This window comes from Candoia aspera, chromosome 1 (assembly GCF_035149785.1).
Source record: "Candoia aspera isolate rCanAsp1 chromosome 1, rCanAsp1.hap2, whole genome shotgun sequence".
Lineage (NCBI taxonomy): Eukaryota > Metazoa > Chordata > Lepidosauria > Squamata > Boidae > Candoia > Candoia aspera.
Window position 1 is genome coordinate 336387014 of NC_086153.1, and position 71545 is coordinate 336458558.

At 44.9% G+C, this 71545-nt stretch overlaps 2 protein-coding genes across 2 annotated transcripts; both read right to left on the reverse strand.

Moving 5' to 3' along the window:
- Window positions 1-4388: 4388 nt before the first annotated feature.
- Window positions 4389-53034, reverse strand: LOC134490881 (calcium/calmodulin-dependent protein kinase type IV-like). Its single transcript, XM_063294241.1, has 11 exons — window positions 52477-53034; window positions 43809-43887; window positions 40272-40334; window positions 33810-33892; window positions 31435-31507; window positions 25148-25238; window positions 14603-14677; window positions 13888-13963; window positions 7929-8055; window positions 7067-7219; window positions 4389-5036 (listed from the first exon to the last, which is right to left on the reverse strand). The coding sequence occupies exons 1-11, from the start codon at window positions 52575-52577 to the stop codon at window positions 4746-4748; spliced, it is 1212 nt and encodes a 403-aa protein (XP_063150311.1). The 5' UTR covers window positions 52578-53034; the 3' UTR covers window positions 4389-4745.
- A 12691-nt stretch (window positions 53035-65725) lies between these two features.
- LOC134490890 (prohibitin 1-like) lies at window positions 65726-66535 on the reverse strand. The gene has a single exon (XM_063294253.1). It carries the CDS (start codon window positions 66533-66535, stop codon window positions 65726-65728), a length of 810 nt encoding a protein of 269 aa, XP_063150323.1.
- Between the last annotated feature and the right edge of the window lie 5010 nt (window positions 66536-71545).

A 71545-nucleotide genomic window follows, 5' to 3' on the forward strand; every position in this document is an offset into this window, starting at 1 on the left:
CACAATGTCCCCACAGTCACATGATCAAAATTCAGGTGCTTGGCAACCGGTTCGCATTTACGACTGTCATAGTGTCCCACGGTCACATGATCGCCATTTTTGACCTTCCCAGTCAGCTTCTGGCAAGCAAAATAAATGGGGAACTGCATGATTCACTTAACAACCATGGGGTTCACTTAACGACCATCACAAAAAGTTGTAAAATTGGGTTGGATTTGCTTAATGACCGCTTTGCTTAGCAACTGAAATTCTGGTCCCAATTGTGATTGTTAAGTGAGGACTACCTGTATATACAAACTCCAATCATTTGGGATTATAATATATTAACCAATGTTTTTACTTTTCTTCTGATTAGCCTAGATGCATAAATAACAAAGATAGCCATGGTATTTCACAAAGAAAAACAAATCCAAAATTTAAGGATAAGCCACCCCCATTTAAAGATCAACCAAAATATCACCTAAGAGAGAACAAGCTTTGTGAGTTCTCCAGAACTCTCTATCAGGCTAAATTGAACAACAAGCAACTGGAAGGAAAAGAAATAGTAGTAATTAAGAAACAGGCATGAACCCTGCAATTTAAAGAATGGAGGTTGCTGATTGAATGATTAAGTACCTGGTAATGTTGCAAATTATTATCATCATCATCATCATCATCATCATCATCATCATCATCATCAAGACTTAGTTCTCTGGAGAAGGATCTAATGTTGGGAAAGGTGGAAAGAGAGAGAAGAGGAGGAGGACCAGCAACCAGGTGGAGGGACTTAGGCACAGTGGCGATGGGTGCACCGTTGGGAGTCCTGAAAGACCAGGTTTGGAACAGGTCGTCATGGAGAAAATCTGGCTGTTAGGAGTCAACCCTGACTTGATGGTACATAATCAATCATGAACATTGCACATATCATATTAAACCTGTGAAAAAGAAGAAAGAACTGATTCCCACAGTTCTGGAAGGACAAAAAATGGCTGTTAAATCCAAGGTCTCTCCTCTGAAGATGAAGGTTCCAAAGTAGAGACTAAACAAAAGGTAAAAAAAAAAAAGATTCATGCTCTCTTCTGCCATTAAACAGAATGACACCCGTGTCTGATGAACTATGTATGAACTGGTGTGCAGTATTTGGATCTGAAGCTCCCTGCAGGTATGTGGAGGGTGCCCGTGCTGGATCGGCGAGTGAGTTGGGCGGCCATATAAATTTTCTTAATAAATAAATAACATAAATAAATAACATCAGAAGCACACCATGTGCACCGAGCAATGTCTATTCCAAAACAAACAAAAACAGCACACCGCAAACCCTTCTCGTTTCCTTAAATCACTTCCACGGTTTTCATCTCAAACGGTTTCTTGGATTTACATATTTATTTTTAACACATAACATGAAACTGTACCTCGGTTAATTGAAAACATTATTGTATTCACAAGCCCTTTAAGTTTATGGTCTTCATAGGAAGCATACATTTTCAGAGATGTATTTTCCCAACCTTTTTTTTACCCATGTAAATAGCATGTAAAATCTCTCATTTACTACATTTATACCACACTTTTCTACTGATCAGTCATTCATAACTCAAGTTTAAAGCAAGCTTGTGCAGTAGGACTGGTGAGTGGGCCTAGCCTGATCTCACTAAGTGAGCCTTGCGTTGGAGGGAAACTTTAGACTTCCCTAGATCCAGCCTAAAATTCTACCTTCTTCACCGTATCACGTTTCTGGTAGCATCCCAGTTCATAATCTTGACAAAATTAAGTTTGATCAATACGCTTATTGGCTCCCTCCCCCTTCCTTTCATGATTAGCTACTTCTCAATTTCTCATTTATACATTTGCTTACAGCAGCATTTCTCAACCTTGGCCGCTTTAAGATGTGTGGACTTCAACTCCCAGAATTCCCCAGCCAGCAAATACTGGCTGGGGAATTCTGGGAGTTGAAGTCCACACATCTTAAAGTGGCCAAGGCTGAGAAACATTGGCCTACAGTGTAAATGAGTATCATAAAATGTAAATTGCTTTCCAGGGTTCTCCAACTCATCCAGCAGCACAACTTAGATAAACATTTAAAGACCGATGGCAGCATTACATACACCTTTGCAAACCAGACTCTTTTCAGCTAGTTTCTGGGGAGAACAGAAGCTGTTTTTCCACCTTCTGGGTTTGGATAGCTGTCGCAAGTCTGTGTTTGAAGTTAAGTCCAGTGTTACGCAATCCTAGCCCTTGGATTTCTGGCAACATTTCAATAGAAAATATCGTGCTGTTAGTACATATTATCAGAACTGAGCCAATATTTGAACCCAAATATGTCCCCTAGTAGTTCATATTGTTGGACTGAAGGTAATCTTTATCCAAAATGGAGTGCCAGAGGTCTGTTAATAATAGATGTCTTTAATAGGAGCTAATTGATTCTAAACGAGTTGTAATTTAACAAGAATACTTCAAAACACTTATTTCTGAGATGAAAGACCTCTTTCCCAAAGAGGACACTAACTTCAAATGTGTAACAAGGTGCCTCTTATAAAGTGAGAAGGCCATCCTGTTAGCCCTAGTGATAGTTTGATGTCCTGATGGTTTGCCACGTACATCCCAATTTTTAAGTGCTTTTCACAAGATTGTGATTTCTAGAAAAATTGTGAGACAATATAAGAAAGTTGAGTCACTTGTTCTGCCATTTCTATTAATGTCTTGACTTTTGGTAAAGCAACACGGAACTGAAAACTGTTTGGATGTTACTAGGAATTGCAGAGACTCTCAACAAACCTTCCATTTTGTTTGTTGCTCAGATACAAAGCTGTAAAGCAATGGCAATAGAATAAAATAAATGTTTCCTGCAGAGCAGATGGGAAGCAAAGCTATCTGTGTCAACATGCTGAATTTGATTCTTCCAAAGCAACAGGTTTGCTTTGCTACTACCCCATGTCAGACTGAGAGAAATATTATTTATCATTGTGGCCTTTTCCTTCTGTCGAACCAGCATTGTGGATGCTCATATTTTAAGTTCCTTGAGGTGATGAACAGTCTTCTGATGACCCTCTCGTCAGGTGCTCTGCACACTGTCTATAAAGCCAGAAAAACTGCATCCACAACTCCTGGGTCCGTTTCTGGGTGAGATTTTTAAGAAGGATGTAGCTTAATGGGACCAAATTAAGTGGAGTTGGGATGAAGTATGGAAATAAGTCCTGTGAGGAATGGTTGAAAGAAATGGATCTCTTGAGCTTGGAGAAGAAGAAGATAGCGCAGATGGGAACAGATTGGATAGCATTCTTCAAATCCCTGAAGAAGGCAAGTACTTGCTTTCTGCTTGCCCAGAAGGCAAAACTTAATTTAAGGAGTTTAAGGCTGGAAACTAGGAGACTGTGAGTTCTAGTCCTGCCTTAGGCAAGAAGCCAGGTGGGTGACCCTAGGCTAGTCATTTTTTTTTTTAATAGCTGGGGGCCATAATATACGCCTTATGTTTTTTGGATGGGTAAGGGCCATTCTGTCTGGGATAATGATGCAAAGTGGATGACACCATATCACACCCTGGCGGAGTCAGAATGTGCTTATTTTTCTGAGTTTGGGGGAAGGAGTGAAGCATTTTTTCCCCAGATTTTTTTTCTCTCTCTTGAATGGTGTTAAATCAGTTGGAAGGCTTATGCAAGCATTTGGTGAGTTCCCTACTTCAAGTTGGCAGGAAACTGTGCTACCAATTTTTGGCCATGTGGAGGTCATGCTACCACATATCCAAATCAATCAGTTCAAATGCTTTCTGCAGAGGCAGAGTGGAGGCAAGTCCAGAGCAATTCTGCATGGCAAAATGACTTCTCTGTGGGTGAATAATTTTGCTGCAATTCCTTGCTCTTGGAAGGAGACCAAAATCTGGCCTACAAGCAAGAAACAATTCAGAGAAGCAACAGCGGCAGTGAGGTTTTTATCTATTTATTGTTCGGAGGGGGGATTTGGAGACTGCTGTTCCTTAATGTATTCCATCTGGCCCACTAGCTATCTCTCACCACACAAATGGCTTGAAAAATCACTGAATTAGTAGAGAAGCACCATATGCTTCTGGGTATGAACAGTTCAAAGTTATCCATTGAATGGACAGACCACAGCAGCTTAGAGCAGATACTCTGAGAGCAGAAAACCCCAGATTCAAAGCTTGGCGCCTGCAGTTAAAAGGATCTTAAGTAGCAATAAAAAAGATTTTTTTTCTTTCCCTGGGTTATTACTATGGGATTTCAAATAGAAGAGAAGAAATAAAGTCTCTATCTTCTGTTGGCCTTGCCTTTGAGGGAACAACTCCGAATATTTACATATTTATTTATTCATCCAATTTCTGAGCTGCCTGACTCAGAAAGGTATATATTCTTATCCTTTTGCTGTATGTTTGTGTGTGTGTCAAACAGAGCAAGTTTAAGAACAGGGATTTCTCTGTAGAGCAAGGCAAACGGCTCTTCAGCAGATAGCTGCCTGCCACTAGCGCCTTCCCCAATCTGGTGCTCTCCAAAAAGTTTGGATTACAGCTCCCAGCATCCCTGGCTGGAGATGACAGGAGCAGGAATCCTGTACAACAAGAGGGTGCCAGATTGCAGAAGGGGTCCCCGCAGTACTTTCTCATAATTTCAGCTGGCTTTTGGTGCTCCTTCATCTGAATTGCTCTCTCAGTCTGGCTGGTGGCCTTTGATGGTCATTATTATAATTTGTTCTATCAGCGGCGATGATAGACTTTATCCCTTGAATTGTGGACAAGAGCGACACGCTGGTGTTCTGGAGGGTTAAGTTGTGCAGCCAGAACCATTAAGTATCACCACCGGGGCAACGGGACTCTCGTTCTGGAAACAGTCGAGCTGCTCCACCTTGGCTAAAGGGGCTACGATCATGGCTTCTTCCCCGCTGACCTCTGGCTTCTTCTCCTTGTAAACGTTATCTTGGAGAAAGAGGTCGCTCTCTGCGGCGGGAGTTGCACTGTCCTCCTTGGTAGCATCTGGATGGCGCTCATTTCTGCATCCCTCATGGTGGCTGTGGTTTCCGAGACGGCTGGATGCAACCACTGCCTTCACAGCAGCCTGCGTGTGTTACAAATGGCCAAGAGTCACATCGGTTTGAATATACATATTTATTATTCCTCTTCTAATGCAGCGGGTGAGAGGGATGTTGTTGGTAGTGACAGTTATTGTCCTTGGCTGGCACTGTTTATGCATATTTATTATAATTTGTAGTTATTGGTTGTTTTTACTCAGTTTTGATTCTATGTTAACTGCCCAGAGTTGCCCCTGTGAGATGGATGGCCATACAGGTTGTTCTTGTTTAATGTCCACTCGTTCAGCAACCGTTCAAAGTTCTGAATGGTGCTGAATGAGGGGTACTTACAACAGGTCTTCGTAGTTGTGGCTGTCGCAGTGTCCCCACGTAATCACAGTTTGGGTGCTCAGCAACCGGCTTGCAATTATGAGATTGCAGCATCCTGCGGTCACGTGACTGCCATTTGTGACCTTCCCTACTGGTTTCTGACAAGCAAAGTCAGTGGGGAAGCCGCGCAGGTGATTGTGTGAGCGCAGGATTCGCCTAATGATGGCAACCAGGACTGCCATTGTAAGTTGGCACAATCATGTGACATCGTGCCTTATGACCTCGTCGCTTAGCAATGGAGTTCCTGGCCCCAATTACCTTTGGTAAGTGAGGTCTACTTGTATACATTTATTTTAATTAATTAAATTAATTAATTCTCACCGGCACCATGTTCTCCAGTACCAAACGCTGGTGGCTGAGTGCCGATGGAACAAAAATGTGGAATAGTGAACTAATAGCAGTGACTGGATCACAGTTGCAAACATCTCCCCAGGTATTAGAGGACCTCAGGGGCAAGAGAGCCCACCCACCAAAGCCAGCCATTGGCCACGGGTGTTCATGTCATCCCAGAGTCCCCTTCTGCAGTCCCAGGAGAATCACATGCTTGACATTTTCTTCAGGCACCGTATTTACCCCAAAGAAGGTCATCCCTGGGTTTAAAATGACCCTCCCTCAGAAGGGAACATCAAGGGAAGACAATCATCACTCTCTGTTACTGCATACTACTCCATTTTAAAGGTGCATTAATTGAGAAGCAGTAGGCAGCCATGAAATTAAAAGGCGCCTGCTCCTTGGGAGGAAAGCTATGGCAAACCTAGACAGCTTATTAAAAAGCGGAGACATCACCTTGCCGACAAAGGTCCGTATAATCAAAGCTATGGTTTTCCCAGTAGTGATGTGTGGCTGTGAGAGTTGGACCATAAGGAAGGCTGAGTGCCAAAGAATTGAGGCTTTCGAACTGTGGTGCTGGAGAAGACTCTTGAGAGTCCCTTGGACTGCAAGGCGGTCAAATCAGTCAACCCTACAGGAAATCAGCCCTGACTGCTCATTGGAAGGACAGAGACTGAAGCTGAAGCTCAAATACTTTGGCCACCTAATGCGAAGAGAGGACTCACTGGAAAAGACCCTGATACTGGGAAAGACTGAAGGCAAAAGGAGAAGGGGGCGGCAGAGGATGGGATGGCTAGATAGCATCACCAATGCAATGAACATGAATCTGAGCAAACTCCGGGAGACAGCGGAGGACAGGAAGGCCTGGCGTGCTATGCTCCATGCGGTCACGAAGGGTCGGACATGACTTAACGACTGAACAACAACAACAAGTCTTCCTTTTACAGTAAAACAGAAACAAAGCAAAACCAGAAGTCTCCCCATGCCCCAAAGCCACTAACGGATGATCCCACTCATCTATGATATTGTGACATGACCTTTCCCCTCCACATATGCCCCTGATGTGAAAATACCCCTCTCCCCAAAAGGACTGCTGCAAGGGGTGTCAAAAAATCAAGATGGCAGCCATGACCAATGAACAAAGCCATGCTTTTTTTTATGTGCAGGCAGGGCTTCAATCACACAGTCATAGCCGCCATACTGAATTTTGACCTGCACCCCACAGGCACCTGGGCTCTGCTGCTTTTGTGGGGCTTGTCTTGCGTCCCGATTCCGAGCCGCCGGCACTGAGCTCGGGCCCCTGGTTCCCAGCCCCCGTTGCGACCCCAGACAGGAGAGCAGAGTCACAGAATCTTACCTTGAGCTTCCGCCTTGCATTAAACTCCTGTAATTTCTTCTGCGTGCTGTCCATGTGGGCAAACTTAGCAGCTTTCCCAGTCACCCAAGGGTGCTCCAAGGCTTGATGAACTGTTAACCTCTTCTGGGGATCAAGGACAATCAGCTTTTGGACCTACAAGGGACAGAGACAGGCTTAGTGTAACGACTCGTGTCGTAACAGATGCGAAAGAGCCAATCAGGGGAGTCTGCTGGGGGGAGGATGTCAAAAAAGTCAAGATGGTGGCCCTGACAGTACAATCAAAGGCCTCTCTCTTATTACATTGGAGCACTGGAGTTCCAGTAGGGAAAGGTCTTGGGGCTAGAACACTGGGGCCCCGAGTGTGGGAAAGGTCCCGTTGCATGGTTATGTTAACACCATGGCTTTTAGATTGCTGGGCTATATTTATATTTAATTTTTTGTTATTGTTTTTATTGTTTGATATTATGGCTGTTTTTATTGTTGTTAGCCACCCAGAGTCACTAGTCTGAGATGGGCGGCAATATAAATTGAACAAACAAACAAACACATTTGGCATTTGGAGAGCCTGTGATCTCTGCATGGACAGAATGGATCTACTAGGAGACTGTCCTCTTCACAGAAAGGGGGCCATGGGGTGGGCCCAGCCAGCCATGGCACTAGCCTCCCACTGCTCCCTCCCACCCCAGGGAGACCCAAGGACATCTCTGCAGAAAAATGGAAGCTGAGACCTGTACTTTCATTTGCAGTGTAATGTTTGAGGGGACCTGGTGCCCGAGTACAAGGCTTCATGCATGCCAGAACATGCAGATGCAGACATGGGCCAGCCACCCGTCTGGGTAGTGCTCAAAATGCAGTAACTCACCAGGTTCTTGGCATTGAGAGACACTTCATCCCACCAAGGAGAGACAAACTCGTAGTCACAATTTAGGATTCGGCTGTACATGTACTGATCTCCTCTTGGGTCGAAGAAGGGCTCAAAGCCACACAGCCTGACAAAAATGGAAGAATCAGATGCCTCTGACTGGGTATGGCTATGATTTCTCAAATCACACACATTTCTATGAGTGCAAAGGGCTCGAAGGCCTTCTCCATTACCTGAATTAACCTTCAGCGAAATATTTATTAATTAAAGATTCAGGGGAATGAAAGTTTCTGAAGTTACGCAGCAAGAGAACCTATACAAGTAAGTCGTGATTAGTGCGTGTTCACATAACGCTATATTGGATTTAGTGCAAACTGTAAGTTGATACCAGGTCGTGTTTAATGCAGCCCAACATTCAGTTAATGCGAGGCTAGCGTGTGTGCAATTGAGGCCACACGTGTGCACAGTTGTGGCTGAGGTTTTAGACACTGCTAATCTTCGGGTGTGCAAAATGGAGGAAAGGAAGATTCTGCCAGAGGAAGACAGTACAAGTTCAATACTGTGACTTTGTTAACAATAAATTTAAGCTATAAATTCATTCTTTTGATCCCTTACTGTAATATTTCATTAATATACATATAAAAATTTATGTTTAAAATTTTTCATTGCCTATTTCCATCGAGCTGGAGCCAATTACCCTATTTTCCATAGAATTATCACTTCGAATAGTGAAAATTCAAATAAGGTGACCATTTTGTGGGATTCACTAATCACACTAATCGAGACCTACCTGTACCCCTCCAGGAAGTGCTGGACTACAGTTTCTGCAATCCTTACAATTTCCTACAATGTAATCCCTGATGACTGGCCATGCTGGCTCAGGCTGATGGGAAGAGCAGTCCCTAACCTTAGATGGTGCAGCTTTTCTATCCTGGCTGTAGGAGAAAGCATGTTTTCTAATTCAATTCTGCTGCCTCTGCAAATTAGGCATAAAAATGAAATAAAACCCCAGACCAGATGCTACTTTGCTAATGCTTATTTAATCAGAAGGGGGGTGGGGGAGAGAATGTAAAATCTGTTTGCTATCATAATGTTTACCAAAAGGCTTAGGACACTATTACTTTAAACTTGGCTGGAGATTGTGGAAAAAAAATCAGTTACCAATATATCCTAATTGTCCTTAATCACCATCTGTTTCATGCAAGCTGATAAATAAAATAAACATTGCATTGAAGTTGCTAAATAATATAAAGAGAGGTGGGGAAAAAGAGGGCGTCAGTCCGTGGGGATTGCATGGGGAGCAACCGGCTTTATTCTGCTCCATCCAGAACCTGCTGGAGTTTGGACCCCCCCGTTATCCATCAAGATGCCCCTTCATCCTCCTGCACAGAGTCAACTTCTAAAAAGGAGGGAAGTCTTCTCAGCAACTGAGGTTCCCTCCCACCTCCAAACCTGCATGCTGCTTGGAAACACAAAAGCAGAGGAGAAGCAGCAAGGGGAAGGGTCTTAACATCACCCCCTTTCACCCCTCTCTCATTTGCAAATGCCCTATTGAAGGCCTGTCACTATTCCAGCTGGTCTTCATAGGACTGGCTTCTGTATGCTGAGAGGACACGTTTGCAGAAGAGACCCGGCCCAGGCCCTGGGCTAGAATGGGGTGCGTGGTTCCAGTTAGCTGTCTTCTTTTTTACCTCTTGATGTATTTTGTTTTCTTTTAGTATTTTTTATCTGTTGACTGCCCTGAATTGTTACAGAGTCCGGTGGCCTTGAAATTGAATCTCTCAATGTGGAGGGGGTTAATTCACTAGTTCTTCCTTACCAGTCCCCCTCCACTGCATTCTTGTCCAGTGGTTCTTTCTCCCACCTCATCCCTGCAACACTGTAGGCACTGCATTTACACTGCAACATAAAACTATGAGTTTTCTTAGCATACGCTGCCCTAAATATATTATGGGTTTGTCTGTGTATTAGAGTTCTGTGCAACGTAGAAAAGTAATTGCAAAATATGTGGACGTAAGATATCCACCATCATCGAATTACAGAAGTTAAAAACAGTAAGTTAGAACAGTGTTTCTCAGCCTTGGCAAGTTGAAGATGGGTGGACTTCAACTCCCAGAATCACCAGTCAGGATGGCTGGCTGGGGAATTCTGGGAGTTGAAGTCCACCCATCTTCAACTTGCCAAGGTTGAGAAACACTGACTTAGAGCAATATAAACACAGATGTGGTGTTCCTTCAATAAATTACATTTGAAAAGACGTCTGCAAGAGCTCTGCTTTAATATGCTTTTGGAATGACAATAATGTTGAGGTTAATCTAGTTTCTCAGGAGGGGCTGTTACTGAGAAAGATTTCCTGCTGGCCTCAGTGCCCCTAGCTTCATGGTGGTGTGGAAGTACAAATCATTTTCCCCGAAATGTTCTTACTGGGCTGTTGATTCTTAGCTGAAGATTGGCCCTTGGGGCATCTCGATCCCGAGCAGCTACGGTTTTATTATAGGTAAAAACCAGCACTTTAATTTGTACCTGGAAACTGGTTAGCAACAGATTTATCAGCCTCAGGCAGCAGTTATGACGTGAGGACTGTTCTCCATGGCTCCAGGCTATTCATCAGTCCTTCTGCTGGCAGAAAACAATATGGCATAAAATCATATTGCCAAACTGCCACCAGATGGTGGTGTCCATATTTGCTGTGTGCAGGGCAACTTAAGGAAAGAGACTGTACAGTAGAATCGCAGAATCCTAGCCACTATTTTCATATCCTAGAATTTCAGAAGCAGCAGGACGGCTGTTGGAGATCGGCTTCTTTTCTGCTGACTTAAAACCTGCTCTGGTGGTTTGCAGATTGGCAGCCAGTTTGTCCTTTGCTGAGCTTGTCCTATGTTGAGCAGAGAAACTGATAACATTTCACCTCTGCTCCTTTTATCCAGGCCAGTGGTCTCCAAAGTGGGATGCGCATATCCCAAGAGCTACACAAGACCGTCCATTAGGGTATGGGGAAAAAAGTATTAGAATACGGTTTATTTCACTTTCATCTCATCCTTATTTTAATCTCATCCTTTTTTTAAAAAAAACCTATTTTGGGATTATGTTTTATATAATGTATGCAATATATTACTAGAGTAGTACAGGTATATCATAGATAAAAAATCAACCTCAATGTCTTCAGGGTGCATTTGAAGTGGACAGTTGCAGTCCACCCATCTTCAAGTTGCCGGGATTGAGAAACACTGACTTAGAGCAACATAAACACAGATGTGGTGTTCCTTCAATAAATTACATTTGAAAAGACGTCTGCAAGAGCTCTGCTTTAATATGCTTCTGGAATGACAATAATGTTGAGGTTAATCTAGTTCCTCAGGAGGGGCCATTACTGAGAAACATTTCCTGCTGGCCTCAGTGCCTCTAGCTTCATGGTAGCGGGGAACTACAAATCATTTTTCCTGAAATGTTCTTATTGGGCTGTTGATTCTTACACTGAAAAAAATGTTTTACTGATAAGAGGGCACAGTTGAAGAAGTTTGGAGAACGCTGGTTTGGGCTACTGGGCCTTCAAGGAAACACTTCCCTTAGAAGACTGGAAGGTCAAGAGCTGGAAGGAGAAGTTCTCTCTAATGGGGAGATGGACCCACAGCATCACTGCCCCCAGCTGAAAAGGAGGTATTCTAGATCAGATCCGCTCTCCACCACTCTGGATGCTGAGGGAGCACTGCTTACTGGTGGGCATCTGACCTTGATTCATAATGCTGGTTATTGCCTACAAAGCCCCTTTAGTGGTAACATCATGTTGCATCAGACTCCCCCGGTCAAGATTTAATCTGCCCATCTGGTAAGAACATCTCAGAGGGCCTACTGAGACTTGCTCCCACCCTACGTGAAATCAGAGGAATCAGGACCAGGGAGGAGCCTCTTCGTCATGGCCGCGGGCTCTGGAATTTGTTACCCACAGAAATTCATGCAGCCCTCTTCCTTGTACAGAATATGGAAGATGACCTTGATGGAGATATGCAGGAACCATTGCCTAGGTCAGTGTTCCTCAACCTGAGCAGCCTTAAGATGTATTGACTCCAACTCCCAGAATTCTGGGATCCCCATGCTGGCTGGGGAATTCTGGGAGTTGAAGTCCACACATCTTAAAACGGCCAAGGTTGAGAAACACTGGCCTAGGCAAAAGGGGCTGAAGCGTTTTTTAAGTCCAGAACAATGAGATTACATTTGGAAGCGGATCGGGCAGACACGTCCCTCATTCACTGGAGTGTAAGAAGGGGGAGGAGATCCAGCACAATCAGACTTGCAAGATTCTGTGGTTATAGTCAGTCTCAATAAAAATAGTTTTAGCCTTCTGGTGGAGTTGATGTCCTGGTCTGCTTTACCTGGTGGGGCTGACACTCCTAGTGTTTCACAAAGCACTGCCAGGTTTTTAACCTTAGTTTAATGTTTGGGGATAGTCTTTGGGAGCAGGGCTCTGGTTTATTTGACATATTGTGATTTATTCATTTAAAGCATTTATTTACAACAATGTGACTGGATGATGTACAAAAAACCAATAACAAAAACACTAAAGACAAAATAATTATACTATTGAAAAATGGATACAATCATTAATCAGTGATTGAGGACTCAAATGTATTAAATGTCACCAGAATCTGTCACCCAGAATCTTCAGAGTGGGGCAAGTTACTAAAACTGTAAAACACATAACAAATAGCCAGTTTGCTCTAGTGGTGAAGGTGCTGGGCTAGAAACTAGGAGATTGAGAGTTCTGGTCCCGCCTCAGGCACGAAAGCCGGCTGGGTGACCTTGGGCCAGTCACTCCCTCTCAGCTCAACCCACCTCACAGGGTTGTTGTTGTGGGGAAAATAGGAGGAGGAAGGGTATGTTCCCTCTCTTGAGTTATTTACAAAAATAATAAAGGCGGGATAGAAAACAAACAAACAAACATAGAGATCTGGAGCTATTTGTAAAGTGGTACAAAATTGTAGTGTGGAATTGTCCCCCACTGCATCCCCTTCTCGTTTGCTTAGCCTTGAGGGAAATGAATCTTTGACCTGAATTCAGAGATGTATCTACAAGTAGTCCTTGCTTAACAACCACAATTGGGACTGGAATTTTGGTTGCTTAGTGAAGCGGACATTAAGTGAACCCAACCCAATTTTATGACCTTTTCATGGTGTCCGTTAAGCGAATCACCATGGTCATTAAGCGAATCACGTGGTTCCCCATTGATTTTGCTTGCTGGAAGCTGGGTGGGAAGGTCAAAATGGCAATCACATGACCGCAGGATGCTGCGACGGTCATAAGTGTGAAGACCAGGCATAAGTTGGTTTTTCCAGCACTGCCGTAGGTCTGAACATCGCTAAAAGAATGGTCGTTAAGCGAGGACTACCTGTATTGAGACTGCAGAAGAGTTCCTTCATGCGGAGGGGTACTCTACCTTTATCTTACTACACACTGAAGATAACCAGCATGGAGAGCTACTGTCTTTATACTCTATTTGAAGCTTTGTGGGTGAGGAGAGGAAAGGGTGTTTTCTACCCAGATCAATCTTTGATCTGAAACAGGCCCCCTCTTGACATTCTTATACTTTTGCCTGTTCCTTTTTTTTTTTGGCAACCACACTGAGAGCAAATGAAGAAGAAAGCAGTATGCCTGTGAGTATGTGGGGTGGGGGGTGGCGGGTAGAAGGCAGCATAATTTTGTGTTTATACTTGGAGAGAGTAAAAAACAAGAGAGAATGGAGGTAAAGGGGTGGTGGTGGTAAGCATCTAATTTATTTTTAAGTCTGGAAGCAGAGAATGGCAGACATCATGGGTGGGTGAGAATCCCCCCCTCAAAAAAACAGCATAAGAAGAGGCATGTTTCACACCATGCTTGTTTGCTGGACCGTGCTTGAAGGGGAGAACTCGAGTGAGCCAAGCACAGCGACAGGAGTTTCGTGTTGAAGTATTTTAACATTACTCACAAGATGTATGTTATGACGCCTACAGACCACATATCCACTTCAGGGCCATATGGTGAGCCATGGAGAATTTCGGGTGCTGAAGGGATATGAAAAATAAAGACAGAATCGAGAGAGTGGAGTTGGCGGACATATCCTGGCTTCCATTTTTTCCCTCTCCCACTGTGACTCTCTTACCCGCTCATCCCCTAAGCCAGGGTTTCTCAACCTTGGCAACTTTAAGACGTGTAGACTTCAACTCCCAGAATGCTGGTTGGGGAATTCTGGGAGTTGAAGTCCACACATCTTAAGGTTCCTAAGGTTGAGAAACACTGCTTTATAGAATAAAATAATATCTGAGTTGGATTACACCTTTTATCTTTTACACACTGGTTTGGGAATAGTGGCAAGAAACATGAGTTTATAGGGAGGGAATGACATTGGTAACTAAGCTGAAAGAACCACCAGGCCTGAGTTGCAAATCTCCACACAACCACTAGATAGCAGCAGAGAGATAAAGAAACTCTAACATTCTGCTGGCATCTAGTGGAAACCTGGATTTTCACACCCCAGATATAGTATTCCTGCAAAAGGTCCTTTCTTAGGGAGCACAATTGCTGATAGAGCTATGCACTTTCTTCTTGAAAATAGGGCCCGGGATACTGACTCTCCCTTTCTCTTGCACCCAAGTCCCTTTAAAATGGACAGATTTCCACATTGGTCTCCATCACTTACTCACCACAGTATCCTGGGGTGCCACATACGGTTTTCATTGTGACTTGCTCATCCACAATTTTGGATAAACCGAAATCACCTGGGAGAAAACAGAGATAAGTGTGTGTTTATGTGTGTGTTTTGTGTGTGTGTGTGTGTAAGTTCTCCTTTCTTCTAGAACCAGAAAGGAAGGGATTTCTGTTCTCCAATTAGCTTTAGGCCACCAGATCTGTGCTGCAAACATCCAGATGATTGCTAGAGGGCAGGAAAAGTAAAATAATGTTCTGTATTTCTGTGCTGTCATGTAGCAGTCCACATCCTGGAGCCATGAGGTTAACCTAAACCAAAGTTGGGTAATTTTGGCTCAGTACAGAATGCGAACCAGGGCACCACAGTAAGCCATTTTTTAAAAATCTTTTGGCACCTTCACGTCAGTGTTGACTCTTGGTAACTGGTTTCTTTATTTGGACATACAGTAGCATATGATCTGAGCACAACCATTTTGTTCTGTTATTTAGGTTAAAAGTGTTGTGTGAATCCAACCTGTAATTAATGGCAACAACCCAGGCATGGAAAGCTCTTGCTGGGGACTGTAGTTATGATGACCCTGTTGTCTTTTTGAACTTAGCTGGAAATGTTTTTATTCTCACCATTTTAATGGGACATTTTACAGCTGGCTTACACTATACAGACTGCCATGAATGAAAATTAAGGATTTTATTGGAGTTAGGGATGGGCAAGAAATAAATATACCCTTTTTAATAATTAAATGTTAATCTATCAAATAAAGCAATAACATGTATCCTTATAGAACTGGAAGAAGGAAAACAAACAAAAAACAGGATAGATGTGCTTATTTTTGCACAATCTTATTTATTTATTTATTTACTATCCCGCCTTTATTATTTTTATAAATAACTCAAGGGGGCGAACATACCTAATACTCCTTCCTCCTCCTATTTTCCCACAACAACAACCCTGTGAGGTGGGTTGGGCTGAGAGAGAGGGACTGGCCCAAGGACACCCAGCTGGCTTTCAGGCCTAAGGCGGAACTAGAACTCGCAATCTCCTGGTTTCTAGCCCCTTGCCTTAACTGCTAGACCAAACTGGCATAATGCCTGAAACCTGAATTTCTTTCGAAGATAGTCAGTTTCACCCAAGCTGAAGAGGAGGAGGAAGAAATGTGTTTTCTTGCCTTAAATCAACTTTTCTAAGTGGCTGCAGCTTGCTAACCACTGGCAGGCTGTAAATTCATTTAGCTTCTTCTCCCAGCGTAACTGAACTGAGGTAACAATCCCAACCTGCCTTCTCTTTCCCTTCCAGCCTGGTGCTTTAAAATCCCATTCTTGCACACAATTTGCAATTTGCTTTCTCACTGCCTTTCCTCCCTTCCCTTCCACCATAATTCCTGCTGCAGGGGAGGGTTAGAGCAGTTTTTTTCAAACTGTGTTCCCTTGAATGCAGCCAATTTTCTGTCACTAGAGCTTTGCTTCTTGATCAAGGGTTTTGAGAACTGCTTTTTTAACTCGCAGGGTCTATGGCCTGGAAAGGTCTGAAAACCTGTAAGTTGGAGCTTTGCACAGAAGCCCAGTGCCCTCCTCTGAAAAGGAAACGTGGTATGTTAAAAAAAAAAAAGGATTCTTATAGGAATCTGGAGCTCCAATAGAAGATAATATGTGTGGCTCAGGGTTGAACTGTGGAGTCCTTGGTGCTCTCTGAGCTTGGCTGTTTGTTTGTAGATGTTTCATTACCCAACTAAATATCAGCAGCAGCACAGTTACCTAGTTGGGTAACAAAATGTCTGCAAACAAATAAACAAGCTCAGAGAACACCAAGGGCCCCACAGAATCTGCAGCTGCCTGTTGCTTTGTGTTCCACATCCCTTGCACCAAAGTCCTACACTTACTCAGAAAGATTTTGCTTGGAAGACACCATCTAGTGACCCTCCAACCACTGTCTCCCTATGTCATGCGCTGCCTACCTCTGAATAACGTTCAGACACTGGTTTGCAAATCAGGTTCTGGTTTATTTCAGGGCAGGTACAACGTTGGTAGAAAAAAGCTGAGAGTGACAGGAGCGCGCCGGTGCGGGGTTTAAATACCCCGCGCCGGTCAGCGCCCCCTCGCTCACGGTCACGTCACCCCCCTTTGTCCCATGCGTTGCCCTGCCATTGGTTGAGGGTTTCCAGGATCGCCCATCCTCAGGTTTTCATTCTTCTGCTGATTGCTTTCAGCTGGGCGATCCCCGTTGTATTGCCGCTGATGGCTTGGGTGGCTCCGTGATCCGTTTAGCTATTGTTTGTTAGCCGTTAGTCGTTGTGGGTTGATGGCTACTTAACTTGTGCCCCTTCACCTATTTCCTTGTCATTGTCATGAGTGCCATTGCGCTGATGACTTTAGCTCAACGGCACTCATGACATACTGCCCCCTTTTCGAATAGTGTTCTCCCCCGGTTTTCTTGGTTTTCCCCGTGGAGCTGTCAAAACGCCACACATTTTTTTTTTTTTTTTCAAAGTTCCCGCCGGAGTAGTTGTCGCCCCTCCCTTTGCTCCTCCCTCTACCACGTGCCTTCCCAGGGTGTGTCCATGGTGCGCATGCTCGGGTTCTGACCTGGCGTGCGCATGCTCCAACCACACCCTGTTTGTTTGGCTCAGTTCGGCGAGGCGAGAGGCGTGGCTGGTCGGGTGCTTCTCAGCTCCAGGTAGGGCCCTTCTTTTCTTATTTAGAGTGCGTCGCCTTTGTTGTGTCTCCTGGGCGTTGCCCCCAGGTTGCCCTGTTGACTTGCTTGCCACTCCCCCGCTGCCGGGGGGCGGGGGGAGGGTGCTGGCGATCGTTTGTCACCACCCCGTGGGCCCGGGGCGGGGGGAGTGAGTCCCGGGGGGGGAAGGTCCACCCAAGTCGCGGGCTTGGGGGGGGCCCTTTCCCTTGGGGCACGGGAGGCGGGGGGGGGCCTGCGGGGGGGGGGTTGGTTTTGCTGACCTTGGTTGCGGTTTGTCGGGGTATGCCCGGTGAAATGCTCTGGTCAGGTCAGGCGCGTTAACGTTGTGCGCCGCCACCCATTCCGGGTGGGGGAAGTGTTTCCACCTGACCAGATAGTGTAGAGTTCCTCGTTGCTTGCGGGAGTCGAGGATGTCCCTTATCTCGAAGTGGTGTTGCCCGTCGATCATTAGCGGTGCGGGCTGTGGCGTGCTTGGGTGCCATCGGGAGGTGGTTGCCGGTTTTAGGAGGCTGGTATGGAACACCGGGTGGAGTCTCCGGAGGTTGTGTGGCAGGTCCAGGCGTATTGCTACCGGGTTCACTATTTGCGTGACTCGGAACGGCCCGATGTACTTAGGCCCCAGTTTTTTCGAGGGTTGGGTTGACTTTAGGAACTTGGTGGAGAGATAGGCCATATCCCCCGCCTGGAACGTCGGTTGTTGGCGCCGGTGCTTGTCGGCCTGCTCTTTGTAAGCAGCCTGTGCCTCCTTCAGCGCCGCCGTGATTACTGGCCATGCTTCCGCGATCTTCCTTCCCCAGTCGCTGGCGTCCACCTGGGGTTCCGGGGGTTGCGGTAGCTCCGGGATGGGGACGAAGTCGCGCCCCGAGACTACTTCGAACGGGGTTTTCCCCGTGCTCGTGTGGACGGCGTTGTTGTATGCGACTTCGGCGAACGGGAGCAGTTCAGCCCAGTCGTCTTGGTGGTAGTTCGTATATGATCTTATAAATTGCTCTAAGGTGGCATTAAGAACCTCAGTGGCTCCGTCCGTCTGCGGATGCCAAGCCGTAGATAGGGCCTGTTGGGTCCCCGTCAGCTTCAGGAAGGCCCGCCAGAATTTGGAGGTGAACTGTGTGCCCCTGTCGGTCACCACACGTGCGGGACATCCGTGTAGCCTGTACACGTGGATGAGGAAGAGTTTGGCTAGTTGTTGTGAGGATGGGACCGACGTGCAGGGGATGAAGTGGGCCTGCTTTGAGAAGTAGTCCTTCACCACCCAAATGGCCGTTTTCTTCTGGCTGGGTGGGAGGTCCACTATAAAATCCATAGAGATTTCCTCCCATGGGCGGGAGGGTTCTGCCACCCGTTGCAATAGCCCCGCGGGTTTGCCTGGTGCCCGTTTGGCCCTAGCGCACGTTGGGCAGGACGCCACGTAGGTTTTTACGTCTCGCCTGAGCGCGGGCCACCAGAATTGGCGCCGTGTTAGGTGTAGGGTCTTGAGGAACCCAAAGTGTCCCGCTTGCTTGGCGTCGTGTGACCTATGCAAGATCGCCTGGCGTTGCGAGTCCGGGACGTAGATTCTGCCTTCCCCCCATGCCAGGTCTTGCGCCATCGTTACCTTGTCGGGGTTTGCCAGGAGCCAGGGGTCGGTTTTGAGGGCGGCGGCGAGGTCCTTGCGCATTCCCCCTGGTAGTTGCGGTTGGCTTCTTTCCGTCTCCGGTTGTCCCGCCGTCGGCTGCGCCGTAGCGTCGAGCTGCCTCCGTGCGCCGCTTCGGGTGGTCACGGCCATCCCCAGTTGCGAGGCGGATAGGACCGTCCCAATGGTGTCTGGGGCGGGCTCTTCGTCTTGGGGCAGCCGGGAGAGGGCGTCGGCCAGGAAGTTCTTCTTGCCCGGCATGAACTTCAGCTGGAAATCAAAGCGGCTGAAGAATTGGGCCCATCGGACCTGTTTTGGGCTAAGGCGTCTAGGCGTTCGTAGGGCCTCGAGGTTCCGGTGTCCGTCCAGACCTCGAATGGTTGGGTGGCTCCCTCGAGTAGGTGTCGCCATGTCTCTAGTGCCGATTTCACCGCGAAGGCTTCTTTCTCCCAGACGTGCCATCGCCTCTCTGTCTCGGAGAACTTCCTTGACAGGTAGGCGCATGGTTTCAGGAGCCCCGTGGAGTCTTTTTGTAGCAGGATGGCTCCCAGGGAGAAGTCTGAGGCGTCGGCTTGGACCACGAACGGCCGTTCTGGGTCCGGGTGCGCGAGGATTGGCTCCGTCGTGAACAGCGCTTTCAGCTTGTCGAATGCGGTCTGGCACGCGGGAGTCCAATTCAGCACTGTGCCTGGGTTCTTGGCGCGTCGGGTGTCCCCCACCCCTTTGGTTTTGAGGAGGTCCGTTAAGGGGAGGGCTATCTCAGCGAACCCCCGGGCGAATGACCTGTAGAAATTCGCGAATCCCAGGAAGCTCTGTAGTTGCCGTCTGTTGCGGGGCCGCTCCCAGTTTAGCACCGCTTCGACTTTTGCGGGGTCCATTTCGATGCCGTCCCCGGAGATTCGATACCCCAAATAGTCTAGGCGCTCTTTGTGAAACTCGCACTTTGTAGGCTTTGCATAGAGCTGCGCCCTTCTGAGCTTGTCGAGGACTTGCCTGACTAAGGTTACGTGTTCCTCGTGTGTTTTTGTGTAAATGAGGACGTCGTCGATATAGACCAGGACCCCTTTAAACAGATGTTCATGCAGTACCTCATTGATGAGCTGCATGAACACCCCAGGGGCCCCCGCGAGTCCGAAGGGCAGTACCTTGTACTGGAAAGCGCCTAGGGGGCAGTTAAACGCCGTCTTCCATTCGTCCCCCTCCCTGATTCGGATGCGATAGTACGCCTCGCGAAGGTCCAATTTGGAAAAGACTTTGCCCGTGGACAGGTGGGCGAGCATGTCCTTCACCAGGGGTAAGGGGTATTTGTTGGACAGGGAAGCCGCGTTTAGGCCCCGGTAGTCGGTGCAGAGCCGTAGGGTCCCGTCTTTCTTCTCCCGGAATAAGACGGGGGCTCCGACCGGTGAGCATGCTGGCTCTATGAATCCCCTGTCTAGGTTTTTATCGATGAACTCCCGGAGGGTTGCCATCTCCTTCGGGGTCATCGAATAGATCTTTGGTCTAGGTAGGGGGACGTCGGGCAGTAGGTCGATCCGGCAATCCGTCTTGCGGTGGGGGGGTAGTTGGTCTGCCTCTGCCTCTCCGAAGACCTCGGAGAAGTCGGCGTATTGTTCTGGTAGGTCTGCTGTGGTAGCGGCGTTGTCTTGTGTGGTCGCCTCCGCTCGTCCTACCGTGGGGTTGCTTTTGCCAGCTGGTACTGGTGCTCGATACTCGCCGTCGCCGAATGTGAAGGTGCGGGTCGCCCAGTTGATCCGCGGGTTGTTTTTCGCGAGCCATGGCATCCCCAGGACTGCAATGGGCCGTCCGATGGGCGTGACTACGAACGATGTGCGCTCGGTGTGAGTGCCCATTTGCAGGGTGACCGGCTCGGTTTGTAGCGTGGCTGGTTTCCCTCCCGCTGTAGAGCCGTCCAGCTGGTGGAATGCCAGCGGCGTGGGGAGGGGGAAGCAGCGGAGGTCGAGTTTGGCGACTAGGTCGGGGTGGATGAGGTTTTTTGAGCACCCCGAGTCCACTAGTGCCGCGGCCGTGGTGGCTCCGTTGCCGGCAGAGAGTTGAATTGCTGCCAATATTACGGAGCTTTTGTCGTTTCGTTGAGGTGGTCCGCGTTGCTGTCCCACCGCCTGCCTCGCCACGCGTCTCAGAGCAAGCGGGGAGCATTTCCCGCCGGCTGGTCGGGGTCGGTATTGTCCTCTTCCCCCCAGTAAGCGTCCCAGCCCTCTTCCGGTGTCGCTGTGGCCACGGTCATTCGGCGGTGAGGGGGCGGCCCCGGGTTGGGTGGTTTGGGGCTAATTTTCGGGGCGGGCTTGGGCGCGCTGGTCGGCGGTCGGTTGGCGAAGCAATCCGCCGTCTTGTGCCCTAATTTGCCACACCTCCCGCAGGGCTCCCGGTTGAACTTCTTTTTTGGGTATATGGGGCCGGCCATCCCCCCGTGTGGTGCGGGTACCTTTTTCCCGACATAGTTTGTGTCTTCCGTGGTTGTCATAAGGAAGGTGCGGTGCGCGTGTTCGGCTTTCCCCGCGAGGTGGATCCACCCGTGTAACGTTTCTGGGTCGTCGCGGTAGAGGGCCCATTGGAGAACGTCGCGGTTGAGCCCCCTTTTGAAGATTTCCAGCAGGGTGGTCTCAGACCAGTCGCAGACCTTTCCCGCGAGGGCTTTGAACTCCAGGGCGTAGTCAGGGACCGTGCGTGTGCCCTGTTTAAGTCTCTGGAGTGCGCTTTTCGCCCGTACTTTAGCTAGGGGGTCTTCGAAGTAGTTTTTCATCTCTTTGATGAAAGCAGGGAAGGTGGCGAGGGCGGGGGAGCTGGACTCGTACAGTTGGACGTACCAGTCCGCCGCCCTGTCTTGGAGTTTGATCGCCACGGCGGCGATCTTGTCGGCCTCGGAGTCATAGGAGTGTCCGTGCCTCCCCATGAACTCCCTAGCGTTGGTCACGAAAAACGAGAGTTTTGAGGGGGTCCCATCGAAGAAGATGGGGAAGTCCTTTGGGGCCCGGGCGTTTTGTGCGGCCCCGCCTCTCGCTTCCCGGGGTGTGGTGTCGGCCGCCTGTGCCGTCTGCTGGCTCTCCGCTGGCCCGTGTGGGTTCGGTGCTTCGCTCGGGGTGTGGGCTTGTGCGGGGACGTCGTTGGGTGGCGCGGGGGGCATGAGCGCCTGGAGCATGGTCCAGAGTTCCGTCAGCTGAGCCTGCATGGCCGCGAGTTCAGCTCGTGCCTCCTCGTCCACAGCCCGCGCCGCCGCTGGGGCCGGTTCCGTTGGCGCGTCCTCGGGAGTGGGTTGCCGGTGGGGTTCATCGTCCCTCCGCCGCAGGTCCGCTTCCTCCTCCGTCTGATGGGTGTCTCCGTCGTCCTCCTCCGTGTTGAGCACCGTGGGGCTGTCGCTCCACGCCCGTTGCTGGGGTGCGATGTGGGGCGCGGGGTCCTCCGCTGGTTTCGGAAGTCGTGCTGCTCCCTCCCGCGGTCGGGTTGCCTCCGTCGCCATCTCCCCTTGGGGTTGGAGCTGAGGCTCGGGTCGGGTGGGGTGGGCGTCCATGGCTCCGGGAGTCCGCGGTGCCTCTGGCCTCGGTCGGTCCTCCTCTGTCTCTTGCCGCGCGGCTCGCCCTCCTTGCCCGCGTCGTTCCGGCCTCATCTTGCTGGTCTTCTCGCCGTCTACTCCTCCCGCGGCTCGTTGTCGTCCGGTGGGGCTCGGCGAGGCTGAGTTTATGACTCTCAGCTTTATGTCATGCGCTGCCTACCTCTGAATAACGTTCAGACACTGGTTTGCAAATCAGGTTCTGGTTTATTTCAGGGCAGGTACAACGTTGGTAGAAAAAAGCTGAGAGTGACAGGAGCGCGCCGGTGCGGGGTTTAAATACCCCGCGCCGGTCAGCGCCCCCTCGCTCACGGTCACGTCACCCCCCTTTGTCCCATGCGTTGCCCTGCCATTGGTTGAGGGTTTCCAGGATCGCCCATCCTCAGGTTTTCATTCTTCTGCTGATTGCTTTCAGCTGGGCGATCCCCGTTGTATTGCCGCTGATGGCTTGGGTGGCTCCGTGATCCGTTTAGCTATTGTTTGTTAGCCGTTAGTCGTTGTGGGTTGATGGCTACTTAACTTGTGCCCCTTCACCTATTTCCTTGTCATTGTCATGAGTGCCATTGCGCTGATGACTTTAGCTCAACGGCACTCATGACACCCTACCACCTTCAGGATTATGACCCACCCTTTAAGAAACTCTGGGTTAAGGTCTCACAACCAGTGCCCAGATGAGTTGGTGGTAGCAGCTAATATCCTGAGCATAACCTTTTGTAAGGCTGGGAAGACCTGGCTTTGTGCCCAGGCCTGGGGCTTCGAGCGTGTGGATGGTCCCAGCTCTTGGCTGTATTAACATCCATACATTGCTAACTTGGCAGCCATGTATATTGATTTTGTATTTATTTTATATTTTAATTGTTTTAACTGTAATTGTTTTAACTGTTTTATAGTTTTATTGTTGTAAGCCACCCAGAGTCACTTGCTGAGATGGGCGGCTACAGAAATCAAATCAAATCAAATCAATCAATCAATCAATCAATCATATGTTTGTGCTCCACCTGCAGCACATGATTTTCCCCAGACTCATTCTAGGCTTTTAATAGACATTAAATCTGAGCTTCTGCTTTGATTTGGATTATTTGGAATACCTGTTCCAGGACATGAAGAAACTCGAGCAAATTCAGAGAATCAACTCTATGAACCCATCACAGTCTTTTGTTACAGAAGGATGGGGTGGGTGTAACTCAGATGAAGCCAATATGGATAGGCATTCTTTCTGGGATGAATTTTAGATAGATTATGGTTGATTCATAAGCCATCCCCCACCCCTTGAGACTCAGTTGGGGTTTGTCTCCCTGGTCCTCACTGGAGGAGTCATTCCAGTATATTAAAATTACAGTAATTAACAGAATTATGCAGAATGAATGTTACTGACATTCCATTCTTACCAATAGTTACAGACAAAAATACTCGTAAGGAGGGAATGCAGTATCATTCTGTGTTGTGGTTTATTCGTTCAGTCGCTTCCGACTCTTCGTGATTTCATGGACCAGCCCACGCCAGAGCTTCCTGTCGGTCGTCACCACCCCCAGCTCCCCCAGGGACAAGTCCGTCCCCTCTAGAATGTCATCCGTCCACCTTGCCCTTGGTCGGCCCCTCTTCCTTTTGCCCTCCACTCTCCCTAGTGTGAGAAGGGGGGGGTGAAGAGCATCCCCTGAAGGTGCCTCAAACTCATGACTGAGCGAAAAGACAGAGACAGGTGGTGAACGGACCCTGAACCTTGAATATATGAAACAAGGATGTGGGTGTTTAGATAAGATTGCTTAGGTTAAGAATTTGTAGCTAATTGTGTGTAGGATGGTTAGCTGATAGAACTGTGTGTTTGAGTAGAGATAGACTTTGAAACCTTGAAACAAGGATGAGGGAGGATCTGCAGAATCATCCCAAAACCCATAAGTTAGAAGATAGGGCAAAAATGTATGAGATAATGTTGCCTGTTTGGTAGGAAAAAGGAAGATTGTGAGCTGAGCCCTCGAAAGGGGGGGAGGACAGATTTAGGGTATAAAAAGTTTGTGTAAACCTTGTTCTTGGTTCTTTCCTGCACCTGCATGGAGGGAACCCGCCTTTGCAAATGCGTTACAAATAAACTCTTTTCTCTGTATCATCGAACCTTGTGGATTGGAATTCTTTTGGGAGGTTTTCCCGCTGACACTAGTATAGAGCATAAAATACTGTTAAATGGTATGTTTCTATAAAGTCATTGTGCTTCTGTGTGTCTCTTGCTAAGTTAGTCAACCCTTAATTTAATGGGTCATCTGGGGGAAAAAGTGCCCATTTCTCCCAGATGTCTGTTAAACTCAAAATCCTATCCATATAATGACACTACAACGCCAATCATGTAAATTAACACAAATGTCACATTATATAACATATGACAAAATGTATCGTAATTTTTTTTTTGCTTTGGATCAAATCTCCAAGATGATTTACATCCTTCATGTCAATTTACGTCATTCGCGCAACTGACGTAAATTGACACAACGGACATAATTTGCAAGATCTGCAAAATGCCTTCATCGCTCATTTGATGTAAATTGCCGCAATGTTGTATTTTTCTACTTCATGGTTATTTGCGAATAATGGACACCTGTGTCCGCCCCCCCCCGCCCCCCGTTAGTCCATTAGAACAAGGTTTCACTACATAATAATTTCTGTTTGCATCATCCCAACCATACCAATTTTGAGAGGCGCATCGGGGGAGAGATCTGCATAGAGAAGATTCTCCGGTTTGAGGTCACGGTGGACTACTCCGTTTGAATGCAGATACTAGAGGAAATAAAGACAAAAAAGCATGTAACATTTCTGTAGTAAAAGTCCCTTACCTCTATACGCTGTCAAAAAGGATTCCTTTGGCACATGGCTATTTTTATTATTTTTATTTATTTAATGTATTTAATCAAGTTATTAGCCACCTCAATTGACAAAGCAACTTTAGGTGGCATTAGACTGCGTTCCAAATTTTTTGAAAACTGACTTGTGGCAATTCTATTCCACTGCTTAAAATGCTATGTCATAGTAGTAGCATGTCCAGCGTAGACCAACAAGGGGCTACAGATACTGAGGCTTTTCAAGACGTTTTTTTTTGTCTGTTCAATCATGTCTGATTCTTGGAGACTGCTGGAGAAGTCCCTGCAGTTTTCTTGGCAAGGATTTTCAGAAGTGGTTTGCCACTGCCTCCTTCCCAGGGCTGAGAGAGAGGGACTGGCCCGAGGTCACCCAGCTGGCTTTGTGCCTAAGGCAGGACTAGAACTCACAGTCTCCCGGTTTCTAGCCTGGTGCCTTCACCACCGCACCAAACTGGCTGTCAAAACTAGTGTACCATTATTGCTTGCATCTACTCTATTTGCTTTCTGTTCAGGATAGTTACAGCCTTGTTTCTGAATTATTAAGATAAAATGCAACTTTTATTCAGATGAAAGTCCAAGTCCCCAAACAATTGGAGTACAGTACTTACTTTAGTTGCAGATTTCTTTTTATTTTATTGTTTTGCCCCAAATCATTAATAAAGCCATATATATTCAGATATTACACAGGAACCACACACTGACCAAGTAACAAGCAATTTGAACAAAGTGCAAAGAGGCAGCTTCTGCTTAAAAACGGCAGGGAGCCTTTGCTGAACGTGAGTTATTCCTGAATAATTCTGAATAAATGTTATATCGGGGTTTAGCCACAGCAAAAGCACATTGCTCTGTACTGTAGTTTTCAGTGATTTAGGAAAAGTCAATAAAAGCCAGTCATAGCTTTATGAGTTGCTTGACCCCAGCTATTGGCTGTATTTTTGCAACATGGCTACTGGGTCATTTCTAGGATCAATGTGCTGGTGAACCCCAAAATGAGGTAATTTCAGGGTCAGTGGCCCTGTGTTACCTAGTCCAGGGTTTCTCAACCAGGCTTCCATGGCACCCTAGGGTTCAGCGAGAGATCACTAGGGCTTCCCTGGGAGATCACGATTTATTTAAAAAATTATTTCAAATTTGGGCAACTTCTCATTAAAGAGGTAAGTTTCATTCTTTCTTTTTAATTTAAGAACACTGTTAATGCCTGTAATACAGGCCTACTGGTGAAATTAATAGAATAATTTTGTATCTTGTGGCCTATATGTGAGCCTGAATGTGCAGGGGTTCCCCGAGGCCTGGAAAATATTTCAAGGGTTCCTCCAAGGTCAGAAGGTTGAGAAAGGCTGGGCTAGTCAGTCCTCCAAGTAAACAAGTTGCAGGTTTAGATCGGCGGAAAAACACAAGACATTCCATTCCAAACTCACTGCCAAGGCCCTGAATATGTCTCCCTAATTGGCTGCAGCAGCCTGGTTAATATCTATTGCTACCTGCCTGGCAATTGGAAAATAATAATAATAATAATCCAAAAAAGGTATGAAATACCAAGACTTGCAGATTGAAGTTGAATGCTTATGGAAAAATAAATTATTGGTTATACCAGTCATGATTGGAACCCTTGGAGCAATACCAAAAGGACTCCCTTGATATTTGAACATTTTGAAATTATCAGACCCGAACACCCTAATTTTACAAAAAATACTCTGCTTGGAACTGCTTATATCCTCAGACACTACCTTAACAATTCTTAGGTCCTTGGTCAGGATTTGAATTTTTCAGTTTTCACTAGTCTTTGACTGTGAATCTAGTTGTACATTACAACAACAACAACAAATTAAACTTTGTGTGCCATCCAACTCTCAACAACTCTGGGCAGTTTGAAAAGGGTCCATTGCCATCCTGGAGCCCTTTTGGTGAGCCATAATCTAACCCTGTGGCTGGATGTAGGGCTGGCTGGGGATTAAATGTGCTGTGCAAAAGCAAGCATTGTGCAATGGATTTCAATATTCAGACCACGGTTGTCTGCAGTGTGTGTGTGTGTGTGTGTGTGTGCGTGCAAATTAGCAGCATGGCAGATGGAGCATTGCGATGGAAGCCTCTCTGCCTTTTGGAGGGATGTCCCCACCCCACCCTGTGGACACCTATGATTCAGACATAAATATCAAAAGACTGGTCACATCTGCTCAAACTGATCTGGACCTTGCTCTAACTCCCTACAATTAAAAAATCCCAGTTCTTTCTTTCATTCACTCAGCTGTGAGTGATCTTTGGACATTCAAGAGCATTTCCTTCCCAGCCCAGAGTGATGGAGCCAAATTCCCACTTTCCTGCAAAGCAAACGATGGATTACTTTTGTATATGAATTTCTCTCATATTTTAAAACCTCTGGTTGCCTTGGAAACCATCTTCCACTGACCTTTAGTACAGAGAAACAGTGACCTACTAATATTCTCTCTAAGAGCTATATCTTTCTTCTCTTTCTTTTATGCTGTACTGAAATTTAGACTGCAGGAAAGAGCTTAATAAAAAATACACCGCTGCCATTTCTTTCCAGCCTGTCCTGTTTTTTAAGCTGCTTCTCTTTTGGGAGCAATTCCTTGGGGGGCGGGCGGGAGGGGGCTGAATACCAAATATGGAATTCTCTGCATTTCAAAGGATTCTGGAATGCTATTTATGAAACACGTGCTGAATAGAATTACACGTTAAGAGCAAGTAAGAATGTCCCTTAAGGGGGTGTCATTGCAAACCAAGATTAATGTATGATTTGCAAGGTGAAATCTGCAACCTTCTCCCTGCTTGTGAATTATTCTCTCCAACCCCGGTTGCTGGCAGCTTCCACATGCACACATACTCACAAAACCAAAGTACATGCACACATTGGTTGAGCAAGCCATAACTTGGCAGTTTTAACCTGTTTGTTAAATAAACAGCTGCTAATCAGGTTCACACAATATACTACACTGTAAATCATGATTTTCAAATCACGTTAAGCCAAATCCAAACAAATGGTTTAGTGTGTTTTTGAATCTGTTCTAGTACCCTTCTGTTCCAATTTCTCCCCAAGACTGTTCTTTAACCTGCAAAGAATTTGCCTGTGGATGATGGATGATGGATACATCATCGCCGTCCATCAAATCGTTTCTTTGATGGTGCAAAATAGGGCAGGGTTCCTCAAGCAGGGTTCCGTGAGAGGTCACTAGGGGTTCCCTGGGAGACCACAATTTATTTAAAAAATTATTTCCAATTCGGGCACCTTCACATTGAAGAGGTAAGTTTCATTCTTTATGTTTAGCTTAAGAACACTGTTGACACATACAGACAGGCCTACCCACGAAACGAATAGAATAATTTTGTAACTTCTGGCCTATATTTGAGCCTGAATGTGCAGGGGTTCCCCGAGGCCTGAAAAATATTTCAAGGGTTCCTCCAGGGTCAAAAGGTGGAGAAAGGCTGAAATAGAGGAATCTGGTGTCCTACTTTCCATGCCAATTCTACTGCTGTGATGTACATAGAAGGGTTACTGATACTACCCAAGTTAATTATGCCCAGGACTATTTCCACTGGCTCTGGAAAGGTCTGCTCTTTTTGATATTTGGAGGATGTAGAGATAGATAATGTCAATTCTTGTTCATGTCATTCTCTCTCTCACTGCATTCGCCTGCATTTTATCCTGTTTTGCCAGTTAACTTTTTTTTAAAAAACCTTTGCTGATGTTTTATAAATAACCCTCACTCTATTTTGGTTGGTGGAACTGAGTGTCGAGTATGCTTGCTCTGATCAGGATACAGGGATCGATTGGGAGTGTGCTGGGGGCAAACTATATTGGAAATTACCCCCAGTCATTTTCCAAAACAGCACTCCGTCCCAACCAAATCACAGCGGAAAGTGTACAGCTGGGTATCTTATTGGATGGGTGCATTTGGTGTTCTAGCTTTATCTCAAAGCCAAACTATTTAATGGGGCAGAGAAAATTCCAGGATTTGAGGGAAGGTGGGCTCAGTTGGGTCCTGGACTGTGTTTCAGAGTTCATCTCTCGTTCCTTGCCTTTTTCTGCCTGACACCGGTGGGAAATTTCTCCTCCGTTTGATAGCCGTTGAAGGAACAGCTGGCTTTCAGCGGCTGAGGGGAGAAAATGTTCACCCCCCTCTTCCTGCATACTGAGATCCTGCTTTCAAACAGCCTTGTGCAGCTATAATGAAAATATTGTGTACATTAGTATATATCAGCCTTTCTCAAGCTTTTGACCCTGGAGGAACCCTTGAAATATTTTTCAGGCCACGGGGAACCCCTGCATATTCAGGCTCAAATATAGGCCAGAAGTTACAAAATTATGATATTTGTTTCCTGTGTAGGCCTGTTTTTGATTGTAAGCTGCCCAGAGTTACTTGTTGAGATGGGCGGTTATAGAAATTAAATAAATAAAGATAAATAAATAAATGCATTAACAGTGTTCTTGTCCTGCCTTAGAGCAAAGGACCACACTGAGACGGTAGCTTGAGTCCCTGGTGTTTATTGTTCTACCCTACTAGACAGAAAATCCTGCCAAACTGAAAGGCCTGGGAAAACCCTCACGGATAAAACCCAGATATCAAGGCGGATCTGCTCTGAGTTTCTTCGAAGGGAGATTCAGAGCTTCTAAACTACGCATGCATTTTTCCCCCTGGATAGGGGCCCCCTCCTGCTCACCATCAGTACTCATGACAGTTCTTAAAGTAAAAATAAAAAAGGAAACTTCCCTCTTTAATGTGAAGGTGGCCGAATTGGAAGTAATTTTTAAAATAAATCGTGATCTCCCAGGGAACCCCTAGTGACCTCTTGCAGAACCCGAGGGTGCCATTGAACCCTGGTTGAGAAACCCTGGTATATATGAATACCATGTCAATAGATTTTAGATACTTTGACTAGAGGATAGTTGGACAACCAGCTGACTTTCACGGTCCCTAACCACTGTGGGTTGAGACTCACAGAAACTGTATTCCACCTCCATATAGAACAGTGTTTCTCAACCTCAGCAATTTTAAGATGGGTGGACCAACTCCCAGAATTCGGGGAGTTGAAGTCCATGCATCTTTAGGCTGCTGAGGTTGAGAAACACTGATGTAGAAGATCCTCAGCTGCCTTTTTGGGGCACATTTTACATCTTTTTTCTCTGCATTTCTCCCTTTCTCCTCCTTATCAGGAGGAGGACAAGCCCAAGCAGGATAATCTTAATTTCTTTTTGCTCTTCTTTCTGCCTTGGAAAACAAAATCCTAAATTAGTCCCCTCACCCAAACTAAGAGCAGACGCTTGGCAAATCACGTTACTGTTACTCTTCACCCAGGCCTTCAGCGGAGGAGAGCAAGTCCCCTTGCTTCCTCACACTGTATTATTATTATTATTATTATTATTATTATTATTATTATTATTATTATTATTAAAATTTATACACCACCCATCTCACTATAAAAGTGACTCTGGGCGGCTTACAAATAAAGTCATAAAAGCCATTATAAACATACAAAAGATACAAAAGATAAAAGAAGGCAAAAGAGGAAAACTAAAAGGTGGAGAGAGTGCCTTCATGCCAACCACCCACAGGGCTGCCTATCACTCTTAGATCCCCAAGCTAGTTGGTAGAGCCAGGAGTTAATGCATTTCTGGAAGGCCAGAAGATTGGGCTATCTTACTGTCTTTTATGTTTTATTATCGATTGCAATTTCTTTGATTGTTGTGAGCCGCCCAGAGTCACTGAGAGTTGGGCAGTATACAAGTTTAATTTATCATCATCATTATCATCCTAGGGAAATGCTGGTGCCATGTTAATTTCACAGGTTGCTGATTTCAGAGATTTGACAAGGGAAGCTTTCAAAGATAATGATAACTGAAACAATGAAGTCCCACATATGCACCCGCATGGGCCCCCCACCATCAGGGAGATGGGAGGCAGGGGCACTCTTGTGTAGATCCATGGGAAGCAGAGACCTCAACTGCATGTCTGCCTACAAAATTTCAGTTGCAGAAAAGGTGCCTTTGAAGGGGAGCAGAATTTAGATGTTGGTTTCCTTGGCAACAAAGATTCTACCCTCTGGAACAGGTGCAAGGCCACAGAGCCTGGAAAAGGGAAGGGAACATTCAAATGGCTTACGGAGACAGCTTCCAGGATCTGTTTCACCACGTGGGCCGCATCCCTTTCACTGTAGAATCCCCTCTCCACGATCCTGTGGAGAAGAAGCAGCGTGCAGAATTTTAAAAGAATGCCTTTGCCCTCCGCGGCCAGCCTGCCTGCCTGCAAATCAGCTTCTTGGGGAAAACACTTAAAAATAAATAATCAGGTGGGTGTTCTGGCCTCCTTTCTGCTGTTTTAATGTGTGATACGAGAAGGGGGAGGCTGGAAAGCTTTGCAGCGGAGAAGAGATGGCAGGAATGGCGGGTTGCTAGGCAACCAGTGCATTCCTCTTCCTGGGAGATGGAAAAGGGAGAAGGCTGCAGTGGTTGCTAGGCGACCATTCACACATTCGCCTGACCCCCCCCTCCCTTGTTCTCTGTCCCAGGGCTGCATGCTTTAATACAACAATCTGTTCAATTCAAATGATTTAAAAAAAAATGCCGACAAGCATCGTTTTGCAAGAAGCGATCCTCTTTATTTCTTATTCTTCCTTCATGAGGCAGAGCCTCTATGATGCCATGTGGTCCTGCGCTCTTGCACATCGCCAAAGAATGAAGAAATCCACTGCCTTGGTTGGGAAAACCATTTGTGAACTGCATCCCTGGATAAGCCAATGGAAGCCCGTAGGATGGATGGATGAACATCTCTTTAATTGGGTTGCAGCTGTGCAGCTGTGATTCCACACAGTGTTGAGAGCAAGAAGCGGGGAATGAAAGGCTCACCTTGCCAGGGCTAGCAAGACAAGGCTGCAGAAGTTCCGTTGATCACTAGAGGGCAGCCAAGAGTCAGGGTTGTCTGCGTCTCTTCGCTGCCATCTAATGGTCACCCAAAGTATTGCAGCCCACATTTGGTAACCCTCTCAACTTGTGGGCATCTGTAATGGTCTGTGGAAATGACCTTGGGAGACAGGAGGAAGAGCCACAGCCTAGACAGCTGTCATGCAAAAGCTATCTCAGCCCACAGAAGGAAAAGGGGCATGGGAAGTGTCTCAGAAGGGACCCTCCCTAGTTTTTTGCAGTCAAAGAAAAGGAGGGGGGAAATACTTTCAGACTTGCCAGATTCTGTTAATGTAACCTAACAATAAAGCTAGAGCTAGAATTCATTGTTGTGCTTCTTGTCTGGACTACCTCGCAGGGCTAACAGCATCACACATTTAAAAAGGGGGAGGGGGTTTCGATTGTGTCTTCTTGACTTTTTGGTGCCCTCTCCCCCCCAGATGTCCCTTTGCACAGTTAAAGATTCACAGAAGATGGAAAGAAACCTGCCTTTTGGAAGAGAGGGAAAAAAATTCCCTGTGCCTAAAAGAGAAAGACCCCCTAAAGTTACAGGGAACACCTTTGGGACCTCAGGCCTGTGGCCATGCAATTTTCTTAGCAAAGAAATGGTTTGCTTTGCAGGATACTTTTTCAACTTCCCCAACTATCCTACAGCCCTGATTTCCTGGTGGTCTCCTATCCAAGGACTAACCAGGCTTGATCCTGGTTAGCTTTTCAAAATCAGCCAAGATCAGGCATGAAGAAAACATCCTTCCCTTACTTGCATTCCTAGGAATTGCTATTGCTAGTTATTCGTAATCTCTAGCAATGACTAGATCTTAATGAAAAAGGAGGTTTTATTTGGCCTCTCACACGCCAGTGACTTGGCCCTTTTTTCCAAAGAGCTGTTCCTCTTAACGCCATCTATTTCATACCTTCATTTCATGCCTGGTTTGCAATGGCCATTCTCAAACATCGTGATTAATCCCCTGAGCCAGTGGGTCATGGCCACCCATCGGATTTATTTTCCAAGAAGGACACTAGATTGTAGGTGAAGCTGAAAGCTATTCGAAAATGTAGACAATGCTGAAATCTCTCATTTCCCCTTGCAATTGGCCAGTTTCCCATTTAGCTCTGTTTGTAAAAAATGAAAACAATATAAACCAGTGTTTTTCAACCTCAGCACCTTTAAGCTGTGTGGACTTCAACTCCCAGAATTCCCCAGCCAGCATGGCTGGCTGGGGAATTCTGGGAGTTGAAGTCCACACAGCTTAAAGATGCTGAGGTTGAGAGACACTGATCTAAACAAATTAAAGTAAGGTCAATCAGAAAACCTGGCTTGTTTTTTCCCATTAGTTCTAAGGAATTAACTCAACTGCCTCCATTTTCAGTGAGAGCTGAAGCCAGAAGGGAACAGGGTGGAAGGGGTGCTAAGGACTAGAGACTCTGACACTGATGACAGTGGATTAAACCAATCACCCCTTTGGTGTCCCAAACACATCTTTTCCCCATGGCAACAAATTACTCTCCTTTCCTTTGTTCAATTAGTCATCTTTAATTAATAATCTGCCAATTAAGCAAAGATTTCTCCTGTGTTACCTGTCAAACAGCTCACCACCTGTCACCAGCTCAAGGATAAGTGTGATCTCTGTGGGGGTTTCGAAGATGTCTTTGAGTTTGATCTAAAAGAAAGCGGAAATAGGGAAGGAAGAATAACTTTGATCTAAACCTTTGCAGAAACGAGGAAAAAACAATGAATTGGGGAATTCTAAACGTTTATACTCTTCCATGCCCATCTGCACAGATGCAGTTTAAAACTGTCCGTTCCAAGATATCACCCAGAATGCAAGATTTTGCAGGAAACCTCATTCTGCCTGATTTTACATCATTATATCCATCGGTATTAGAGGTTGGCAAATCTTTTAATTTGGGTTTCTCATTTTTGCAAGTTCATTATGCCCTTTTGGTTGAAATTGAGAGCATTTTCAAAATTGTACTAAAATCTGTATCCACATTAGTGCATGGACACATTTTGTTTGCCTTCTTTTTCTTTTGCAAACAATTGTCCCTAACCAGCCTTTTCCCTTTTTCTCAAATGCTCTTTGAAACCTGACACTTTTGGAGAATTGGGAATTTAAAATGATAATTCAGTTTTAGTTTGAGAATTTTGCTGCAAAAAGCTGAAATTAGATACATTTTCATTCAAATGCAAATTACACAAATCTCTCACCAATAACTACTCAGACACAGCTGTTTTGGTTTGATTTTTAAAAAATGCTAATTTATATTAAAAAATCCAAAGTGAATTGCCAGCTGGGTCCTTCTCTTAGGAGACCTTGTATAATGTGTCCTTTGGTGGAATCTCTTCTCTGACCCAGCACAATGGTAAGTCAGAGACACTGCAGGAAATACAGTCAAGGGCATTGTGGAAAATTAAATGAAGGTCTATATCCAGCCAGGAAGGTGAGGGATTTATAAAGGCCTAAAACGATAGTATTCCCTGTGACCCTCTACAGAAGTGAAAGTTGGACTTTGAAGAGGCAGGATAGGAAGAGCATTGGCGCTTTTGAACTTTGCCATTAGAGAAATACTATGGAGAGCTAAGAAAACAAATACATGGATCATCAAACGAATCAATTCATAGTTCTTACTCAAGGCACAGATGACCAAATTATCCTACTTTGGACACATTAAGCAAAGACCAAGATGCCTAGAGAAGGCTGTAATGCTGGGAAAGGTGGAAGGAAAGAGAAGAAGAGGATGACCAGCAGCCAGGGGGATGGACTCAGTCACAGTGGTGATGGAGCACCATTGGAAGGCCTGGAGGGCCAGGTTGGGGACAGATGGAGAAAATCTATCTACGTGGACACTGAGAGTCGACACCGACTTGATGGCATATAATCCATCAATCAAAGCATCAGCTGTGGATCTCTGCAAGGTGTTGGAAAGAGCAACATATAAATAAAAAAGACACAGTAAAACTGAAACCAAACAGCCATACAAACATCTTCTAGGAAGACACAGTTATATACACTGTTTACCTGCAACTCTTCAGAAAAAATCAATGGGATACTTTAAAAAGATGTCGCCTAAAACAATTTTGATGAGATTTTAGCAAGCAAATATATACATATCAAACACAAATCCCGAGATTTGACTTTTTTTTTTTTGCCTTTTGGCCCAAGCCTGGGCTTAGCAACAAAGGAAGTAAATCACAAGATTACTGAAAGATTCCCAGCTGTCAAAGAAACATGAAATCACAGCTTTTTGCATTCTTTATGACAACACAACAAATCTGAAACCCAGAGCCCATTTTGGGAAGGGGAAATATTTGCAACCCCATTCAAATTTTCTCTCCCCTGCTGCCCCTCCCTCCCTGAAAATGTCATGGTTTCTTAAGATGTTAGTGACACTGTGAATTTCACACCACTTTAATCATTACTTCTCCAGCTCAGGGTGCCTAGTTCTGTGATTCTACAATACTAGTCACACCAGGAGGAGGCTTAATGCTTTCTTCTAATACACAGCTGTGCAATCTTTTTCTTATTAACTTCAAAAGTTTGCAATCCTATTATCACTTCCCATCAACTGAACACTCGCAGCAGAAGGCAAAGTTACAAGTCGCAAGGGTAAACAATGAAATGAATTTTGCCATCCTTTTTTTTTAATGGAACTTTGAGCAAACAAAGAAACTTGTACAGAGTAGAAAAAACAATCCTGATTTTTAAAAAAAAAAAAAAGCTGAGATTTTGTTGTTAGTGCAAGAAACTAGATCAGTAATCACATAGGAAAAAGACATTCCTACACTCTGGTATATTCTAGGTGACTCTTCATAGAATCAATCATTGTGCTAAGGTACAATCTTGCTTTAGTGGGAGTAGAATACTCTTCCAAAGGCTATAGCTATTTCTTTTACAAAAACAGCTTTCTTCCAGTAATTAGGGGAGCAGTGATTTTAGCCAACGGAACGTCTGTGACCCTCGCGTCGGACAACCAGGGATAACCACTTGACAAGGGGAGCTGATCCCTACCCAAGAAGGAATATCCATATTTTTTAATACATGACATTAATATCACTGAAGGGCCTGGCAGCAGAAATTCTGGGATGTGGGAGTCAATGTGTAGGAGGGCACCACCTTGGAGAAGGTTAGTTGAAGAGTCTGCTTGTTGATGAAATGCCCTTTAAGATACCACTGCTGTGTGATTGTGAGAGCTCCAGAAAGTTCTCCCCATACATGGTGACCTGGCTTCACAAAGGCAAATGGCTCAGAGCTGCTCTGATTGAACTGGCAGAGAAGTTCTAATGAGAAAGAAAGAGAGAGAGAAAGACGGATGGATAGATAGGTGATAGAGGATAAATGATTGTTAAAGAGAGAGAGAGGTGATGTATCTATCTGATGATACATTAATGCATAGACAGAAAGATAGATGTGGATAGAGAGATAAATGATAGAAGATAAATGATTGTTAGATGACAGACAAAAGATAGACAGATGGATAGATCAGAATCTTGGTGTCATGGTGGACATCTCAACGAAAACCCAGTGTACAGCTGCTACTAAAAAGCATTCCATGCTTGGAATCATTAAAAAGGGAACTGAAAATGGAAATGCTAATTTAATACTGCCATGATATGGGAAGATTATGTTCTCTTCGCCTTAAGAGGAATATTTTAGAGATGGAAGAGGTGTAAAAAGGACAACCAAAAAGAGTCATTGGCTGGAGTAGCTCCCTGTGAGGAAAGAATAAAGCAACTGTGGAGCTTCAGCTTGGAATGAAGGAGAGTATTATAGATGGGTATATAACAACATGGCTGGCTGGCTGGGGAATTCTGGGAGCTGAAGTCCACCCATCTCAAAGTTGCTACGGTTGAGAAACACTGGGCTAGATGATCTCCAAAATCCATTATATTCTGTGATTCTGTGTTCTTAAGATGCAACGTCATACCAACTCGTTCATGGTACTACTTTCTTAGCTTGAACGTTGCCCAGTTATGCTTCTCTTATCTTGAATTAGCACTCTGTCACACACAGACACACATCCTTTAGAGACTGGAAGTGGTACAGTCATTTGGCATCCCATTTCCCCACCACAGACACACATTTTCTTCTTGTTGCCTATCCTTGGAGATTGCTCTTAAAAATGATAATACAGGATATATTTGATGAACAATATGTCTGTGTCATTTTTTTCTCCCTTTCCAACACAAAGGAATGTTGGAAAGATTTTTTTTATAAAGGGCCCTGCCACCCTTTCGGTTGATCCATCAGCAGGTTAACTCTCCAAACTTGGATCAGGTTTGCTGTGGGAAATGAAGTCAGCAAAAGGGGACAGATCAGTTTAAGACTACAGAGAAAAAGATTCCAGAAAAAAGATTCCCCTGTGCATCCTGATGGGAGAGGCAGATGTTGCTGACTCCTTCATTCTAAGTGCCCCTCCCTCTTGGACATGTGACCCAGAATGGAGCATGTGCAGCCAGTCCATGCTCCTCTGTGAGTACGCACACATACATGTGCGCACACACACACACACACGAAGCGGGGGCAGAAATACATACACACAAGAGTTTGGAAAAAATTCCAGGGGTTCGATTCTGGAGGCTTTCCCTACCTTCCTACTGAACTTAGTGGCAGGGTCATTCATGGAGAGTGTGAAAAAAGTCAAGATGACAGTTGTGACCATGCAATCACAGCCTCACTTTTTATTTATTTATTTATTTAATTTATTTTCTATCCTGCCTTTATTACCTTTATAAATAACTCAAGGTGGCAAACATACCTAATACTCCTTCCTCCTCCTATTTTCCCCACAACAACAACCCTGTGAGGTGGGTTGGGCTGAGAGAGAGGGACTGGCCCAAGGTCACCCAGCCACCTTTCATGCCTGAGGCAGGACTAGAACTCTCAGTCTCCTGGTTTCTAGCCCGTTGTCTTAACCACTAGACCAAATATTGCACATAAGAACGCTTCAGTCGCATGGTTATGGCTATCATCTTGACTTTTCTTACACACACCCACCCACTGCAAACACCCATTCTGGCCCAATAAATGGAAATGTGTGCAGAAGCCCCAAATATTAGCTGTGCTCATACACCGAGGCAAGCCGTAATGCAGGTTGCTTAGCTTAGGCTTAGCTTTTGGCTGAATACAATATTGAAACCTCCTCTTTCTTTCTCCAATGACACATGTAATGACAAAAAGTTCTGCTTGGAACTGATTTTGAAATGGGACTCCCAGTTGCTGTGTTTCGAGCGGCTCTGTCTCACTGGCATTGCCTCCTGTTTCAGCACCTCCAGGACCAGGATCCAAGGAAACTGGATCCATGGGAGCTGTGGATCAGCCAAGATGGGCCTAAAGCAAGTCTGGAGTCTGAAACAGTGTTTGTCCCGTCTTACTTATTAGGGCAGCAAATCCCATTTTAGGGGGTTTTATTTACATTTCAACACCCAGAATTTGTCAGTCAGCATGGCCATTGTAGAGGATTCGGGAAGTCCACCATCAGAAGATCCACAGGTTGGGGAAGAGTATTTTGATGCAGTTCAGTAAAAAATGAGGCTGGTGAGACAGGAACCAGTGAATCCCAGGCTAGAAAAAAAACTTTGGGTCAACATGGAGCAGGTGCCTCCCAAAGCCATCAAGAGAACATGTATCCATTCCCTTGGAAATGCAGGAGGGAATGTAAACGTTAGACAGAAATTTGAAGTTAGATCTACCTAAACGCTCTGACTTTTGGCAAATCTTGTGTGTGTACAGGGCTTCATTGTCTGCAATAGACTAATCGCTGGCTCTTGGCATCTTCCCAAAGCCAAAAGCTTCCAAGTTAAATTCTCACAGAGTTCTCTTTAACAAGATTTATTGAGATGACAGGAATAAGGTTTCAAGAGTTCCAACAACTGCACTATTTCCTAGAACCAACTTATGACCCAATACATTAGTTTGGAGGCCATCATGGTTTCTTTCTAACAGCTTTCCTATGAAACAGAGAGGAGGCAGCTCTTTCCATTGATAACTGAAGAGCTTGTAGGTGGCGGTTTACAAAAAAAATCTCCTGAATTCTTCTCCTTCTGTGAACTGACCATTAATCTGATTTGATCTAGCCAAGTCCCATCTGAGAGCTTACTGATGAGTAAGCCAACTCCTGAATAAGCAGCGAAGTGTCTGAAGGGCTGACTTACAGCCAAATCCTGGTGCGAAGCCTGTCAATTTCTCTTCAACTGCTATCTCTTCCAGATGTGCTGGGAAAAGACAGGAACTGGAATTTTCAGAGTGGCAGACAAGCACCAAGGCAACTAAAGGCAGATACAAAGAGGAAGTCAAGATACAAAGGAGGGGATGCTAGGAGGGTCCTCATGTCAGAATGAGATGCGTGGATTAAGGACCAAATACCTGAGGGTGGGGATTTATAGGGCTTTGTGAAATGGGATAGGCCAGGAGGAGCCAGCTGACCCAAGATAGCCTGGGACAGATCTAGAATTCTGAGAGGTACAGATTGAAGAAGTCTGGCTTCAAAATTAGAGATGGAGGAATCTGTTTTTCTCTTAACAGAAATTTGCATTTTTCAGTACAATCTGATCTTATCCTGTTTATACACCTGTGATTTTTTTTTTTAAATCTGCACATTCATATGCATTTCCACTTTGGACATTTTGTGCAAGAGAACATTTGTTCATATTGTTGCATCCAGATTTTCAGAGCATAAATGATTTTTGCCAGGACTTTCCTAATTACATATGGAAGGATTTACATATGGAAGCTTGGAGGAATGCATTTTGTAGATAATTTTGATTTTGATTGGAAAAACCTCACTGTAAAATTCAGCATTCCAGTTCACATGCTAGCTAGGGAAATAATAATTAGATTGGCTTGGTAAAATGGGAAGCAAGCAATTTTTGTTCCTATAACAGTTAATATGTCTGAAGCAAAGGTACACGTGGAGGTAACTGGAGGTCAGTAACAAGAAATCAGAAGATGAAAAAGCAGCATGTTGTGAAACCAAACCAAATGTGATTACTAATATGAGCTTCCTGCTTGAAACACCACAGTACAGAGATTGGTTACTTACAATATTTGGATGTGAGAGCCTCAGTAAAACTCCAATTTCAGTTCTGACAATCTTCTTGTCAATCTAATAATAATAATAGTAATAATAATAATAATAATAGTTCTTCCAAATGCAAATATTATATGGGAAGTTAGCATTACTTAATAGTGAAGATTCTATTAATATGACTTTGGATCATTCTCTTTGTGTTAAAGATCAGGGGTTGGTCGAAAAAGTCAAGCTGGTAGGCACAACAGATATAAAAAAAGGGATGGGTTTCAATCACTTAGTTTCAGTGCCATCTTGACTTTTTCTGATGCCTCCCCAAGGATGCCCCTTTTAAAAATCATGCACTTTTCTTGGCTATTGTCAGCCCTTTGAGGTAGGCCAGGTCAGGAAACAGACACCACGAAAAATGCTAGAACGATTACTTTATTGATTTAGGCTATAACAACAGAAGCTTGGAAGCCTGGCAGCATTTTCCCTTCCCTCCCACTTCTACCAAAGTTAAAGTAGAGTCACTTTAAATTTCTTTCTAATGTTCTATTTCTGTCCTGGGCTTAAATCATGTTTTGCTAATCATGTACCTTCTCTGAGGTCATCTCTGTGGTTCTCTATACTGTATCTCCATTATTTGTAATTTATCAAGATATGGAGAGCTCCGGAGTTTGGAAGCTGGGAGATTGGCTGAGTCTCGTACAACATTGGAAGAAGAAATCTATAAATGATTTACAGAACGGATTATTGGCTTATCAGCATGTGAATTAGGTTTCTCTTTCCAGTAAGGGGGCAAGGAAGAAGATTTTTGAGCAATACGAACAACATTCTGGCAGTGGTTCTGTTGCGAATATAATTTTCCAGGCCCTTTTAATCTTTTCTTACAAGTATTAAGTTTGAAGTTATTCCATTAATGGAATATAATTCGGTTACTTCTGTCGTAAGCATGTGTACTTTTCTTGTGCTAATTAATTTAGTATAATAACATTTGTCTTTTTGGTTTTTTTAAAGGAGTTTGGAACCTGAGTACCCTGTCTGTCTCAACCGTGGCGACTTTAAGAGCTGGCTGGGGAATTCTGGGAGTTGAAGTCCACCCACCTTGAAGTTGCCAAGGTTGAGAAACACTGCTGTAGAACTTACACAGGGCTTCAGAGGCATCCGTAGGAGAGGGGTCAGAAAAGTCAAAATGGTGGTTGTGATTGCGTGGTCATGAGTGCCACCTTCACATTTTTTACCCCCTGCCCCCCCATGGATGCTTCTGCAGAGCTTAGCAGGATGCTCATCCATAGGCTTGCACTGAATTATCATTAGGATGCTGATGATATTCAATTATACAATGCTGACTGGTACTGTGGAGGACTGGAGCTGGTGCCTGCAGGCAGTGCGGAACTGGAAGGGGCAAAATGAGTTCACATTAAATCCTCCTGAGATGGAATTTCCATTTGTTCAGAAACATCCTGACTCTGGAGTCCTTGGTGCTCTCTGAGCCTGGTTGTTTTCTTGCAGACGTTTCATTGCCAGACTAGGCAACTTCTTCAGTGTGAAGAGGGAGGGGCCTTGCTCAAGCAGGGCAAGCCACGGTATATAAACTGAGAGCAAGGCCCACTCCCTCTTCGCACTGAAGATGTTGCCTAGTCTGGCAATGAAACGTCTGCAAGAAAACAACCAGGCTCAGAGAGCACCAAGGACTCCCCAGTTCAACCCTGAGCTACAAATATTGGCTTCGATTGGTACATCCTGACTCTAATCTGGCCCCTTTCTTCCTTTCTGTTCCCCTCTGGGTTTATTTTCTTTGCCATTGTTGTTCTTTCGTCTTGTGCTGTTTTTTGTGTTGTTCTTTGTTTTTAAAGGTTTTAACAATTGTAAACTGCCCAGAGTCGTGGGAGTCTGGTGGCATATAAATTTAATAAATTATTTGTTGTTATTAATTATTATTCAAGGTCATGCTCCCCTAAAAGGAGCAGTACTGGGACTTGGGATGTCCTCCTGGATTCACAGCTCTTGGTGCACCCACTGATGGCTCTTCCTGGACCAAGAAGCTCTGGCAAAAATTTATTTGTTTATTTGTTTGTTTGTTTATTAAATTTATACACTGCCCATCTCACTATAAAACAATAGCTTGTGCTTTGATCTAGACTACTGCAGTGCATTCTTCATGGGGCTGCCATTGAAGAGGATTGCGAGGCCATCAAAACCATTGCACTGAGATAGACTTTTGAAGGGCGGGGGAGATGGCTGCTGTTCTGGTGGATCAACTTACTTTATTTATTGTGTTGCACCTTTATATCATTGTATGCTGTAAACCCCTCAGAATGTTGAGACTGGTGTGTAATAAATAGATGCCGTATATACTTGCATATAAGCCATGAATTTTTGGTTCCAAAATGCACCTTGAAAATTGGCTTTTCCATGGACCAGAGCTCAGCTTATTATTATTTTTTTTTAATCATGGGCTTTAAATGATGATGTAAATGTTTACAGTTTCCCGCCTTTTGCTGCACACATTTCTAGTAGATAGATAATTGCCTTGTCTGGAAATTGCCAACAGTTTGTGTAGGATGCAGCTTTCAAGCTAAAAGTTATTACTAGAGCGGAGGAGTCAAACTATTCTGTTGCTGTCAGAGAATTTGAAGTAAATGAAAAACAAGTTTCCATTTTTCCTGCTATTTTGGTTACGATTTCGCAGCTCGGCTTATCCGCCAATGGGCTTATCGGCGAGTGTATACAGTAGTAGGACTTCAGTCTTTAGAATCTCTGGTTTAAAAATGATTCAGGCAGCCAGATGGAGGAACAGAACCTTCTTTCACTGGAAATCCTGAGTAAGTAATCAGGAGCGCCCATGGGTGGGGGATCACAGCAGGCAAGATGGAGGATGCAGCATCACGATCCAAGCCCAGCCCATAAAAGGTGCAAGACTTGGATTGCCATGCTGTATCCGCCATCTTGCCTGTTTCAATCCTGTACAAAAAGGGGCGGGGCTTGGATTGCGACATCACATCCACTGCCTTGCCTGTTCTGGCCCGCACAAAAGGGGCGGGGCTTGGATTGCGACATCACTTCCACTGCCTTGCCTGTTCTGGCCCGCACAAAGGGGCGGGGCTTTGACCCCGTCCACCTGCAGACACTGCTGAGACTTATTGCCACGCAGAGCAAACTGCCCTCAAGCAATCTGGAGCAGTTTCCACTGTTTTCACAATGCTATGCTAATTTCTTGGGGAGACTGGTTGTCCCCCCATGCACGTTCCTCTGTTTTCATATTCTCCCCTCGGCTTTTTGTAACGAAGGTGGAGAAGCACATAGAGAGCCAGTTTGGTGTAGGGGTTGCAGGGCTAGAAACCAGGAGACAGTGAGTTCTAGTCCTCCCTCAGGCCTGAAAGCCGGCTTGGGGACTTTGGGTCAGTCACCCTCTCTCCGCCCAGCCCACCTCACAGGATTGTGGTTGTGGGGAAAATAGGAGGAGGAAGCATTCTTTACGCTGCCTTGCCTTAGTACAAATTAAGGCAGGGTATAAAACTAATTTAAAAAATAATTATGTGATGAAAATAAGAGATGTACACTTACCGTTTTCTTCAATATTTTGGCGGCATACTGGACCTGAGATCCTTTCTCTTCACAGCTGTAAACCACAGATGTGGCCCCCCTAAAACAGACAAGGATCAGAAGTATTGGCTCCAAACTGAGACTGGAATCACATACACATGCACACCCCAAAATTATTATTATTGATTAATAATAATCTGTAACCCCAAAAATAAGAATCACATGGTCATTAAGTGAATCATGCAGTTCCCCATTAGTTTTGCTTGTCAGGAGCTGGCTGGGAAGGTCGCAAATGGCGATCACATGACCCTGGGACACTGCAACCATCGTCAATATGTGCCAGTTGCCAAGTGCCCAAATTTTGATCATGTGACCACGGGGATACTGCAACGGTCATAATTGAGAGGACCAGTCATAGGTAACTTTTTCCAATGCCATCATAACTTTGAATGGTCTCTAAACGAATGGTTGTAAGTCAAGGACTACCTGTAAACCAATGATTTGGGTACGCTTGCAGTCAGAAAGGCCATGTTAGAAAACGAGTAAATCCCTTCCCCCAACGCTATTTCCTTCTTTGAAATATACCCCCTTCTCCATTGCCGTTACTGTACTTTTTCCAAAAACAATCAAGGCAAGGGTTTGGCAGGGGGTCAAAAAGGTCAAGATGGCAGCTGAGAACATGTGATCAAACCCCACCCTGTGATCATGGTCACCATCTTGACTTTTCTGACCCACCCCACCCCCACAGACTCCCCTGAATCAGGGAATAAACCAATGCTCGGCTTCATAACCCAGCCAGCATTGTCTGCTTGCCCTCGCTGACTCTCCCGTTGCAGCCTCTGTGTCTTTCCTTTCCTTGTTCATCAAAAACACCCTTTTCCTGGCCGTTCTCTGCAACAATATTCCTTTGACAAAGCAAAGGGGCATGTAAGAGAAATAATCACTAATCTTTTTCTAATCTTCTGGTGCAGGGGTGTCAGCAGGGTGAGGCCTGAGCTATTAGCCTATTAACAAACCATTATGGATTTTTGTAAGCCACGAATTAGCTTCAGCCAGAGCTATTCCATTTTAATCACTCTGCCTATGCTTTTGCTTCTCAAAATCAGCCATTAGCTAACACCTGCTTTACAACCTGCTAGTAGGAACTAAACAGGTTGATAATAGCAGTTGTGCTGAGCAGCCATATAAATTTAGTAAACAAATAAATAAATAAATAAATAAACCCAAAGCATCAAAATAAACTTTAGTCTGTCCACACCCGACCCCGCTACCATCGATGCCCCCGACTAGGAGTAGGAATTTTTGGTGGTAGCACCCTGGTTCTAGAAAGTTCTTATGGTTTCTGGAATGTTCTTCCAGTTTCATGTGACAAATTCACACCTGCTTCTGCATTCCCTGATCCAAGACCACAAAGATACTTATGTTACATTTCTATATGCCTCACCTTTTTTATTCTTTTCTTATGGTAGACCATTTTACTGAAAATTATTTTATAATGTCAAGTACTGCTCTGGGTTCCCATGAGGGAGAAAACATTATAGATTGGCTCAGTGGATTGTGTACTCACTTAGAGACTGTTAAAACAACAAGAGTGAAAATGGGGAAAATAAACTTTAGGAATAATCAAATATGAACAACAGAAACCAAATAAATAAATAAATAAATAAATAAATAAACCCTACTACCCTGTAGCTGTCAAAGATGTGAAACATATTCCCCACATCCCCAGACATTGGTAATCTGAAATCAACAACAATTAAGAATTGCACAGAGGGTTACTTCAGTATTTTATTGTAAACCACCCAGAGTCCCCCATGAGATGGAGATGGGCGGTGAATAAATGTATAAATAAATAAAAAATAAATAATTTTGGGGGGGGTAAAATACAAGGTACAGCTAATACACTTGACAGGTCCAGGCAGCTGAGGAACCCCCCAGGGTTGTTGAAAACAGATCCTTGGAAATTAAAATAGGCAACAGATATCCTGTATCATAACTACAATGACCAAATTTTCTTGGGAAAAAATAAAGGACAAACCTGAAAAAGGGGCAAATCTGAAAGAGGTTCATAAGGATAAAAAAAATTGCTTATGTTTATAACTTTGCTTTACAAAGGAAAATTCAAGAGCAAGGCCAAGAAAAAATGCCTAATAAAAATATCCAAAATCAAACAGTATGTGGAAATTTATTTTAAAAAGTCAATTCACTTTCCAAATTTTTCCCACAAATGTGAAAGACTGTGCCTTCGGTGGTACCATTTGTACGGTAAAAGTTAAATGACCAAAATAAAGGACAAGAGTGAGTTTTTGAAAAATAAATAAATCTAAAGGACAGCTTTCTGAAATAAGGACTGCCCTTTATGATAAAGGACATATGGTTGCTGAAATCATAACCTTTTGCATGAATATCTGTGTGCATTTTTACTTTATTCGAAAGCATCCCTCAATTCAAGGTGGACTCTTGGTAATTTAGTAGGCAGAGATGTGAGTTTTCTTGGCAACAGGTAAAAGGGGCTTGCTCTTGCATGCAAAGAGGACGTTTGCTCAACTTGAATTTTACAGGTGTGGTTTATTCTGGTGCTTTCCCAACCAAATGATCAGGTCTGACTCTGTTTAGTTTTTTGAGATCAGCCATGACTGGGTAGGTGCTGTCACTGACTGGGATTGAAAGCAAGGTATAAATCAAATCTGTCAATCTGTCAAATCATCATCATCATCATCATTATCTGGATTTATATAGCTGTGCATCCCACGTATGTGACGCTGGGCAGTGCCCACACTTAAAATAACAAAACCAAAACCAATCAAAACGATTAGATCAAAGCCATTAAAAACGATTGAAACTATAAATAGAAAACAAACATACAAAAAACTCTCAAGAGAGTGCATTCAGAATCTTGCCTTTGATACAGCCATTTCACAGGCTCCATATTTCCATGGGGTCCCCAGGCCCAGTGACAAAACCAAATTTTCAGGGCCGTCCGGAAGATCAGTAGAGTTGGGACCAATCTCTCCTCCTTTGAGCTGAACTTAATTTGTGGTGACTTCCTTGACCACGCCATTTTCTTGGCAGTGGTATAGAACTGGATTCCCATTGTTTCCCAGATTTTTTTTTTAAAGTTTCCCAGTCTAGCCAAGAGTTCTACGGTTTTGTAGTAGTCTCCCATGCAAGTACTAACCCGTTCTGACTCTGCTTTTGGTGTTATTAAGATCAGCCAAGGCAGACTAGGTTCTACCACCTCCACTAATCGATCTCCCTTAAAATTATGCTTAAACCACAAACTATTCGGTGGGGAGAAATCACAGGCCCAGCCCCCAGTCAATAGTTGACCCTAAACCTGCTCCTCAGAAAATTTCTTAACCAAGAACTTCCCAACTTCCTTCCTCTCCAGTGTGTTGGGGTTGTAACTCCCAGAATTCCTAGCTGCACAGGCCAAAGGAGAAGCTCATCCTGGCTGGGGAATTCTGGGAATTCTAATCCCTGCTTTCCCTATCATCTTTCACTCTATCTGCAGATTCTTGGGGAACTTGATACTATCTGTCTGTCTGTCTGTCTGTCTGTCTATCTATCTATCTATCTACCTATCTACCTACCTACCTACCTACCTACCTACCTACCTACCTACCTATCTACCTATCTATCTATCTATCTATCTATCTATCTATCTATCTATCTATCGGCTTGCCATTGCTAAAAGCACTGAAACCAGATCAGAAGATTGGCCGGGGGTGGGGGTGGGGGGGAATTAGCCACTTTAATGCGAGAACAGTTTTTTGGCAGCACCTTCAAAAAAACCCGCTTCCCTATAAGAAGTCGGAAATAGCAGTGTTATGGTACAGCAGCGTCCACGCTACGTATGTTCTGTTTTTGCCTGCTAAGAATAGTTGTGCTTTTTACCTTCGCTTCCTCCAAACTTCATTAAAGGCAGCCGTATCTGGATCAGAAGGGAATGGGAAATTAGATACACCCCTTCTTGATACTCACTCCCCCACCCCACCGGCCAATCCTGCCAGTTGCTTTGCTGATGCAACATACGGGGGATCCATTTATGGAAACAATGTCCTAGATTTGATTTGATTTTTCCCTTGATGTAAGATGGCTAGAAAACTTCTGTAAAATCCAGGTTATGCTGAAGACAAAGATCACGGGTGTCTTTTGTTTGATTAGATCAGGGTTTCTCAACCAGGGTTCCATGGGACTCTCGGGTTCCGCGAGAAGTCACTAGGGGTTCCCTGAGAGATCATGATATATTTAAAAAAAATATTTCCAGTTTGGGCAACTTCACATTAAAGAGGCAAGTTTCATTCTGTATCTTCAGTTTAAGAACACTGATTTTCATGGCTTAGCAAGAGGCAGAAATGAGGCTGAAAGAGAGTTGGCCCAAAACAAATGCCACTGCAAAGGGTATTTTGTTAATCTAAGGGACAAGTTGGGTGCACAAGTTAGTGTGAAGTTAAACCTGCAAACAGATAACCCTTTGATGGAAAGGAACACCATAGGCTTTTATGGGAAATCAGTTTCTCATGTTTCACGTTGAACTCATTTGAGGCCATCTGTGTGTTTTCTTTTTAAAAAATGCCCAGTGAAAATTCATCTGCAGTTTATTGAACCACAACTAGACCTGAGTCTAATTCTCCAGATACACCATGCTCTGATTTTTATATCATCTCTGTCTCCATCCTGAGAGTCACCAACCTCCCATTCATTATCCAGAGCTCATTTTCACAACCCTGATGAACACAAGGAATTAGTGAATTGGTCAATTTCAGTTGCGCTCCATTTTTCATTTTTGTGACTTTCCCAATTTCACTCCCCCCCAAAAAAACTTTCTTCTTGTGAATTGATCAAATTAGGTTTCCGAAATGGAAGAACGTCACTTTCAATTATGTGAAATAAATTACATCCCTGTGCCCAGGCATTTTTGTTTGCAATGTACAGTTCTTGCAAATCAAAAATCCTTAGTGAAAGGCATGTGTGTACATTAATTTCTGCAATATGTGCTCTTTTTCTAAACCCAGTTAATATTTGCTAGCAATCTGCAGTGAAAAACTCAGAGAATGGTGAATTTTGAATAACTAAGACTCAATCCTTACACAAAAATTCAAAACTGCACATCCGAATGCAAACTAAACAAGTTTCTCCTCCACCCACAGCAAAAAGCAGATGCCTAAAAACTTGTACGAAAGTTTAGTGCTTTTGGCAACCTTACCACCTTCCACACTGCGCACTGGACTTGGAATGGAAAGATAACTGGGGGAAGCGTACAGTACTTACAGGGTTAACAGAACTGCAGATCAATTGTTAAGCAAAGCATCTCACCTAGTGATTTCTCACATCGTGTCAGTTCCTCCAATGACTCACAATGTGGTGCAGTGGAGAGGGTGCTGGACTAGGAATGAAGACACCCATGTTCTAGTCCCCCCTCAGCCACAGAAGCTCATTGGCTGACTTGGGGCCAGTCCCGTCCTCTCAGCCCAAGAGCCAATCAAGTGTAGCGGGGAAGATGCTGGACTAGGAGGGGGGAGACCCGGGTTCTAGTCTCCCTTCAGCCACAGAAGCTCATTGGCTGACTTGGGGCCAGCCCCTCCCTCTTATCCCAAGAGCCAATCAGGTGTAGACAGGAAGATGCTGGACTAGGAGGGGGGAGACCCGGGTTCTAGTCCCCCCTCAGCCACAGAAGCTCATTGGCTGACTTTGGGCCAGTTCCTTCCTCTTATCCCAAGAGCCGATCAGGTGTACTCTTGTGAGGGAAGGGCTGGGCTAAGGACAGGGAGATCTGAGTTCTAGTCCTGCCTCAGCTGCAGAAGCTCATTGGCTGACTTTGGGCCAGTCCCTCCCTCTCAGCCCAAGAGCCAGTCAGGTGTAGTGGGAAAGATGCTGGACTAGGAGGGAGGAGACCCAGGTTCTAGACCCCCTCAGCCACAGCATCTCCCTGGTTACTATGGGTGACTCACAACTCAATCTCCCTAGCAAGAGCACTATGTGAATCTCCTTGAGTTCCCAAATGAAAGGTGGGATATAGATCAAATAAATAACTAAGCAGAGCAACAGTATCAAGGATAGAGTCTGTCCCTACCCTTTGCTTTTGAATAAAAACCAGCAGAAATTCAGGCAACTTTCTTACAATTTTTTCCTAATTTATGTGCAAAGCAACATTCCACTGGATACTTGACCCTGGGCATTTCTTGCTTGCCAGCATTCAAAACTGTGTTTGAGAGAAAGCTGGGCTTGCATTACTGCTGCCATCAGCCCCAAAAATGGTTGATGGTAGAAAGCGAAAGGTGGCCTGCTCCCTCTCTTAAAAATAGAGTCTTGGCAGTTGCATTCACACAACTGCATAACTAGATCAGTGAAAGGCCCAATGGCTATATTCACACAACTTTTAAAACCTGGTTAATGCTGACCTTGGTTAGATTTTCTCTGCATGTTGTGTGAGGCCATCCTAATGAGTTTATGGGACAATATATTGTGAAAAATCAGGAAATGAGTCTGGAAATCAGTTAGGTCTGAACAGAAAGTTCCATTTTCTTGAATTCGCTGTCCTTTTCCCCTCAATCTGGAGGTGGAAAGGTTGGTGATGAATCTGCAGCACTGAGGGCAAGATTCTCTGTGCATGCTCAGAAACTGTTCTAGGGCTAAATTCTGAATCTCAGGTAAATAAAGACCTGATTATTAGCTAAATAGCTTAGCAATCTGCACTGAATGCTGACAACACTTCTAAAACAGATACAGGCCTTAACAACCATTTGTTTAGTGATGGTCCAGACTTATGACGGTGATGAAAAAACTGACTTACAACCAGTCCTCACACTTACGACCATCGCAGTGTCCCTGTGGTCATGTGATCATGATTTGGGCACTTGGCAACCGGTTCACATTTATGACTGTCGCAGCGTCCTGTGGTCACATGATTGCCATTTTCTACCTTCCTGGCCAGCTTCTGGCAAGCAAAATCAATGGAGAACTGCATGATTTGTTTAGTGACCCTGTGGTTCGCTTAATGCCCATGGTGTTTCGCTTAATGACCACCACAAAAAAGGTTGTAAAATCAGGTCAGATTTGCTTAATGACCGCTTTGTTTAGCAACCGAAATTCTGGTCCCAATTGTGGTTGTTAAGTGAGGACCACCTGTACTGAGGCACAAAAGTATCTGTGGGGGGTGGGGAGGAGGCAAGGAACAAACTTTATTCCCCAGAGAAATAATAGGAGGCTCCTAGACCCACCATTAGTTGAAGGAGATGTCAGGAAAGGTGTCAGGAAAGCACATGGAACTGTCCCCCAACATCTCTAATGAGCTTTGAAGCTGCACCCCTTCACTATCACCATCACCAGCCATTCTAGCCCCCTCCCAAATTTCCAGAATTCCTAATTTATCACAAGGAGCTGTGCATGCAGACTGATATGGCCACAGGGCCTTTCTTCCAAACTGAAAGGTCCTGGGAAGAGGCAGACCATTCATCAACAGCTTCCTTCTTTCTTTCCACAGCATCTTAGAGCAATATCATTTCCCACCCACCCCCTTCTTCTCCACTGAAGTCCATGGCCCAGCAGTGGGAGCACGTGGGGCAGCTCAGAACAGCCAAACAGCTCTGAGTGTTATATTTTCACTGATTCGTAGGACTGTCTCCAATGCTTGGGTAGGGTGTTTGAATGTAAAAAACTAGGCAGAGTCACATGTAGGGACCCTGGATGGGATGATCAGGCCAATATGAGATAAGATTTATTGCATGCACATCTGCATTCTGCCCAGGGGTGTCTGCAGGGTATGGTCAAAAAAGTCAAGATGGTGGCTGTGATTGAATCTCCACCCAGTTTTTATCTGTGATCCTTCCACTTACCTTTGAACACTTGAAAATTGCCAAGAAAAACACTCCCGTAAGTCTTTTATGCACCTGCCAGGGGCTGAGATTGGGGATTTAATGAGAGATTCCAAGAACCCCCAGTCTCTCCCCCAACTAACAGGGTGAACCCTGGAGCTCTTTCAAAAGTTGCCACCCTATTGCAATTTTTAAGGGGACCCACAAAAGGAAGAATATTAAATCCATGGAGGGTAATCATAGTCATTGTAATTTCGCTTAATTTAAATTAAATTTAGATTAAACTAAGTTGGTGCATGTAAAAAAGGGGTGGGGCTTCATCACATGATTGTGGCTGCCATGTTGACTTTTATGACCCCTGTGGACACCCCTCTTCTAACTCCTTGAAGCTGATAACTGAGTAATGACTTTTCAAGGTTTATGTTCATCCCCATCATTTATAGAAATCTACCTCCCTGAAATTCCAGGTTGGTTCCACCGATGGAAGTGCATGAGTTTACCAAGGACAGTTCAAAAGACAGAAAATTGAAGCCGGAAAATTTTGGAACAGCCAGAACAAGAAACCCAGGCAGTGCCACATATTTTAAAAATACTTTAAATTATATTTCTTTTGCACGGGTGCTGCTTCAGCACAATTCCACCTGCCATTGCTTACAGTATATGTTTCCAGGAAACATTACAATCTAGTTCAAACTCTGCAGGTGGAATCCAGGGAGAGATCCTATGCCTCTCCTCCTTTTCTTGAGCAGAAAGAAATCATCACTGTTTCAGGCGGTCATTTCTTTGGAGCAGTGACCCTCCTTTTTACCCTTTGCGAAGCAGAGTAATCAGCATCACGAAGGCCCAAAAAACATTTAAATGCCCAGCCTCACCTGCCCAGTTCTGGTCCCATGAGATAGAAATCCTGCAAGGCCGATTCTCTCCGGGATCCTTCAATCCAATATTCATCCTCCAGAGGTTTGGACGTGAGCATCCTGGGGCAGAAACTCTTCTGTTCCAGAGAGGAGAAGGTCTGCTTGTTCTGCCTGTCTGTCTTTCTTTTTTCCTTCTCTTTCTCCTCCTCCTCCTCCTCTGATCACATTGCAGATGGGAGAAGTAAAGAAGAGCAAGACAGAAGGGGGGTGGGGAGGGCTTTGGAGAAGCAATTTCCAGGATTATCCGGGAGGATCACAGTAGCATGTCCAAGCCTTCTTCTGCTAGAATATACACTACGGTGGGTGTGCTGCAGTTCGGCTCCTCAGCTGCTCCACACTGAAGATGCCGGCATCTTCACAGCCCCAATGTCCCCACAGCCTCCTAAAAAGGGGATTTTAAAATCCTCAGGGATAAGGATTAGCCCTTGGGGGTGAAGATTGCACCATTCTCTCTCCAGTTTTTGATCTTCTACCTGTCTTTTTTACTTCTCAGCAAATGGCTTCCTTCCTTCCTTCCTTCCTCTTCTTTTTTTTTTGCACGTGTGGCTGCCTTGAAAAACCAACCCAGCAGAGTAGATCAACTTTCCACCTGCCTCTGTATAGCTGTAGCCCACTGCCTTGCCAGCACAGTCTTCCTGATGAAGGATGGCAGTTATTTCAAGGGGCACCCCCAGCCAGAAATTCCTCCTGTTCCTTCCTTCCTTCCTTCCTTCCTTCCTTCCTTCCTTCCTTCCTTCCTTCCTTCCTTCCTTCCTTCCTTCTTGAGGCTTTAAATCCTTACAAGAAGATCCTGAAGGGGAGAGCTTTGGTGAGAAGTTAGAAATTGCTGGCTCCAGTCTGAGGTTTTTGCCCTCTTGGCTGCATCCCAATGGTAGTCCTTTACCCTAAGTGACAATAATGGGCATCTGAATCAGATGGATTAGTAGATGCCGCCGTGGCCCAAATGCAAGGAAGGGTTGGTCTTCAAAAGAGGTTTTACCTGTCCAAGCCCAGATCGTTTCCCCTGGAGGCTTCCCCGTTTTGCTGGTGATGCTCTGGCAGTGCACAGCGGCGGCACCACGCCCGGCTGAGATATTCCATGACCTCTATTCAGGAAAGTGTGGCTTTTCTGCTCTGCCTTGCAAATCCAGTTCTCTCCTGCCCCCCAACGGATCCTGCTTTTAACTTCAGGAGGATGAACCTGTTGTCGCTGCCAGAAAAAGAACCGGGGATGGGCAATTTCCCCTTTGCTGGAATGGAAACACTTTCCGCTCACCTTGGACTTGGCACCAAGCAGCCCAATCCCTGGCCTGTTTATCTGACTCTGTTCCTAGTCGGTCCCAGATCACTGACTTCTCTCCAACGCAAGGGCACCCTCAGTGAAGGTCAGAAAAATCAAGATGGCAAGGGTGGCCACCATCTTGACATTTTTGACTCCCCCTCCCCTGAAGGGACTAAAATATAAAATCCTTTGAGGCTGCCCTTCCAAGGTGTCAGAATAAGGAGGAAAAAGTGACACTGATACCAGTACACCTAGGACTGTCTTAGTCTGTCTCACTCCTGGGCTGGGGATGAGATGAAAGCAGCATCTTGGAGACATGGCTGAAAAAGGAAGCTGCCTTTTTCTGAGCTACCTTTCAAAATTTCCTGCCAGTTTTTTGTACACAGTCAAAAGTGCACAGGAGATAGTTTCCATTATGAGGAAGTGTGCTCAAAAATAGGTGCCTGAAATGTCTGCCCAAACATGTATTTTACTGAGGGAAGCTGTGCACAATAATGCATCTCTTAAGCAGGGATATGCAAAGCGGGGTGGTCTGGCTGCAGAAAAGGAACTAAGAAACAGGATCATGAACCATTTCCTATTCTGGCTAATAAACTTCTGGAACTACACAAATGAATGCTGGGAACACTTGGGTTGGTGCATTCTGTGGGATAAGCAGACTGTTCCACCGTCAGATTGCCACATTTTTTACATCTCTGCTATTAAGAAAAATGCAAGCAGAAGTGGATATTAATTTTTCTGTGAAGTTTTTAAAAAGTCTCAAGCTGATGCAGAAACAGTATGAAATTGAAAGGTCTGGAAAAATGAGAGAGCAAGCGAAGTGAAAAGGGCCTGATTCATCTGTCTTAGCACCATCTGTCCTTTGGTCTAAACATGGAATCTTGCCTTCTACAAAAACCTTGAAAATCCCAACCTTGTCCACTGTGGCCCTCAGGTAGCTGGGCGGGGGCACAGAGTGGGTAGATGGATGGGTGGGTGGAGGGATGGAGGGATGGATGATGAGAGGATGAGTGGGTAGATGGATGGATGGATGGATGGATGGATGAGTGAGTGAGTGAATGAGTGAATGAGTGAGTAGATAATTTGTGGTGAATAGAGGGATGGATAGAGAGAGGGTGGGTGAGTGGTTGGTTTGGTGGGAAGATGGATGGATGGGTGGGTGGGTGGATGTGTAGATAGATAGCAGGTGGATGCATAAATGGACAATGGTTTGGTAGATGGAGGAGTGGGGGTGGATGAGTGGATGGATGGATGGATAGGTGGATGGATAGGAGATTCATTTAATAAAAGAAGCTAAAGAGTAGATTAATATATTGCAAAGCGAAGCGAAGCACAGCTCTATTATATTGATTTGTAGCTTTGTCTTCGGGTCCCGCTTGGAAAGTAAGAACCACCCTGAGGAACTTCTGCTAGGTTTTCTGGTACGGGGTGTTTTGTGCTTGGCTGTCCCAGCCCTGGCAGCCATTTTGTGAACAGTTGACTCTCTTGGGACAGCCATTTTGTGAATGTGCCTATCACATGCTCTCAGAATTCCAAGGGTGCCTCTGGTTCAGAAGAGCGCCCAGCCTTGCTTTAAGGCAACCGATAAGTTAAGTCAAAATTATGTTTATAAAATTGCAGGGAAATTATATCGAAACGTAACGGAAGAGGCCCCTCAGGACAGCAGGTGAGGGTTATGGCTTTTTGAAAGGAGAGAATAAATAGGATTTAGCATTGAAAGGTTTCCTGAAAGAAAAAAAGAAAGTCTAGAGTCTAGGTCATTTAACTGCACCATGAGCTTAACAGCTTCTCTATGAATTGGTGAGCATGATGCTAGCAAAGAAACAGGACAGGACAGGAAAGAAATTCAACAGAGGCATCCCACCCAACCATGCAGCTAAATTTGTATGGGCTCTGCTTAACAGCTATTGGGAATTCCTGCAAAGGGGGTGGATGAAGACTCAGGGGCCTCTTTTCCCAGGGCTGGGGACTCTGTGGGCTTCTGGCGGTTCCTGAACTACAACTCCCAGCATTCCACACCATTTAATAGCCAGCTGCTATTGCAGATTCTAACCACAGAGTGGGGCTGTTGCTTTTTTAAAAAATAAACTCTGCAGCGTTCCTAGACGGGTAGAATTTAGTTGGGCTAATTCACGATCGTAGCTGGCGTTATCAGCAGCAAATGGTGAAGATGCAGCAAAATAAAAAGATGCACCTTTTTAAAATATAGACTTCAGAATTCGAAAACCCTGGAGACACGGTTAACCTTTCAGAGCTGCCCTTGTGAGAAAAAGAGCAAAGTTAATCCGTATTGATATATAGTTTTCTAGCCTGGCTTTATATAAATAAATGAATGGTCTGATTTCCAGAGCCGCCAAGATTTTTCTAGGAGATGGGTGAGAAATTAATTCAGCTTTTTCAGGATGCTGTAGTCTTATTCAGTTCACTGTTTTGAAACTGGAATGCAGAATACAGTTATGTGTTCTTTTTATGCCCTTCTGAATTTTGTTCCACGGTTTACCAGTTTTTTTTAAAAAATAAAAGGCATATAAAATATCATATTAGTAATCTGTTCAACATTGCTATTAACAGAAAAAAACACTTCCTAAAATGCGTATGTGAGAATCAGCGCATATGAATTTTGTGGATTTTTTTAAAACCGTTATGAAACGGAACAAAACCAACTTAAGGTTGTGAAAATGAGAGATGAGTGAAATTGGACAAGGCTCATTTGCACGTTCTGAGCATGAACAAACCAGTAATTATCACTGTAGTACAAATTTCACTGTAGGAAGATGACACGAGTCATTTGATGACTTTGTTTTGCTAATTGTACGCTAAATGCTGTTCATTTTCCGTAGTCCCATTTACAACATTAATTAAAATGCATTTTGAAAACCGAATGGTAATTAAATGGTCAAAAAGACAGAGAGGCTAACCGTGGATTGCTATAAATGCCTGGCATGAGATAGTCTCCATCCAGATCAGTGAGGATTTATTCCCACACCAGGAGAAGAGGTTCACAGCCTAAGTTCCAGTCATCAGCAAATTTTAACGAAAAACGGGATCTGTTTAAAAGAAATACCTAGAATCTTCAAGTTGCCTGAAAAAGTGACCCACTTGAAACTCCGGGGAACTGTTGTCAGCATGGACGATGCTTCTCATTTTCCTATTTAAATTCTTTTTTCTTTCCTCAACCATGAGGATTGAAATCTTACCTTTTGTAAAAGCGAAGATATATGTAAGTATCTGGAATTTTGTGAAGAAAGGCAATTTAATGATGAAACCGTAGAACAGGGTTTCTGAACCAGGGTTCTGTGGCACCCTCGGGTTCCACGAGAGGTCACTAGGGGTTCCCTGGGAGATCACGATTTATTTAAAAAATTACTTCCAATTCTGGCAACTTCACATTAAAGAGGCAAGTTTTATTCTTTATTTTTAGCTTAAGAACACTGTTAGTGCGTGTGTACAGGCCTCCCCATGAAATGAATAGAATAATTTTGTAATTCCTGGCCTATCTTTGTGCCTGAATGTGCAGGGGTTCCCCAAGACCTGAAAAATATTTCAAGGGCTCCTCCAGAGTCAAAAGGTTGAGAACGGCTGCCGTAGAGGGAATGGAGAAATGATGAAAACCTACAAGGAATACTTAAAGGATCGGGGAGGAGGGGAATATGAGAGTGGTCTTCAGGTCTCTGAAGACTTTTATTACACTCAAGAGAGAACGGGCTTATTCTTCATTGTCTCAGAGGGCGGGACCAGAACCAGTGGGTTAAAACTACAGGGTAGCAGGTAGTTTTAACTAGATACTAGAAATCAGGAGGAATTTACTGATCCACAGGATATCTTGTTCTGCTCTCATCCAGTGGAACAGACTGGCACATGATGTAGTGAGCTCTCCCTCACAAGAGATCTTCAGACCCAGGCTGGATGATCATCCATCAGACAGGCCCTGGTGGATCCTGCACTGAACAGGGGGTTGGACTAGATGACCTCTAGGGACACTTCCAAAAAAAATGAGACCGAAGATGAGGATAATGAGGATGATGATATAGCAGAAAGGAGTGGATTTTTATAAAGCTGGTCCCCTAAAGGTTTTTACATGGAATAAAGGTCTTGCCACCTCCTGTTTAAAAGCAGAATCTGAGAGTAAGTAAGGGGAGAATCTTGTACAAACTATGACTGGAGAGAGAGTGGGCTCTAACAGCCATAAATGTCAGTCTAGTTATTCCCCCAGATCAATGGAGGGAAAGAAGAGCTGGGGGCAACTCAGCTTATATACCAGCTTGTGGTCAGAGTGAATATCAGTGAATACCTGCGTAGTGGAAGGAAGGTTACGCACAGGGTCAATCTGCAGAATCTCCAGTTAAAAGCGGATCAGGGAAAAAATATTGGGGCAAGGGATTCTTGCTTGGAAGGGCTGCTTCCAATTCAGCGCACATAGACCAACAACCGGAGCCAGCAAATTCAGCTTCTAGAGCAGAATTTCTCAACCTTAGCAACTTTAGGTGGACTTCAACTCCCAGAATTCCCCATCTTAAAGTCCACCCATCTTAAAGTCACCAAGGTTGAGAAACACTGTCTTAGATAGTGCTGAACATGGCACCAAGTTGACCATGGAATCCGCCAGAGCTGGTTGCCTTTTGAAGCCAGCACACATTTGGCCTAATGCTGTTTAGCTCTTCCGTGTTCCTGGCATGGCTCTTAATCTGGCCTTTTCTCTCTGCCCCTCTCATGCTCCGTCTGCAAAGGTAGGCTTTTAAACGTTGCCTCATTGCCAGATGTTAACGATGATGTTAGAATTCTCTGCCAGCACAAGGGCACAAGCTGCCTGCGAGAACTTGCACTTTGCAAGTTTCCAAAGGCAGTCACTGTCCTCGCACTAGCAGAGAATTCTAACACAATTGGTCTCTTGTACCTACAAGGCAGGGAATTACTGATCCAGCAGGGGCAAGGCATGAAGTCGCGGCTTGCCGCGGTTTCCTCTGATAGAATTCTGGATATTGAATATGCAAAATGTGCATTAATGGGATTTTAATAACACGCTCCATTTCTTCTGCCTGGTTAGTGAGGAATCAAGGGACAGATTTGGCCTCTCTCCCCTCCTCCTTGTTGCAATTCCCTCTGAATTTTGCACAGACCAAACTTAAAAGCAACTGGTCCACATCAGAGATTCTGGCTGTCCGAGTGGTCCCACCGGGCTATCCCAACTGTCAAATGTCACCCTGACGGGCTTAAAGTTTACATCTCTGGCATGGCTGATACACGTCTTGGAGCTGGGAACTCGAATCCGGCTTTCTTGATACCTTGTTCTCCCAGGAAGAAAGAAAGAACTGGCCAGAGATGACACCAGCCTGGCATTTGGCCACCAACCTTCACCGAGCTGCGTAATGCGATATGTGTGAGAGGAGAGAGCTTTTTCTAAAAATCCGCTTGGAAGTGCTGTATAGAGCGATTAATTTTCCAGAAAAGGCACCATCTTTTGAGACAGGCAATTGGCCCTGGGAATGTCTGCAGAACTATGAGACAAAGGCAGAGGGATTGTAGTGAGAAGAATATTCCTCTGTTGAGTAAGTGGGTTGGCTGGGTCAAGAGCAGAAGAATGGGACTAGGGACTCCTGTTGCATTATGGGGTGCTAGATCTCTGACTTAGAGCATTGATCTTTGCACTGAGTGGTTCTCCTGTTTAAAGCTCTTCATGGTTTGTGGCAGGACTACTTTCTCCCCATAACATCTGCCCACACCTGTAGAGAGTAAGGAAGATGACCTTGATGGAGATATGCAGAAACTGTTATCTAGGCAAAAGGGGCTGAAACATTTTTAAGTCCAGAGAAACAAGATAACATTCGGAAGCAGATCAGGCAGACACCTCCCTCATTCACAGGAGTATAAGAAGGGAAGGAGGTGCAGCACAATCCAACTCGCAAGGTTTTCTTATTAGAGCCAATCTCAATAAAAGTAGCTTTAGCCTTCTTGTGGACTGGCTTTCCTGGTCTGGCATACCTGGTGGAGCTGGCACCACCCAGTAAGATCCAGTAGGGTGGACTTTTTTATAAGTCCTCTTAGCCTTTTCCATCCCAACCTCCCTTCTCTAAAATAGGGCTCCTTGACATAGGGACAACCTGATCTTAAAGTCTGTGAAGACTTGGCTATTTCACCAAGTCTCAGCAGGTGAGCTACTAGAACTCAGATAAGTAATTAGTTTTATCCTTCATAACCGGCTGTAATCCATTGCTCTTCAATCTTGGCTCCAGTTCTCCTGAAATGGTTTTCGGAACAGCTGATTCCCATGGTATACAGTATGGTTTGGGTTTTAATTTGGGTTATGATTTTTTAAATCCAGATTATGGATTGGGGCAGTTATACACCACCTCTCAGTTTGATTGAGTGGAATGTCCTAGAAGCCCTGCAGATAAACAAAACCATCTCCTGAATCTCTGGCTTGATTCCGGCTGCCCAGGTCTTCACACTGAGGAAGCGAATTCTGCTTGGATGATGGTCCTAACTCTGGTACTACTACTATTACTACTACTACTATTTGCATTGACTTCTAGCTCCTGCCCATTAGTACTGTACCAATCGAAGTGAATATGTGTAGCTCAGGGTTGAACTGGGGAGCCCTTGGTGCTCTCTGGGCCTGGTTGTTTTCCTGCAGACGTTTCATTGCCAGGCTAGGCAACATCTTCAGTGCGAAGAGGGAGGGGGCCTTGCTCTCAGTTTATATACCGTGGCTTGCCCTGCTTGTGTTGGTGGGGGTGTTGAACAACACCCCCACCAACACAAGCTGGATAAACCAAGGTATATAAACAGAGAACAAGGCCCACTCCTCCCTCTTCGCACTGAAGATGTTGCCTAGCCTGGCAATGAAACGTCTGCAGGAAAACAACCAGGCCCAGAGAGCACCAAGGGCTCCACATTAGTACTGTCTCCAGTTGATGTCCTTCAGCACTGAGTCTAGCCTCTCTCTTGTATCTCCTGGCCCTTGTAGTTCTGCACTAGCTCCTGGTTCTCATCCTTCATAATCTGCTGAAATCCACTGCTCTTCAACCTTGGCTCCAGTTCTCCTGAAGTTGTTCCTGACTTTTGTCTCCCTCCTTTCTCACCTCAGTGCTAACTCCAATATCTGGCTCCCGGAAGTGCCTCAAAGCCTTATATAATAGTTGACAGTTTCTGAGTGAGCAGGAATGATAGTTCAGAATTTATACCCAGTCAGATCTCAGTCCTTCATGCTCCCTTGAAACATTCCCCCTGTGGAAGAGGAAGCTTGCATATCCTCTCCAGCCTGTGGAGTGTCCGTAAATGACAGATGCTTGTTTACATTCTCTGCTCTCCGATTCAGATCAGTATTAAGCTGGAATGTTCAGCACCTGATGGAGCCCAAATGACTCCTGTCTCCTCAACAATCATTTGTTTAGTGACAGTGCTGAAAAAACCGACTTCCGACCGGTCCTCACACTTACAACCATTGCAGCGTCCCTGAGGTCACGTGATCATGATTTGGGTGCTTGCTGTCCTCCCATATTTTCTTATAATACCATCCCATGAGAGTGGTGAGGTTAGAGAGGGAGGGGTCCAATGCCTGGTGAGCTTGAACCTGGGCTTCTTTGCTACTTTTTTTTAATAAGAACTTTATTAAATTTCAAAGTTTATAATTAAAATACAAAATAGAAAATATAGAAAAGCGAGAAAATAGAGCTAAAGAAAAAAGAAAAAACTATAGAAGTGAAAATAGATAGGAAGCAAATGAAAGGTAGCTTCTGACTTCTCCAATACAGATATAAATAGAGTTAAAAATATAATCTCTTAGCTTTAATTAAACCATATTAACATTATTTCTATCAAAACAAACCATTTAATCACTAAAACCCACAATTAAAACTTCACTTTTTTCCAACACAAGCAAGTAGCCTAAAAGTGGTTGCCAAGTAGAGACAAATCCAGAGACGGTGTTCTCTCTTATTAAAGCTGCTAATTTCACCATCTGAGCCAAGTCCGTTAATTTAATAATCCAGTCTTCCACTGTAGGTATTTGTGGATCTTTCCATCGTTGTGCGTATAGAAGCCTTGCAGCTGTAATCATATATAAAAGTAAAGTTCCATCTTGTTTGTCTAACTCCTTCCCCATCAAACCCAAGAGAAACAGTTCTCGGTTTTTTTGTATATTCACTTTGAGAATCTTTTGAATAATAGTACATATTTGATCCCAAAACTTTTTAGCCTTCTCGCAGGACCACCAAAGATGATGAAAAGTTCCTTTACCCTGTAAACATTTCCAACAAACATTTGTTACACCATTATACATTTTTGACAATTTACCGTAGGCTTCTCTGTTTCTTCACCACCACCCCACCCTGTCACTTGGGCTGAGAGGGAGGGACTGGCCTAGAGTCATCCAGGGAGCTTTCGTGGCTGAACAGGGACTAGAACCCGGGTCTTCCTTGCTGGTCCACCACCTTCCCCACTGGACTATACTGATCCTGTCTGTGTCCCTATAATGCCTGCCTATAGCTCAGATCAATCTGATTATCCAGGGTCCCCATCTTCATCCAAGGGCCATTTTGGGGGAATGATGGGATTTCTGCTTTCTGTAGGCTTAAACAGCCAGTAGCTTCTTGTGCCCACCAGAGTTCCCAGTTCTAGAATATAATTCTGGCAAATCTTTCAGCAAGACCAGAATTCTGGAGGAGTGAGCCCCGGAGGCAGATTGCTACACAGCAACAACATGGACAGCTTCAATCATCGAATTTCTAAACTGTCTTTCCATAACCTGGCACTGTATAGTACAGGTAGTCTGCGCTTAACAACCATTCATTTAGTGACGGTTTGGACTTACGATGGTGCTGAAAAACTGACTTATGACTGGTCTTCACACTTAGGACCATTGCAGCATCCCCACGGTCACGTGATCATGATTTGGGCACTTGGCAACCAGTTTGCATTTATGACCTTCACAGCGTCCCGTAGTCACGTGATCGCCATTTTAAACCTTCCCGGATGGCTTCTGGCAAGCAAAATCAATGGGGAACCGTGTGATTTGCTTAATGACTACATGGTTCACTTAACGCCTGCAGTGATTTACTTAACATTGGTGCAAAAAAGGTTGTACAATCGGGTTGGATTTGCTTAATGACCGCTTTGCTTAGTAACCAAAATTCCCAGCCCAATTGTGGTCTTTAAGTGAGGACTACCTGTATTACAGCTCCCAGCATTTCTAACCAGCTTGGAATTCAGGCCATGCTAGCTGTTTTTGCTGTGTATTACAGGCCCAAAATATCTGGAGGACACCAAGTTCTGGGGAAAGTTGTCCTGAACAAATAAAGGAGAATATCTGCAGGTTAACTGTTATTGTCCCACGATGCTGGAATATCTGATCATACAAAATTAAGGGAGATGAGAAGGTCAAGAAGATTTAGGAATGACCTATAAAATACTTGCTCCTAATGGAGGAAAGGAAGAAAAAGCAGAAAGAGAAATTGCAGAGGAGGAGGGAGGAAGGGAGGGAGAACAAGGAGAAAAACAGTCACTTTCTTGTTTGCAAACCAAGCCAGCTGTGTCCTCTGTTTAAACATATTTATCTATTTTTTGTGGATAAAACAGCAAGTTGGAGGTTGCCGAGATGAAACAGAAAAATAGTCATTATCCTTGACCATCTCTCTTTCTCTCTCTCTCTGGAACATAACAGGACTGCAGAAGGACATGAGATAAAGTCAATGTATTCTAGTCGCCTAAAAAGAAAACAAGAAAAGAAAAAGGGCCAGTCTGTTTGAAAGGAGTCACTGCCAGCGAGAAAACGTTGAGAAAGCCTGGCATCATTCCAGAGAGGAGAAAAATATTCTGCATTTTCTAAGGCTCCTGGGTGTTGAGGGGAGTTTTTTTTCCTGTGTGTGTTGTGTGTGTGTGTGTGTATGTATGTTGTATGTGACCCAAAAGGTGGATATGTGCCACTGGGCAGTGGTTTTCTTGGCAGGAAGAAATGTACATTTTGCATTGTACCACCAGCTGAACCTCATCAACCAAAGGGGTAGAAGAAATCTAAGAAGATACCTTCTATTTCACAACAAGTTGTGACTTGAGTGTGTGTGTATGGGGGTTCTACATCAGTGTTTCTCAACCTTGGCAGCTTTAAGACATGTGGACTTCAACTCCCAGAATTCCCCAGCCACCCATGGCTGGCTGGGGAATTCTGGGATTTGAAGTCCACATGTCTTAAAGTTGCCAAGGTTGAGAACTACTGGTTTACATACATGAATCCTGCTGTCTCATCTCAGCAAATACTATGGATAGAATCCATAACGAAGTCCCAGACTTCTAGGAAGACTCATCCTGGACCAGTCCTGGTCCTTCAACCAGCCCCATGCAGCTGGGTCTGGAGAACCTCCATGGTGTCCTTGATATGGGGCATTTCCCCACTGCGGAAAGGAAGTTCTGTCCAGTTTTCAGCCATCCTTGAGTTGGCAGAACACCAAAACAGCATGAAATTTGCTGTCCACGTTGCCAGTCTGTCTCCTGCCTCTGTGGCCCCTGTTCCCACTCACTGCCAACCCCCAGGAGCCTATAGCACACCACTGGAGCATTGTGGGAAATCAGAATAGCACTTCACGAGCCCTTGCAGCTTCATGAGGTCTAATTTTCCACCATGCCCTAGAATCAAATCCCCCCAGATTAGATTAGATAGTACGGTCTCCAATTTTGCCTTTTCAGTGCTAAATGTCACAGAGGAAAAAGCCACATCCATTTTTCTATAACCCAAGAATACAAGGCGTAGAACAATGGATTTTACTTACAGGAAGAGCCATAGATCTAACTGATGAAAGAAATGATGAATTCCTTCACTGGATGTTGGAAAGTCACCTGTCTGGGTTGTTGGGATGGGGATTGCTGCACTGAACAGGGGATCGGGCCTCTTACTACTATTTATAGCTGGGTTCACACAACACGCTAGTCTAGTTAAAATGGGGTTGAACAGTCAGTGGTTCGGCATGTTGAGCATCCAGCCCTGCGGGAAGCAGTCTCCAATATTTGATCAGAATGTGGTTTATTTTTTCTTTTTTGGCAGGTAGCATGTTGTCTGAGCACAACTACTCCATTTTGTCCACCCAGCTTTTGGATTTAGCATGTCATGTGAACTCAGTTGATGCTCCCGGGACTCTTAAGTGGGCCTAATTGTCTGAACTGAGGGTACATTGCTCCTTGGAATAGCATAGTCTTTAAAAGGTTGTTTCAGTAACTGTTCTGCCCCTTTGGGTCAATGGCAGTGATTAGAACAGGGTTTCTCAACCTTGGCCACTTTAAGAGGTGTGGACTTCAACTCCCAGAATTCCCCAGCCAGTGTGGGGACAGCCAAAGCCGCCACATGATAGTATCTATGATTCCTCATGTAGTTAATCATTTCCATTTTCTGTCACATTAAAAAACGTACAACTTGGTAACAGTGTTGGGAGGCCTCTGGATTGCTCCACTGCTCCTGGGGAGCACTTTTGCCATCTGTCTCTGCATCTCATCCAAGGTATCCGTCATATGGTTCTTTAAAGTAGGGTTCCTCAACCTTGGCAACTCTAAGCTGTGCGGACTTCAACTCCCAGAATTCCCCAGCCAGGTCATTTTGAACCGTTTGCAAGCCACCCACTGTCCTATCTTCGAGATAGGTGGCTGTATAAATTGATATAATAAATAAATAAATAAAAAAGCAGACCCATCTTTGCAGGGAGCAGGGATGGACTCCTTTAGCTTAGACCGCCGCCACCGCCGCCACCACCACCACCACCACCATCCCCTGTGCTTTCCTTTTGATGCAGTGAAAATGATATTTCTGGACACTGAGAGAGAAATTGTCTTTATTAGATGAGGAATTTTCCAATCCCCCTTTTATTTGGGCCGTTGTTTCGACACTCCACGGCTGAGGAATATCTGCAATTGCTTGTGGCTGGCTTGGCTGATAGGAGATAGAAAAGGAACCGGCCCAAAGAGGACTCATCGAGGCGGTGGGAGCAGAGATGATGGTAGATAGGTAACATTGTGGGAACGGGCCAGCTGTACTGCTATGTCCTCCGCAGCCTCGAGTTTGCGCAGTTCAACCAGCCCGTCCCCTGCAGAAGCCAGGGAGTTGGCAATCAGCGCTGCGGCTTTTGAGTCCCCCTCGGCCGTGATGATGGCGGCGTTCTTCTGGTGCTCGGCCTTTTCCACAAAGAACCGAGCCGTTTCTGCTTCCTGCTGCGCCACTTGCTTCATTTCTACTGCATCCAAGAAGTCCTTGCTGAAGGTCAGATGAGTCAAGGACACGTCATCCAGGAGGAGGCCAAAGCTGGCTGCCCGTTCTGACAGGTCTTCGCTCACCTGCCTGGAGACCAACTCCCTCTGTGTGATCAACTCCTCTGCATCGAAGCGGGCCACCACCGATTTGAGGATCTCGGTCGTGATGGAGGGCAGCACTCGCTCGCCATAGTCTTCACCGATTGTCGTGTAAATCCGGGGAAGCTGCATTATCGCTGGCCGGAACAAGATCCGGAGTGTAATATTGACGTTCTGGAGATCTTTGCTCCCTGTGCTTACCGGAATGTTGTGAGGGCGAGAACGGCAGTCAAAAATTATGGGCTTCTGCACCCAGGGGATGAAAAAATGGGTCCCTTCTCCCACCACCTTGTCCTGAACACCCTGGAATCGGTCAAAGATGACAGCCCGGTGACCTGCCTCCACGTTATAAAGAGTAGAGTTGACCACTCCGCCGGCAAGCACCAGGCCCAAACTAAGTTTGCCAATGCTCTCGAAGAGCTTAGCAGCCATTGGGGGCAGCTGAAGTCTCGCTTCTGTATTTCCAAGGAAGCTGGACCAGTATCAGTGCATACGGCCAAGATCCTTGCACACGGTCTGTTTTTCCAGAGATTTAGCTGTGGCTTTGGGCGTGACAGCAATGTTGGATGGGGCTGGTGCTTCTTCTAATCACTGCCATTGGCCAGGGGGCAGAATGGAAGCCCCTCTGAGACACGTTGTTCTTGGGGGGGTCCTGTTCTTCACGTGTTCTGTTCTTCACGTTCAGGAGATGGCAATCCTGGAATCCCATCAGGCCTCTTCCCTCCATCATCACTGCTGCATCCTGTCCAGACCCAAGGCCTCACCCGTTGACATCACCAAGCCCTCTTTTGTGACATGGCCAACCCTGGCTTTTTACCTTGGAGAAATGGGCATTAAATTTTGGGGCAGTGTTTCTCAACCTTGGCAATTTTAAGATGTGTGGACTTCAACTCCCAGAATTCCCCAGCCTGCATGCTGGCTGGGGAGTCTAAACAATACCAGTTGCAACCCATCAATCATTGCACAGAACCAAAGGGCACTTAGAAGAGGCATTCCTGCCTGCTTGTGAAGGATGAGGAATGCCTCTTCCAGGTTTTGCCTTTTTCACATACATACATACATGTAAATTTTATTAAAAGTTTTACAAAGAACATAAAAACTAATACAAACTAATAAAGAATAGAAGAAACAGAGAAAGAAAAAAAGAAAAAAGTGCAGAAAGAAAGAATAAAAAGAAATAGAAAGAAGAAGCTGCCGATTTCCTTTGCAGCAAATATAAATACAATTACCAAATTATCTCTTACTCTATGATTACAAAAAAAAAGCTCACTTTTTTCTATTATTCAATTTTTTGCTAATCGTCGAAACCACACCGATGCATTCTTTTTCTGTTTCATGCAAAAAGTCCATAAGGGGTTTCCAGTCAGCCATAAATACAGATACTGCTTTTTCTCTGACCAAAGAAGTCAAGTTAGCCATCTCTGCAAGTTCCATCATCTTCACCAGCCATTCCTCCGTTGTGGGTGGTGTCGAACCCAGTTTCAGGTTTTGCAAATGCTGGAGAGATAGAATTTACTTTGCTGATCCTGTAATATCACCAAGCCCTGTGTTGTGGTATCATGGTGACACCCCACAAGGCTCAGGCTGTGTGGTGGTACAGTTGCGGAAAGCATAACTACCCACGATTCCTTGTGAAGGACTCTGTGGAGGGATGCGTGGTCTTTGGCCAGGAACTCTAGAGAGCTGGGGACAGAGAATTGGGGTGAGGTGAAGTCAGGGGTGCTCCACCACTGGAGGTTTTCAAGAAAAGATTGGGCAGCCAATTGCCCAGGATGGTATCAGAGTTCCTACACTGGGCAGGGAGTTGGCCTGGATGATGTCCCAGGTCCCTTCCAACTGTAGGATTCTAGGACTTGGCTAGGATAACTGAGGGGGGTCTGCTGCCATAGATCTTAAGCAAGGAACTGGCCTTCCTTAGAGAGAAGCTCTGAAGCATTTTGCCATCTCGTCATCCAAGAACCTCTCCTCAGATTTGACAAACTCTGTTCTCCCAATCCTGGAATCACAGTCTTCCATTAAGTCACCTACTAAGTGTTGTGTGTTCACTTTTTGTCTCAGAAAGAGGAATTACTTTGTTCTCTCCTTATGTTGGCATCAAATCCATTTTCAGCAGGAATTATGAAATCTCTTTCCAGAGTTCACTTTATATCCTATGGTTTTTTTTCCCCTTTTCACCCATTTTTTTAAATGAATAAAGTTTTTAATTTCTTTGCTGCCAGATCCGTTACAAAATCAAAGAAGAGCGTTTTGAAATCTTTTTCTCCCTCTCTCTTGCCACTTGAGCTCAAATCTCGACTGTGTTTTTCTGCCAACGCTGAGCTTCTTAAAAATATGAATTTATCAGCTGCAAAAATCTATCTTTTTACCCGGAGCAAAACACACACGAGAGTCCTGTACGGTTTTGTCTTGCTGGGCGATCAAACCCAGGAACGCTCTCTTAATTATCAAATCAGCCTTTATGTTAGTCTGAGGTTCTCCAAACATTGGCACATTTGCTGGGAAGGTTTCCAGGACTGAGAAGAAACAATTGCCCCCCCCCCCCGTGTGTGTGTGTGTGTGTGTTTGCCTATAAAAAAAAAGGGAGACATTTGGTCTCTTTTTGCAGTAGGGAGTGCATTTTGGAAGCTTTAGAAATCTAGATTTTTAAAATGACAGCCAGCTAGGAGGTAGTCTCTTCATCCCATGCTTGGATTGCAACGGTATCTCAAATGATGCAGGGGTGTCCACAGGCCGCGGTCCAACAAGTCAAGCCCTTAAAACCATGCAGAACTTCAGTCCGACCCGCCTGATCATCATCATGGCTTTTGGACCACACCCTGTGACACCCCTGAAACTATGGGGAGAAAACCCCCCACAGTTTACTTCAGTGTTTCTCAACCTTGGCAGCTTGAAGATGCGTGGACTTCAACTCTCAGAATTCCCCAGCCAGTATAGCATAGCTGGCTGGGGAATTCTGGAAGTTGAAGTCCACGCATCTTTAAGCTGCCAAGGTTGAGAAACACTGATTTAGTTTGTCTAGTTTACAGTAAATAATGAGTCTTAAATCTTGTCTCTCATTTCCTGGTGGGTTTTATTCATTCTAAATTGCCCAGAGCATTGTTCTTGTCCAAATGGCAGTCCTGTGAAGAAGGCTGGCCTTGCTTGGAGCTACTCAGAGAGCAGAGATCCCGTTGGTGGATCTGTCTAGCAAGATCCCCTTTTTCTGCCAACATCCCCCCTTCTGGGTGCTCATCCTCCCGACTTTCTCGCTCGCTCTCCCTAACTAAAAGTGAGTTGTCTCATGTGTGATTCAAAACCCTTTTGAATTGTCAGCTACAGCTGAGAAGGCTCCTTGTTAGCATTTTGCTCCAGGTAAAAGAATGGATTTTCCCAGCTGATAAATTCATATATTTATAAGCTCTATATTTGCAGAAAACATGATAGCAAGCAGAAAGCTGGCTGCTGGAGAGCTGGAGACAGACTTGTTTTTTTTTCCTTTCTTTTTTTCTTTTTTGGTTTTGGAGATTAAAGGGGGACATTCATCCCCTCGGCACTCGTGTCTTTATGCCGTTCTCTCCTTCCCGGGAAAAAGATCTCGGGGTCATGGTGGATGGTTTTATCAAAGTGTCAGCTCCAGCTCAGGGTGAATCTGCAGGATGAAAAACAAGTTTTGTATTATGGATATGAAGTAGGGGACTAGATGTTATTAATACAGCAGCTGATGGTGGCCTAAAAGCACAGGAACCTGGACACACTATTTTTGGAAGGTCTTCTCCAAAAGAGTGAAATATAAGCAGGGGGTGGTCAAAAAAGTCAAGGGGGGGCCACAGCGGTGTGATGGAAGCTCTGCCTGGTTTTTATGTGTGTTGTGTGCGTGCATCGCACATAAAAACCAGGCAGGACTTCAATTGCACTGTGGCGATCGACCTCTTGACTTTTTGGACCACACCTGGCAGACCCCTCTGCTTTCCAGTCGGGGATCTGATGTGGCCCCTTCATCACAGGCTTCCTGTGCCTCTCTTTTGTACCTTCCAAGCCTAAACCTCTCCATAGCAACATTTACGATAAAATAAATGTATAAATGGGGAAATCTAATTAAAGATCCCTTCTGTGACGTGTAGCACCGATCCTAATTTAAAAACAAGAGACAAGAAAAGGAATGGGAGGATGCATATGAAATGCAACTGAAATTAATCAGATGAGGCAGGGTGGAAAGAATGAGAGAATCTGCCTTCTTTGATTAAACATTAAACTAGGAAGGGGTCTGCCTTGTGCCGAATCACATCTTTGATTGATCTAATTTAGTCCTTTTGACACTGACAGCTATAGCTCTCCAAAGGCTGATTTTTTCTGTTGCTTCTAAATTACACTGGGGACTCTGTATATACAAAGTAAGCCTCTATCGGAAAACTACCATCTCCCTCCCAAAATATTAAAATAAGATCCCTGTCCTCATGCTTCTAAGTAAAGTAAAGCACTTTATTTTATTTCCTTTACCTTTGAAAACTTTTGGAGCACAATGGTTTTGCTTCTCTAGAGCAGTGTTTCTCAGCCTCAGCAACTTGCAGATGTGTGAACTCCAACTCCCAGAATTCCCCAGCCAGCATGCTGAGTGGGGAATTGTGGGGGTTGAAGTCCACACATTTTCATTCTGCTGAGGTTGAGAAACACAGACCTAGAGGGCCTGGGGAGAAGAGAGGTGGTGAAGGGGGCAAGAGAGAACCTGTTTTGACTTTTTAAGATGGTGTGGTGCTGAATTTGGAGGTTTCCAGGATGTGACACCTTGGACCTTCCCTGATAGACCATCAGTAAAGACATCCCTGCTTGTTACTGAATGCATTTGATAGGTCACAAGTTAAGCAGAGTCAGGTTTTGTTAATAGTTGGATGGGACACCACCAGGAAATCCTAGGTGGAAAGAAGAAAGCAATATTGTATCCCAGAAAAAAGCAAATGGTGAACCACTTTCATGTTGTTGCCAAGAAAACAACAGGGAGGTATCCATGAGTTGAACTTAACTTGAGGGATTGTTTGTTGTTGAATGTTTGTAGGTGATAGCACGTAGCTCACCTGGGCAGGTCTCAAAAGAGCAAAGTGGGATTGGACCTTGTTAAGGGCTGGGTGGGAGACCAACTGGAGATGCCAGGGCTGTAGGCTAGATAGGAAATGTTAAAAAATCCCCAAAGAAGTCAGTGGCCAGCCATTTCTGTATTATTTTCCTGAAATTACGGAATCAAACTAAGCTTAATTCCATTCTAATAAATAAGGAATTCTAATAAATAAGGATTTTTTTTTTTTGCAAGGGTCAAAGTATTCATCCTAACTTTGAGTTGCCCCTGGAAAGCTTGTACCCCAAAGATCACGGAGATCACCCACGGAAAGCAATTCCCCCAAAAAACGATTTCAAGGCAGACTGTGCTCCATCTGGCTTCAGACTGAGACAACGCTTTGCCTCTCTGAAGAT

What these genes read in the sequence shown, in the direction of transcription:
- LOC134490881 (XM_063294241.1), bottom strand. Translation starts at nt 52,577, where the DNA reads ATGCTCACGTCCAAACCTCTGGAGGATGAATATTGGATTGAAGGATCC. An exon ending in CCAAAATATTGAAGAAAACG is followed by an intron (nt 40,335 to 43,808) that starts GTAAGTGTACAT and finishes TATTATTATTAG; the next exon opens with ATTGACAAGAAGATTGTCAG. An exon ending in ATGCAAGGCGGAAGCTCAAG is followed by an intron (nt 5,037 to 7,066) that starts GTAAGATTCTGT and finishes TAACACACGCAG; the next exon opens with GCTGCTGTGAAGGCAGTGGT.
- LOC134490890 (XM_063294253.1), bottom strand. Translation starts at nt 66,535, where the DNA reads ATGGCTGCTAAGCTCTTCGAGAGCATTGGCAAACTTAGTTTGGGCCTG.